At 31.8% G+C, this 72089-nt stretch overlaps 2 protein-coding genes across 2 annotated transcripts; both read left to right on the top strand.

Moving 5' to 3' along the window:
* The first annotated feature begins 27857 nt into the window (after positions 1-27857).
* Positions 27858-37107, top strand: LOC124353927 (zinc finger protein 431-like). The gene is made up of 2 exons (XM_046803989.1): positions 27858-28126; positions 35823-37107. The coding sequence occupies exon 2, from the start codon at positions 36182-36184 to the stop codon at positions 37055-37057; it is 876 nt and encodes a 291-aa protein (XP_046659945.1). The 5' UTR covers positions 27858-28126; positions 35823-36181; the 3' UTR covers positions 37058-37107.
* A 7120-nt stretch (positions 37108-44227) lies between these two features.
* On the top strand, positions 44228-56946 carry LOC124353926 (zinc finger protein 431-like). Its single transcript, XM_046803988.1, has 2 exons — positions 44228-44631; positions 53850-56946. Exon 2 carries the CDS (start codon positions 54176-54178, stop codon positions 55136-55138), a length of 963 nt encoding a protein of 320 aa, XP_046659944.1. The 5' UTR covers positions 44228-44631; positions 53850-54175; the 3' UTR covers positions 55139-56946.
* The last annotated feature ends 15143 nt before the right edge of the window (positions 56947-72089 follow it).

The raw sequence follows: 72089 nt of genomic DNA, 5'->3' as shown, positions 1-72089 counted from the left end.
ACTGCAACAGATTCGGTACGCGGAAGCAGACATGACCATTGTTTTTGACCAAACATCGGCCATCTTCGGAGGTCATATACATATTCATGAGGGATCCGGTGATCAACGTGGGCTAGAAGAATTTATTAACTGTGTCGAGCGATAGTTTTTGAGCAAATTAGAGGCAGTCTAAAGGCGGCAAGATGATTAGCATATGAATGTAGTGGGCTTTTAAACTGATGGTTTGTAACTGAACTGAACTGAAGAGAAACATCTCAATTAATTGTAACAGGCTTTGAATTCCAGTCACAATTTCAATTAATGTAAGTTCCGACTTTAAAATTTAGTTGGGTTACTGGAATTATTAATATGTTAACTTGTGCAATGTACAATGTTCAAAAACACCTCCTGCAGTATGACATAGACTGCCATTTTATCTAAGTTGACGCAGGACCAGAATGACAGTTTCAAATCTGTTATTCTAAGAATAGTAAACAATAAATGACCTTCAACTGTTTCCACTCAAACTCTCCAACGATTTGGATTTCGAGATACTTAGAACTGTAAGTAGGGATAATGATGCACTGGGCAGGTTCAAAATGGTCAAAGATATTTACAAATTGCAGTGTCCCGAGCAAAAAGTTCAGGTTTGAAAAACATTAGAGATATGATAATGATAAACGGACAATCATGAGATAAACGGTAATTTAGATCTGAGGGATTCACAAGACTTGAATACATTGAAAATACATCTAAAGGCTTATCGTTCTTCACCTTTTTCAGTCTCATACGTAAAATTACTCTTAAAACTACGATATCTTACACTCATTGTTATATCACATCTAATGTATTCCTCTTCCAAGAAGCACCCAGGTCGCCTGCGGTAGTTAACAAGACAAACACATCACTTAGACAAGAAATGAATATGTATGCCCATTTCAACCGTTTAAGAAGCGACTTGGTCATCCTCCATTGGCTTCTAACTGGTGTTGCCGCTACCCTCCGCAAACAAATTACCATTACTGTAGGTGTCAAAGTCAATAACAAACATAGAGTAGTCGTCTCCCACCACCTTGTTTGTCCGCGGAGTTTACAAATATTTGGCACTTCCAAGAGTAAACGGCCATTAGGTGCGAAAATGCTAATAGCTTGTGCGTGGATCACTTAAGGAATTTTAAATCAGCTTCAAATAGGCCAAAGTCAGTTTAATAGTTAATTTTCTAAAATAATTCCCTTTCGTATTAATGTAGGAATATGACTATTCAAGAATAACCATATAATGAGTTTAAGTAAATTACCTTTAATTTCAAGATTCCAAAAGTAGGTCTATCGTATTCGTAGGAAGCAGAATAAAATTAAATATTATGGGGAATAAAGCATTCCAAAGTAAAATAAGCAAATATTTTCCTAAGACCATATGTAACTGATGAATTATACTTCAACGTCTGCTGGCCTTGCGCTTTCAAATACTTCGTAAATTATGATTTATAATTTTTCTTCCTATTTGTGTCCCCAGCCTATTTATGTTTTAGAGAACTGTTTTATTATTACACGGTTTTAATTAGCAGGCTGATGACTAAATGTACACAATAGGTGCTACTACATCTCTATAAAGTACTACTAATCCTCAGTCATTAATTAATGTTTTACATGACCTCTAGGGTTTTATTGGAACTTTAGAGGATATTTTCTATAATTGATCGTAGATTTATTTCAAGAGTTTGATTAAATATTATCAAACTATTTTCGGATAAATATGATATGGGTGTAATTGGTGGTATTGGAGTAATCTTCTTCAATCTTCAACACCTAGTCTCTCACCTTTTTTATTTCTTACATGTTTGTAACATTTGATTGACATTTTTGGACATTTTTTGGAACTTCGTTCATTATTTATTACACTTTTGCTTAGCTATACTGTTGTCAAATTTTAGACAGTACATTTTCTTCTACATTTTCTACTTAAATGATAGTTTCAATAATTTAGAACTTTTTGTTTGTAGATTTTTAGAAACTTAAAAATAAGCAAAAACACTTTTGGATACTTAATACGCCGTTTTCACGAAAACACTAAACATTTAGAATTGAAATAATGAAACGAAACATTTTGATTACAACACTTCATAAGCATTTCACGTAATATATTATCAAAACTGTAGTATAATATTTTTTAGGATGTGTTGTATTGCATATTTAAACCTTTTAACTAATTTATATTTTTGTGTAAAATAGAATATTCGACCTAGCAAAGTACAGAGTAAAAAAGTTTGCACGTAATTTCCAAGTATCGTATTTATCAGCTCCCAAGAAATTGAAATTTTAAAAAGTACTATCAAATAACTTCACATGAAAATCGGCTAGCCAAAAGTACTTTACAGTACGGTAGTAGGGTAAGCCTAAATTAGAAATTTGAGAGTGTGAAATTTTTAATAATTTTCAAAGTTTACCTAAGCAGTAGGGTATAAATAAAAGTATCAGGATATCACACAAGAAACGCTACAATAGTTGATCATTCATTCATATTTAAACAGGGGTGATTTGAATACAATACAGGCTTAACACACCAGATAAATTCGAAGAGAATGTAACATAATATACAGTATAAGTCAAAATAATAGGTCAAAAGACAGTATGTTTTACTTATAATCTGAATTCCTACCCACTATTTTATCTTGGATTAATAGTTACAATATTTCAATGCAGCGTCAATTGAAAATTTGAAACTTTAGAAGCGTATGCATACATAGAAAATTTCAGTTTACCATTTATTCAACAAGATCTGAAACTCTAAGTAAAACTAACTATCTAACTTCATCTTATATTGCAGATGATTAAGATTTATTTTATAGAAATCCATTCGATGGAATAATTCAAATATTAAATATTCTTACCGGCTTCAATTTTTTTACAATTCTTTTATCTCACGCAAAGACGTCCTACAATGTTTTATAAATAAAAATAAACTATTAAAATATAATATTCATATGGTGTAACTTTAAATAGTGTAAAATTGCTTAGTGTCGGAAAAGGTTTACTAGAAGCATAAGAGCTTCATCAAACGTAAGTAAGTAGGCTACTACTTTTTATTAAGTAAAAAGCAGTTGTCATTGGTAAAACGTTTCCATCGTAAGACAAATAATTATTGCTTTTATAGGGTTAAATTAATTCTAGAATAGTGTGCACTCACGTCTTCTGTAAGTATAACGGTTAGTTTATATCCTTCCAATCGCACCAGTTGCGTGTCTACGGTAAACAATAGCGACCACTCCTTGCCGTCAGTCACATGTTAGCCACACCCAAGTCGCGGTCAAATCTCAATGTCAGGAGTATTGTGCAGGATGTTGTATTCTATGCTAATATCACTGGTGCAGGCCTAGGCGTCAATGAGTTTATTATGGTTATCACTATGGTTAATACATGGACTACCACAAGGATTGACTCTAGAACCACTGTTGTTTACATTTGCTATTTAATAACTACTAAACCGATGGCTGCTATCTGTACGACTATACTGATGATTCAGCTGAAGAGTATTGGATAGCAAGACATCATAAAACCAAACAAAGGTATCTTGATCCTTAGTGATTAATTCTAGAACTACACTAATCTTCCCAAAGAAATCTCAGTTCTCTCTATTTATTGAATACATATAAGGAATGCAGCACTCACTCAGGATAGCACTCACAGTATAAATGGACTAATTTAAAATTTATATGTAACCTTTTTTATTTTATTATGACTGTTGTATCTGCTTCCTGAAAAATCATTTGATTAAGCTACACACAACTCGATTTTAATTCCAATTTTGTATTGAACAATAACATTGATTTCTTGAAAGATAACGTGGGCTATACATTTTACTTCACTGGCTATATTAATAAGGTAACGTAGTAGTAACCATAAGAGATTGAGGTTAAATATGAAAGACGTTTTTACTCCTATCTATCATAAGGTCAGTATCTTGTAATAAATAAAATGTATGGTATTTTTTAAGTCACATTAACATTCTTCCATTTCTTAAACTGTGCCGTTCCAGCCCGGTTTCGAATTTTATGTCATTAAGAATGCATTGCTACGACTATCATTGCTCATCTCAGCTTTTAGAAACGTAGTAACCTACTATCTTTATACTTCAAAAGATTTGTGTACATAAGCAAGTTATTTTCGATTTCGATACAAAAATGTATACTTTTGTGCAATTTATAAAAGTTACATAAAGTTAAAGGAGGCTGTCTTGAAGTTGTTGCATTAGTTTGTCACAAGGAAATGTGTTATACAATATCAACGAGTTCGTTAAATAACTTGTCCAAGAGGTACTTAGGATTATTTCTACATGAAGATTTGTCTGAACCAATTAGAATATTTGCGTCACTTGGACACCAAATCCGACTCGATCGATTTGGGGCACTTTTATTGTATATACAGAGAGTTTCGCGAGAGCATAACTTCAGAATATTGTAATAGAAAATAAATAAAGACAACGTTAGTTTAAAATTAATGTCGTATCTCACTTCGTTCAGTGTGTGTCTTTCCATATGTGTTTTTAATTTATTAAACTATATGATAAAGAGGCAATGCGAGAAGTTTAAAACTTAGTATTTATGTTAAGCCAATTACATACATTAAATAAATAATATCACTTTCCTTTTCAAAAAAGTGGCAATTTATACTTTTTCCAATTTCAAAAGTTGGAAATTTAATGACAAAGTCAAAAATTGTTCTCTTGTGTGAATTAGCTGAGAAATAATAAGATTAGGGCAATTTTAGTGGTGTGCTGTTTAATCTTCTTACGCGACAAAAGAGCCCTCTTAGATCCAAGTTCTTAATTTTTAACTACTGGTTTTTACACCATTAAAACGGGTTTTATTAAAAGTAACTATGTCTACCCACAATATAATTTATTTTTACATTCACCTAACAACTTCTCCGTATCAATATAAAAATAATAATAGACTCAAATTAATGAAACAGACCTCATGCGACAATCTATTTTCTAAAACAACCAAATTAACCAACTTTGGAGTCAACTTTACTTGAAGAGACTCAGAGCGATATTAGAAATACACTTAGTTGGCGGCTACTTTATATTAGCAGCCTCATAGAAATGGAACTTTTCCAACAACTCCATTCTACCGACTGTACCAGGTCCAGGTTTTGTATCAAATTTCTTTATGCGAAATATAAACAAATAATCCCTAGTTACTATGTCATTATAATATCACATAGAAACCACATGTAATATTAAGTTCTTTTAGATGCTGATTAACCATAACAGCTTCAAAGTTCTTGACTTTAACAAAACCGTATATTTGCATGATGATAAAATAAGATGTTACACTTGTGGCTACACTAATTTTGTTTCGACATTTTCCTAACAAATGTGTGTATAGGAAAAATGCAAATGGAAAACCATAATATAAACCAATTATTACAAACCTTCTTCCTGATATATAAGTTTTTATATAATTCCTGGGTATGATTATTCAGAGCATAGTCACTGTGTTAGGTCAGCCGCATCCCGGAAGTTCTTGGTCTTCTACAGGGGATTACTGAAAGACTCAAAATTTCAGCCTGAACCAAAGCCAACAAATTAAGGATTTTTGGGGGTTGCGTGGATCATTAATAACCCCTTCAGTGAGTTCGGGTGGACAGTCTGTTTTTTGAATAACATTTGATGCTATTGTCTTAGATTAGTGAAAAACTATAAAAATATATTTCGTGTGCTTTTGTGACTGACCAAAAATAGCATCGCTTTATGTTTTTCTACAAAATTATAATTTTTTACAAAACAATTGTTTCTTTTGAAAATATTCCTTTATATAGTACGAGACAAATCATTGCAAGCATGGCCGAAAGGGCAGTTACCGCACCCCACGTCCCCCCTTACCTTGCGGTGTTGCCACATTCTCATATCAACTGATTCACAGTATGAGGCGAGTCGGTGACAACGTCTTGTTCTTCGGCGTTCTAGTATTTTGCATGTTTTTATTTATTATTATTTTTGCTCACTTTCCGACGTAATTATTTAAAACATAAAAGTAAAGGATTCAGGAAAATATATAAGAAGTAAAGATGAGCAATAATGATCGATCACTCGATTGTTCCGTTACAGCAGCGCCACAACCCAGGCTTGCATTGATATGTCTCGTACTAGAATTGTTAGGTAACGGGCTCATACAACTTATATTATAAACATATGCAATTTACTTTTAAATCAAAACACAGTATTTAAACCACGATAAAACTTTTCTAATGGTCTGATTTAGATCAAATTTGGCATCTAGAATGAATTTGTAAATATCTTTAAAGGACATTTCCATTGTTGACATTTATATTTTTTATTCAACCATTTTTGTTCATTCAAATAAAAATAATTTGGACCTACAAAAATAGTTTAAACACCGATTTTTATTAATTTTATAGTCCATTACTTGATTAAGGAAATGGCATCAACCAAATCTGAGTACCGATTCTTGTATGAAATATATTTAATTTAATTTTCTATTAAAGTATGAAAATGTTTTGTCGAATAACAATTTATGCATCAATTTAGCGACTTTTTCAATAGGTTTATTATAAAACTATTTATTTATACTAGTGTTTCATAAATTTATTTTTCAATAAATACATCTTTAATTCATAAATCAGGAGTGATGTCAAAATAACGCTGCTGTCTGCAGGATATCTCGAGAATGAATTAAGGTCCTGATTTAAATTCTGTTTGCTTTGCTATCACTTGTTCTCTTCTGTCTGCCTGTCTAAAGAATAATCCGAGAGCTAATTGAACTATGGTTTCTTGCATGTAACTTCATTGCTACATAAACAATGTCGGATTTATGTTAGGGCATGTCCCTCAACAGGATTTGGCTTAACGTTCACGATTACTAAATATCCACTGGATAACTCAAGAATGATTTAATCAATGAACTTTCAATTTTGCATGAAACTTCCACATTGACTAGAATAAGTTCGATAATGATGTATATGCCCCTCCATGGGATTTGGCTGAGCGCCATTGAAACCTACCATAACCTTGAAATTTTGAAAGCAACTTCAGCGAAGCCTGCTACGCGACATGTAATCAACCGTACTCCCACTTTATATTACGGTATGACAAACGTACTGAATAAGGTTATATTATTGTATCGCGTGTACCAAATATCCATTACAGAATGTGGTAATTGTTACGAGCAATTTAATGCATACACATTAAATAGTAATTGTAGATTAAGTTAACACTAAGCTGGTATCCCAAACTGGGAATTAGTTCTTAAAAAGTTTCCGGGTCACTTATACCAAATCAGAGATGAGATAATCCATTCATCCGAAAGAATTAATTTTGAAATCAAAGAAGTGAATGAAAGTAGGACAATTCATGTAGCCTAATTCGAAAGTTCACTGACTCCCAGGGTTTGTTTGAAATGTCGCACCAAACAACGTAGAGTCGACTTACCGTCTCTAAATGGCATCTCCAGTATTTAAACATTACCCAACCCTAGGTTCTCACGGTCGCGACCGTGCTGTCAGTCTAGAAGGTATTGTCTTCGTTATTGTCTTCATCGTCCGCTCTTGGCAATCGCGCACGTGTAATCGCAGGACGTGGCATCGCGCACATACCTCTCAACGTGACGATCGTTCACATGCGTCTGTCTTCTAGAGCAGTGAAATATCCCAATCACCTTTTTGGGTTTGATTCGCTCTGGTATAGATAATAATTATAATAATGTATTCAATGAATTTTCTCACATTTTTTGCATTACATTGCAATAATAATATCAAACTATTAATATAAATTAAAAAGAACTAAAATCTGCACACTCAAAAATACTTACAGTAAAACCTGCATTGCTTACACTACCATCATATAACGTCTCACACACATTGACCGAATAACACGTTTATACGCCAAAAGACATTTACTACATTATATTGTTGGAATTTGTTTACACTCGGGGGGGGGGGGGGGGGGGTAGTTAGAGTCTGATACCGTTGCGTCAAGTATTGTGATAGTGACAGTCTATGATGATGAGATTGAAATTTGCCTTCCCCTGGTTTCATAATGGTAAACACCCCTGCCGTGGATCAATTTACATCTTGATCTGAAGTAGAGGGGAAAAAGCATAGAAACGTGTCAGATTTAGACACGTTTCCCCATCCCTCTGAAGAATTTCCGCTTCAAAAATCTCAATAATTAGACTTGCCAATGATTCTCACAGCCTGATCGAAAATACACTCCATTTTACTTTTGGCGCAATTTTTCCATTTTAAGTATTCTAGGCGACGCAGGACAAATATAACACAGGTACATCTATCACAGGCATTATCAATATGATATAAATCGAAGTAATTCTCTATTAATGAACAACCCAAGAATCTAAGTGGCTCTTTACTTACAAAAGCTCTTATATCCACAACGACAGGAAGCTGCAGTCAGTATGATGTCCATCATACGGTCGAAGGCAAACTTGATAGCATTAGATTTTTAGATTCACTTCAGTAAAATAATGAATGCATGAATTCAATTCCATAAATAATGAGATATCAAGATCTTGTGTTGACTTTATGCAAAGAGTCGTGTCATCCGCATATTGAATTAGTTCTACTTGGTAGATAGCTGAATTTAATCAGCAAACATCAATAAGAAAAAGAAGAGGTCCGAAGATAGAATCCTGACAGACACAACGGACCAATTTCATTTGAATGTAAACAACGTTTAAAATCTCTTTTCAGAGAAGACGTGATCCGTAAATCTGAGAGACGTTAGGGGCCACATTTCTATAACTGATCTAACAGTGTCTCTCACAGTGAAACGCTTTAGACACATCTAGAAATATACCAAGTACGTGTTCTCGCCCTTTCAATCCGTCCAATCAAATCATTTTCAAATTTAATTATAAAGTTGTTATTTATAAATCAAAATTGCAATTTATTTAGAATTTATTTATTTTCCAAAACGTTAACAAGAATACCATAAAACATTTTTACTAAATACTGGACGATACTTGCTTTCCGCGTCATCCTTCTTTAGAATTGGAGTGACTTTCGCTGTCTTAAACAGGAGTGTGAAGGTTGCCCTTCCTAATAACAAATTTATCAATTTGTGAAATTTATCGGCCTGTGCCTGAAGCAACGTTAGACTAGTTACACTGATATTCCTATAGTATCTCAATTTTACGAGTTTATTTTATTCTCTGTGCGATATGTATGACATCCTCCTCCTCACCCGTACGGACCAATGGCAAGTGTGAGATCCGATTTCGAGTCCCGGCGGAGCATGTTCTTTTTGTGATTCAATGTTTATTGAAATTAAATTCGGCTATTACCATTCATACAAAATTGAATTAATGTAAACAAAAGTCGTATGACAGGTATTTGGTCTTCCGATCATATGTTAGTTTGGTTATTTCAACACATATATGACAGATACGGCCAAATACAAAATAATTGAATTGTAAAAAGTAAGGGCTCTGTGGAGTAATGTAGCACATTCACCCGGCAAGTGAAGAGATCCGGGTTCGATTCCCGGCGGAACATGTACTTTTTTGTAATTGAATGTTTATTAAAATTAAATTCGGCTATTACCATTTATACAAAACTTAATTAGTGTGTGTTTATATGGACTAGTCGTGGACTAGGACTAGTCCACAGAAAAAAAACGATTTTGACTATTTGTTTGGTTTATTTATTTGTTTGGTTTCAACATGCGGAGATTTACATCTAAATATATAGAAGTGTATTTAAATTATATAAATCCCTTTCTGTATTTAATTATGTACAGTTTGAAAAGCCGTTTTTATTCAGAAATGTACAATAAATATATCTCCAAACAGGCAATGCCTTGGAGGTTTTCTTTGTTTCTCCTAAATGTGTTATAACTTTTAATCTATCAGGAAATATGTGTGTGAGTGTTTACGGTCTGGATAGGTTAAAAACTGTAGCAGAGAATGACATTAGTGAAAATAGTGTGTAGCAAGTATCAGGTCAAGCCCGTGCATCCGAGACTCTCAATAGTGTTTTCTTATGTTTAATATTATGTAGTAATATATTGTTAACATTATTGTTGATAATGCTGGTGTAAATTTAGTAACTTATTTTGGAGAAATAAAGTTTCTTTCTTTCTTTTCTTTTTTTTTTATTTCTCAAGTAAAATTACTAACAAATTTCTATGTAGTTTTTAAAAATAATTACATAAACAAAAAGCTTCAATGACGTTACAGGCTTTAGCAGCTCTAATGATTTTCCTATATGGCGATCGTATGTAACGTAGTAAGTTCTGAGGAAGGTTTTGAAGTTATGGTTTAGAACTTAAATTAATATGTTGTGAGCAAATGTAAACCTTCCTCGAGAAATAAACATTTCTTTAGTTACCATGAACTTTTTCGTGGTCCTTTTTTATCGTATTTTTGTGGTCTAGATTGAATTTTTGAACATGCAAGAAATTAATGATTTAAACCTTAAATGATCAATACAAATCATTGACATCTTAAAAGTGACTTAAAAACTTTCAAGGCTTGTTTTCGAAACATGGACCAATTTAAATCGAGGACATCAAGAATCCGCTGGTTAGAGGTTTCCAATAATTAAAGATTGTAGAATTCAGGAAAATAAAATTAAGGAGTTTTTATAGATGTTTAAAAAGGAATTTCTGCAGCGTTAGGGAATCTGTACAATTCAGAATAATTCAATTACAGATACCTTTGATCTCAAAAGCGTTGCGAAGCCTTTCTGTTAAGATGCTGGAAACATTTCATTTCAATCTGATTTTTTTTGTTAACTGTCCACAAAATATATCGAGAACGAACTGACTTAACTGTAAATGTATCATGTGAAAAATGTCTCAAGAAATATTTCATCCGTAGACTAAATTTTACATGCTACATGGGATAGAAATAATGCTATAATGATGCACTATAGCATCGTATTTCGCCGACTGTCATTTTAGCATCACTAAGTAGGTTGGTAGAATTTAATTTGTCTGCTGCAGAAATTTTTCTTTTTTGGAAATGGAAATGTAAAAATGTTTCTGTATGATTGCCTGCTTGTCTATTCGTATGCAGTACGTCTCAAGAATTAAACGAGCTATTATAGATCTGGACCTTTGCACGCAACTTCACGAAGCCAGTTAAGACATATGTAGTGTGGTGTACCCTTACCTTTTAAATCTTATATAAACAACAACAAAAATACTATACTACTCTGTCTCTCTCCCTCGAGATTTCCTAGACAAAAATTATTAACCATATCATAATTTTGAATTTTTTATCCATACTATGAGACAGTAAACTAATCATCTGCACAACATGATCAGTTCATCAATTTTATTTTTGTTGAAATTTGTGCTTTTAGTGAGTAAATTACATTTCTTCTGTGAAACATTTGGAATTTTATGATTTTTCGGACTCCCAATTTTTGCCTCGGCCGATTCCGAATACAGGAGATCGTCTTTTAGTATTGCTATTTTAAAAATACTGTTTGTTAAGATGACTCGGCAATGTTGAGATGCAACAATTGGATCTCCATGGGTAAAATTAGGGCAACAACTTTGAATGGACGGACGGGTACTGACTCATAGAGGAGGTCACAGGGACGTCGGCTTTTCCACAGTCATCCCAGCCAACTGCCATGTACAATGCATATAGATGTGTTGACCGTTATTCGTGTAGAATCTTTGCCGAGGTTCAGCATCCTGGTGTTGTGGCGAATGTAGGCATTCACGAGCAGGTCTCAACGTAAATGGACATATCATCGCAGTGATAAGTTTTTGTGAGATGATCGCACTTCAGCAAACGAATTTTATGATAAAAATAATATTTCTTTATTGCATTGAACAGCAAGTGTTCAATATAATGTGTCATAAGGCATATTTCAAGGTACCGTTGAAATACACCCCCGAGGCCCAGTCCAAGTCAGTTCGCTCTCCTAGTTGTGACATGAAACTCACCAAGCAAAAGACCACTGAAGCTATCAAAGTTTAATCGAACTTTTAACGCCTGAGGATTAGCTTTTTTCATATCATCGGGAAAGCTGTTGATAAATACAACACCTGCTTTTGAGAGTAGACGTTTGTATATTGTTGTCTGGTGTTGTCCCGCTCGATAGTTGTCTCTACGCCTCGCATTGTACGTCTCTACTTCAAACAGTATTATCATCGAACATATATAAGTATGGACCCAAGTATGTAGAGGCAAGGAAGTGTTTAATTTCGGTGAGAATTATCCAGCTTCCGGTTAGGGTACGATAAGCGGACCCGGTTTTTTATATCGAAGAATGTAATCATCGATACCTAATATTCGCATCTCAAAACCTAGACTATCAATTGGTATAAAGTATCTATAGTTCTCAATAAAAATCATATTTTTTAAATTAAAATATGAATCTAATATTCACAGTTGATCAAACAAATTATTATAACCAAAATTAGGAAAACTGAAGACGACCATATTTGCTCCTCTCACAGTTACAGTTGTTTCTTTGCCACAAACTTCACATAATGGGTTTTTTCGCGGGAGTCCAACATGTTGAAGTCATGAAAAACATGTCTTATCATCTTTCAAAGCAATGTCGTGTAGTTTTCTAAAATTGACTGTCATTTTTAATAATCAAATGTTACTTATATAACATTGAAATATTACATTAACAGTATTATTTTAGAGTGTGTACAGCTATTGATATAGATGATTTAATTAATCGTTAAAATAATTAACCAGTATCGATTGATTATATCGATGGTTATGATTAAGTAATATCCTTTGCCAATTTCGATATAAAAAAACCGGGTCCGCTTATCTTACCCTACCCCAGCTTCCTGGCTATCTTTCATAATTCCGTGAGGGATTCAACAATGAACTGTGAAATAGCAAACAACCGTATCGCAAATAACATTTTTAAGTATGTTCTCATTAAACGGGGAAGATTAATCCATGCATTACAATGAAATTATCTGATAATGTAGTCCGGGGACACACTACAGGTGAGAGGTTATGAGATCTTGACACTTGTCAGGTCAGAATACTTAATACCACACGCCGCGCCGTGCCGTGCCTTACAACTCAGTACAATGGGCACTACGTCGGTTGCATAACCTAACCTCAACAACGGGACCATCGAGCACAGAGGTCATAGAGAGGCCATGCTCGGAACCTTTAGAGGAAAGCGGCACGACTGATAGATATACTCTACTTTCATCCGCACAATGTCGCGTCACCGTGGTTACGTCATCGACGCGACGGCCGGTAACGTCGGGCAACCATGTAGCCGTTCTGTGGTCAGTGCCTGGACGGTTCTGAGAATAATTTTGGTTTCGATTGAGTGAGGACCGAATACCTGTAAGTGAGGGTCAGTAAACTAAATGTAAGTCAATGACATTTGGTTTGTAGTAGTGTGGTTGTGTGTAGATTCACTATTGCCTTGAATATTAGTGTAAACTACATATTGTTGTACCTCGAATTCTGTCCGACTTAATAACAGTCTGATCGGTGTACTAAATGTGTCAATGACATTTGGCTTGTAGTAGTGTGGTTGTGTGTAGATTCACTATTACCTTGAATATTAGTGTAAACTACATATTGTTGTACCTCGAATTCTGTCCGACTTAATAACAGTCTGATCGGTGTACTAAATGTAAGTCAATGACATTTGGCTTGTAGTAGTGTGGTTGTGTGTAGATTCACTATTGTCTTGAATATTAGTGTAAACTACATATTGTTGTACCTCGAATTCTGTCCGACTTAATAACAGTCTGATCGGTGTACTAAATGTAAGTCAATGACATTTGGTTTGTAGTAGTGTGGTTGTGTGTAGATTCACTATTGTCTTGAATATTAGTGTAAACTACATATTGTTGTACCTCGAATTCTTTCCGACTTAATAACAGTCTGATCGGTGTACTAAATGTAAGTCAATGACATTTGGCTTGTAGTAGTGTGGTTGTGTGTAGATTCACTATTGCCTTGAATATTAGTGTAAACTACATATTGTTGTACCTCGAATTCTTTCCGACTTAATAACAGTCTGATCGGTGTACTAAATGTAAGTCAATGACATTTGGCTTGTAGTAGTGTGGTTGTGTGTAGACTCACTATTGCCTTGAATATTAGTGTAAACTACATATTGTTGTACCTCGAATTCTTTCCGACTTAATAACAGTCTGATCGGTGTACTAAATGCTTCTCCCTACCCTGATGATGATATTACCGCAGAAGAAATGGAAGCAAACATACATGTAGGGTACATTTACTCCTTTCCCCGCATATTATGGAGAAATGATGATACGTCGGTAAAATGCTCAAGAAAATCTAACAAGTTTGGTATTTTATCAAACGTATGTGAAACTTTAAAATAATCACTTACAATATTTACAACTTTATTTAAAAAGAGGAATGGAACTTGCCCTCCCAGTAACACAGAATACAGAAAATGTGCAATTTTTACCAGTTTTGAATATGTTTGAAGTTGCGTTATAGGTGTGTGTGTGTGTGTAAGGGCATGTGTGCGAACACGATTGCTCGTAAATTTATCCCTTGGGGTATTTACTGAATTTACGTAGAGGGGTTTGACAATAGGAACCGAGAGTTTTAAGCTAATTTATTTTAACTTTGAACTTTGAAAATATTTTAGGAGCCTTTTTGTATTTTCTTAAAAGAGGAAAACAGCTTAGAATTCCTAAAAACCTTAATCATAATTCACTCGATTTTTAATAAATTAAAATATACGATGGATAATTTTAGGGATTCTAGAATAAACAGTTCACTAGAGTTGTAGTACGTGGAATCAAATTAACTTCCAATCTATTAGTTTCTTAATAGCCAGTATTTTTGTAGTCCCACGATTTAAAGACGATCATCACGGATTTTAAATTAACGGCGTGAATTGTAAAATACCTGGCCTCATGGCGCGGCGCGTCCTAATGTGTGCCCATATATTATGTACCTCTTTGACAATAAGACCAAAACCAAATGTATTCACAAAGGCACCACAAGACTATGACACTTTGGATTGACGTTCAGCATCAACCAAGAGTTAAGGCCATATAATATCTATATCAAGCTTGTTCAAAATTCATCTAATAACGAAAGGGTCAGAGCAGAAGCTTGATTCATTATTTATATTCTAGAGCTTTGTGCTCGTGTGGTAAAATGTATAAATATTCCCTTACCTTTAAACGAACTCATAAAATCACCATGTCAAGTTTTTTTGAACAATCTTCACTAATATAGCTCTCAGTACAGTGTCGTCAACATTTTTCATTCCGGAGCTCTACCCCATTGGCTGCAAACTTCAAGTTTTGTACAAACGGAGTTCAGCTAAAACTAGAAATCGATACTTCATCAACCAATATGTTCACATTCGATTAGGCTTTATGTAAATGGCTGGAGTGAGCAAAAAAAAGATCGAGAGAAGTTAATTGCTAATAAGTACAATATACTTCTTGGTCATTCAGCAATGACAGTGGATGTATACATCGATGTTGAATAACGTCAACTTCTAAATGTCGATATAAAATAATAGACATTTTGTGTAACTGTGGTCTGTAACCATTGTAACCACAATGGAGACACGGTTCGAACCATCAAAATATAGTAACTGGTAGTTTATGTAATTCGATGGCTCCACCGTGTCGTCCGGTGAACTAACCTTGCCACGCCACTTTACCGTTGGATAACAGAGTGTGTTTCATAATCCACTTCTCTGGAACAAACAGCTCAGAAGTGCTGCCTGCTTGAGCCGATAAATGGACAATAGGCTGGATATTCTATTCAAAGTATTCCACATGGAACTCTCTAACAGTTCTTCAGAATGGTGTTGGTCACTACGTTGTTTAATTGACGAATCAATAAAACACTATATTTCATTTCAATATTCGTGATAGCAAATACAAGAAACCATTGTTTCAAACGTAAGGAAAATGTTAAATAAAATCTGCGATTTCTGGTTTAAAAATAAGTATAGTTTCCTAACCAGGGCCGTCCCCCAGTATTTAATGCGCCCGGGACAAATCATGCCTTGGGGGCCCCCACATAAAAATTACATTTCGTCAGTACAGCCATACCAAGTGATAAAGGAATTTTTGGAAATTGTTATATGTAAATAAACTACTCCAGTTTTCTGTGTGTAACAAAATACCAAATATATTATATATGTACATTTAAACATGTTTTAAGAATAGATAATAGAATATTGAATAGACCTATATACATAGATATAAAGAAATTATTACTTTGGCTCTTTGGCATACAATACTTTTGTGGAACTTTAGGGCTATTAATAGTAGTAACAGATATAAACGCAATGCATAACTATTTCAAATCTTAATGTCATAACTATTATTTACCTTTTGACAGAGATAGTTTTATTTTTTTAAAGAAATCTTCCTGGCCTTTGCACTAGCAAACTTCTTGATAACGTCTTCTAACTTCAGCCTTTTACATTCTTCATTTTCAATAGACAGCATGGCAAGGGATGACAGTCTCTCCTGAGACATTGAAGAAACGCAAGTAGGTTTTTATTAATTTAAGTTTACTAAAGCTTCTTTCACAACTGGCAAACAGATATGGGAATAGTTAGAAGGATTCGAAGTGCAATCCATAAGTTTGTGTATAGGTCCTTTCTGTCTGTCTTCTTAAACACTTTTTTAAAACTTGTAATGGGGTTGCCTTAGCTAGGCTTACTTCATTCAAAATAGTTTGGACATGAAGGAGTTCCTGATAAAGTTCTTTTCCGCTTATGTCAGAGGTTTGCCCAAACGATAGGTGTTTCTGTAAATTTTTCACAACATTCCTTCAAATCTTCTGCGTGAGGGAGTTGTTTAAGGTCGTATAAGAACCCCCATTTCAAGTTGTGGTTTGAAAAACTGAATCAACCTTTCTTTTAGGAAAGCCTGCATAATGTCCAATAGTGGGTAGAAAACGTTTCTTTTAAATTCTTCTTCTGGGAATGCTTTGTAGTCACTTTTACTTTCATAATCAAAAAGCTTATTTTTTGTTCTTTGGCGTTTTTCTTTAAACAATGGTTCCACGTCAATTTCACTACAAATCTCTTTGGCTTTTGAAACTGAGTCATTTAAACCGTCTTTACAAAAATCATCTATGAAACTGTAAAGTTTTTTGCAGCAGATTTGATGTTAAAGCAATATCAGTGCTTTTACCTTGTAAGGTTTTACTTATCAAGTTTACCTCAAACAAAACATCGTGCCAAACAATAAGGCAAACCAGAAATGAAAAGTCTTCCATGTGAATTTGGAGGGACTTTAGCTTCAGATGAGATTGTAGGGTTATTGACAGTTTCACTCAATTCTACAAGAGCGTCAAGGACGTCTTTGTACTGGTATCGAACGGCAGATACAGAACTTATTCGAGCCTCCCATCTTGTTTCACAAACCTTTTTCAAAGTTTAAACCTTTTAAACATGGTCACTGACAACGCACCAACGTTTTGGAGATGATGCGAAAATAGTGTAAATCCTTTGAAGGATTCCAAAAAGTAGAGTAGACTTGACGGATGATCTGGCTCCATCTGCAACAACCAAGTTGAGGCTGTGGCATCCGCAGGGTGTAAATACAGCTAAAGGATATTCTGAGGATATTCGTAATTGGACCCCCTTTTTTAGCTCCTGCCATGTTTGCGCCATTGTCGTACCCTTGCCTGCGGCAGTTTACTCATGTCCAAACCACATAACTCTACCCTCTTGTGTTAACAATTGAGTTCAATGCTTCCCCTGTTGACTCCTCAGTAATCGTGTAGCCTATAAAACAAACTTTCTTCAATAACAATTTCACCATCGATCTCCCTCTTCTTCGTGAACATAGCGAATGGTGAGAGATGTTTGTTCCTTATGACTTACGTCTGGTGTACAATCCAACATAACTGAGAAGTACCGTGACAGCTTTATTTTTCTCGATTATATTGTTTTTCACCTCCTTTGCCAGACAGTTTATCAACTCATTTTGAATTTTGAATATCACTTAACATTTGAACTCGATATTCACTCTCTTCAATGCATCTTAAATGTTCCATCATAACCGGATCAAACTCTCCTAGTAACTGGATAAGGGATAAGTTTCCGCTATTTTTTGTAAAAAGTTTTGTTGAGTTTCCACGAAAAGCCAAGTTGTGTTCTGCTAAGTAAATAATAATAGCAATAATTCTTCTTAGTATGTTTTGCCATCTCTCGGCTTCTTTTTGTATTTGGCCCATGAGCTCATATCAATTGCTGCATTTTGGTTGATTCTACGTTCAGCTTCAATCCATTGCTGGGTAAACTTAAAATGCTCAGATGACGTTGCGTGAGATGAAGCTCGCTCATGAAATTTTTTCCAATTATTGAATCCTTGCCTTTTGCCAAAACTTGAGTGTGGATTATTGTCAAATAAACGACATAGAAAGCAGAACACTGCATCAGAAGAGCAAGAATGAACTAACCACCACCGCCTTTTCACTTTCTCCCCATTTTCTGCGTAGCGATATTGAAAATCATTTGAAAAATGACGCTTTTCACGGATAGCCATCATTACTTTTTTTAAATGACGGAGCACCCCTTGTTATGATTTCATCTCTCTCTCTGACAGTTAAATTTTCAGGCCAAGTTGACGGGTCATTTGAAAAATTGTTATTTTTGGCTGTTTAACATTTCAACAGTTCCCTTCTTAAGCTTGTCACTGGTTTCCTCCTTCAGTATTTCAGCAGTCTCCTCTACCTCAGTTACAATTAGGTCTTGTTCACATTCATGGTCGAAGTCCTGGGTATTTGAAGTAGCGAGTAAAGATGATGAAGTAGGTTGTTGGGTAGTGCCCTCAGCTATGTGAAGAATTTTGTCAACTTGGGGTACTTTACTTAAAAGAGCACTGTGAGCTAATTCACTGTCTTTTGTTAATTTTCGTCTCTGAGCACCTCATAGTTGTTTAGACATTTTAATAAAATAATCTGAAATAAAATGAAACTTCTTCAAAAAATATTATGCTTGTTTACTTTAAATGAAAATTTAAAAATAATGTTTAAATCTGTTGGTCTACATGTTGCGTAGTTTTTATGCCTACGCTACGACATGCAACCTAGAGTGCACATAGTACCTTGGTCGAAACAACATTTACATAATTAATACCAATACATATGACAACCAACACATATTTAACTACCACATGTCTGTAGCTTTTGTATTTGTAGGTACTAATAAAATACGAAGCTCACCTCTCACGTACACATTCGCTTAATTTCACAGCTCTAAGTCTCTACAAACACTAAACACACGAGAGTAGTTAGCAACCTAACCTATACGGTGTAGACGCAATGACAGTGACAGTTGGAGTTGCGAGTGCGGGGTGTTGCCAAATGGTCTAAGTTGTTTTTGCCAAGCGGTGTTTGCCAAACTTAACGTACTAAAAATAAAAACAGTAATTTTTAAGTTTATGGTTCAAACCAAGTTCTTTTTAACAAATATTAAGGCACCGGATTGGGGGTTTGTATGTATATAGTAGAATATCGTTGAAATTTTGTTTTTACAAATTTAATATTGACTATGAGCAAGGCACCTCCTAGCCGCGGCGCGGCGCCCCCTTGGCCGCAGCGCCCCGTTCGCCCCCCCTTCGGACGGCCCTGTTCCTAACACCTGAGAGCTGAGGAAATGTAAATGTTCACGTTCACCAAAAATATAAATAATTTTACTCTAAACTTGTTATCTATTCTCATTTCAGAACCAGTTTTCACTAAGATTCTGTACACATTTATCTTACTTTACATATTTACATGCTTTAGAGGAAAGGATTGCAATGGTGTAGAAAATGGTGTAAATAATGATTAATGGAATTGCATAAGGGACAGGTGAAAGTTTACATAAATTAAGCAGTGCCATTTCACTTATTTGTAGCTTATCTTCCATCGCTTGGATCAGAACAGGCCACGACTAGGTTAGAATCTTACCAGAATCATTCCCTACTATGTATTAGGGATTTAAAGAAATAGCGAATAACTTGTAATTTTATAATCCACATTTTCAGATATGAGATAATAAAACCGACTATTTGTATGTTTTTAACCTACACTTACGATACATCTTTAATTATAAAGTAATGTTTGTTATTAGACAATTTTAATAACGGCCAATACAAACATTACCTAAAGTGCAGAAAATAGAAAAACATTCCATTTTCGCACACGTATGTTAAGCAGTTTGTACGAGTGAGTATATGTATACCTATGTCGCATCACCTACTCATTACTGCCAAAACAAAATTGCCTGATCCAGAAAATTAAGCATTAGTAGGATGAGTTTTAAAGTCCCCACTGCTAGTTTTCTTCTGTCTTATTTCTTTATATGTAAATCCACATAGAGAAGGTCATGTAATTGTGACTTTTTTATATATATTCATTTCGTCCAAGGTTTCGATCTTCGTGGCACATAGCGCTGAGCTAAAAAAGTGAAGGTGCTGTAAAATTGTACGTTTAAAAGTAATATATTCGTTTTAGAGAAGTAGGTGTACTATACTTTCTTAAAAACGAACATAAAACGTCAATAAGGTCCTATAGTTTAGAATATATAATATTTCTAAAAAAAATATATTTCAAAACATACAATGAATCTTATTGCATTATAAAAGTTATACCTATCTCCAAAACTGTGCCTTTAAAAAAATGTTTAAGCCTTCAGGTAACCAACTAAACACGTTATTCAATTTACATCAATAAAGTAGACATTAGAAAAACCTACTATAGAGTTTTCATTTATTAATTTGTTCTAAAATTAAATCCAAAACAGTCAGATTAGGCAACAAATATATTTGTATATAAACTTATAAAAATTATAAATTTTAATCAGAAAACATATTACTTAACATATTTCCTTATGAAAACATATCTCCTTAACAACAGATGTTATGGAGAACTATATATAAAGGAAATAAATATAGGATACATAGCTTATCTTACATCAAGGATCGCGCATAAAATGGCATGTGTATAATGAGTTTGTTATTCAAACATTATATGCTTAATTGTTTTTCTTATTCGACGTGCAGACAATTCCAATGATTAAATAAGCCATGTTAACAAATGTCCGTTACTAATTATAGGTCATAAGTGTAGGTTTCAAATAAATTGCTACAAATACTCATTTTAATAATTTGTAATGTTTATCTAGCATTTAGAGTTTAGAATGCTGATTGTAAAAACGCCATTTTTATTGAAACTCTTTTGGTAGATTATTTTACACTTTCTTCATATTAAATTAAATTAAGGTCTGTTATTGAAAATCACCGTGTAAAAAGTAATATGACCTGTATGGTATCCAATATTAAAAAAACCTGAAAAGGCCGCCACTTTGTTCAGATTCATCGACTTTCATTTTTTCACATAATTGTTTTTCTCACCATGATTTTGAAAACTAAATGCACCTATGCTTGCTTACATTTAAGCTTTTTCGCTGACGCACTGTCGAAGAACGCGGTCCTATTTTTTGCGGTCCTACATTAATATAGACAATTTTATTTAATAATTTAAACAAAAAATACATTTTTGAAAATATTCATAAAAAATTATGTGGTGTAAATAAGGTAGGAATGGTTCTAAGAACATAGCTTGCGGTAAGAAAAGGTAATCCTGCTCAAGAGAAACTTGAGGGACGTGACGTCACAGCGGATGGTCACCTCTAATCGCTCGACCTTTGTTACTTCCTACCTACCTTTGACGAAACGACGGCGATTTGTAATGCGTCGGTGTCAGTGTTGTTTTTAGCTTTGATACAATGTCTCACAATAGATTCTTGCTCACGATCAAGAGGAAAACGCTTCAAACGGCCGATTTCCATTGCATTGATGGATATTGCACTAAAATATATGTTTGAAACAATGTTAACAAAAGAATAGTAAAAGGTCAGAAGTAACAGACTCAATATTATATTTTAGAAAATAGTTCAACCTTTGATTTTATTTTTGAGTCTAAGGAGCTTTAAAATCTCCAAAAATAAGTATTGTCAAAGTAGGTTAATTTCTGTAATGTAATATTAATTATATTATTTTAATTGATAAAATCAATTATAAAGTATTTACAATTTAAGGTTTGGTTACTGTATACTTTATATTGTGTACAATTGTGCCTAATAAGTTTTCCTTTAGAGGAATAATTTTTAAAATTTTATTTCATCTTGTATGGCAAAAACAAAATACATATTTTGTAGACGAAGATGTTTTTCTTTTGTATTATAGAAACTGTAGTGTATGTGGTATCGTAATTTGCCTAGTACGAGGTTGAATTTTCAGGATTGTGTAATTGATATCTTTACTTAATTTCAGTAAAGAATGTAATATATAAAAATCTAACTTCTCGATAAAGTAAGTTGTGGCAAATGAAGTGGCACGTGAAGTAAATACAGTATGTTTTATAACGATGTGGGTGGTGTGGGAGGCAAAGTGGGAAAGAAGGGTCCAAAGATCTCGTCCCGCATATTCGGGCTATTAGGTCTTGACTAACTCAATTTTAATTTGTAAAAGCAAACTTCTAATTGTGCTTGAATATAGAAAGGGTCCCTATCCATTTCATACATATATCCGTTTATACTAGATTATAATAAGGTATGTACTTATCATACATAAAATTATGATATTCTGGTTTGTTAGTAAAACAATGTTCTCGATAATCTTCCTATAAAAAATATGTGGGTAGAAATTTTGCCCCAGAAATAATCGTTATCATTATTTCCTGATTGCTTAATTTTTATTCACCTATATCCGTTATTAAATCTCATCGGGAAATGCTTCGTATTTCGAAAAAGAGGATGTGTCAGTTAATATATGGAGATCCCATCACAAGTGTCAACATATTAATAATTTCGGAATTATTTGAAGGCCATGTTCACATACAAACATGTCTTACTTAGATTAGCTGGGCATTCCCCCTATCGTTTTACATTAAATTAAACATCCGTTTTTCTGTTGTTCATAAGGAGTTAATTTAACATTCGTATTTTAGAATCGTAAACTATTTAGAGCTCTAGACCAGTGAGGAAGTAATTAAATAAGACTGTACCTAGGGCAAGGCCTTGGGGAAATCCTCGGCAGTTGTCGCCATGCCCTTGACTATGTGGACGTAATGAGCTGTGACTGTCATTGAAGTCAATAATAACAATGGTTAATGCATCTCATGGACAATTGTAAAACTCTGCATGATGTTTAACTATGCGAAGGAGCTTTGTTCTGAAACATGAAATTTTTTGTTAGGTGTGTTTGGAGGGAGAATCCAATATCTAAACCATCCAGTCGCATTCCCTTTAACACGGTCAGTCCCATCTGAAGTCCTCCAGGGCTTATCTTGTTCAAGTAGTTTCCCTAATAGAAAAATACTACAGTAATAGGAGATTGTGGATCTCCGTAGGCCATTGTAGCTGAAAAACACATTATGACACTACTCATAGTCACCATCAGTTTCGGAATTTCCAAAAATGTTCATAAATATAAAAGCATAAAATATAACCTTAGAATTTCCACTTGTTTATTAATTTATTGAAGGGCACACTCATATTAGTAAAACCTCTACTGACACACAGTGTCTGTGAGAACAGAGACAATAAGAATAAATACACCATCATCGAATTCAGTGTTACCAATGTAGAAATGAAGCATCATGCAAAATGTCTATACGTTAATTAATTTTCGAGAAATCGTGCGGTTAAGCAGCAGACAACAGAAATTAAATGTTTCCAGCCTATCGAGTGATACGCTTATTGCCTTTCAGCTAATAAATTAAAATCTCTCGTCAAAAACTGCCTACAATATTTGGCCGCTACTAACACTATCAGTAAGTGTATACAAAGTTTCCAAATTATTGAAGGCGTCAAAAAATTTCAGTTTTACTTCTGGTAGTTAACTGAACACGTTATCGTGTAGCATGTTTTAGCACCATTTTAAACGGTTGCAGTGGTGATATTTTGTAAGAGCTACGAAATATAGTCACCTGCTTTCTTATATGATTGGCTAGTGATTGTTATTTTTTTCATTCTTAGTTTTTGTCTTAACGTGTCAAATGAGTTCGGTTTCGATTGTTCCTTGTGTTTTACTGTTCTTAAGCACGAATTGCATGTAGCCACTTTCTTCTATTCATGGGCAATAGCATTTAAAGTATGGTAAAAAATATGTTTTCTGAATAAACATTGTCTTGTTCCTTGTTTGTCACGTAACTACTACTAATTTTTCATGTAAGTGTAGCTTGTGCATGCGAATTGGGTTTTCCGCTTAGAGTAATTCTCATGTATGATTTGGTGTTGTGCTTACTCACAATTATGTCGCTTTCATTCATACCTGACATTCTTTCCTGGGTATTCTTCTGTCTCGCACATTCAGGACATGATATATCATCATAGTTGTGTTTTAAATTACAATATAAAATATTTGGACCTTCTTTACAATGAATGTTTGTTATACATGTTTTGCTAATTCCGGATTTTGAGCACCTTACTTCTATGTGGTCATCTATTTAAGCGACGAAAACAGATGAAAACTGGAGATATATACTATTTACTGGTAATTTCACATAGTTTAATTTAATTTCTGTATGAAATTAATTGCCTAGATATTTAGTGATATACCAATTATGTATTTTTATGACATTAGATTTATTCTTTGTAGGTCTATAACATCACTGATTGGCATAGAACTTTTGCATTATGTATAATTTCGTCAATGGCAACATTGGTTTCAATATTACTACCACTCTTACCTCTAATTGGGTTACGGGAATGAATAAAGACTCTGTCTTTAGTTACATACGGCGAGTCGATAAGTCAATTTTCTGTCGTGCTCGTTTTGCATTTAACTATCACCTTTTTCTGTTTAGTAATAAAATTAATTACATCATAATAAATACCTATAATTTTATCAACCTTACCTACTTTGTTCCTTACTAGCTTGGTACGGCCCACGATTGTCCACATTACAAAATCGATTTTTATAAATCCTTCATTTTTTGCCTTCTATATTTATTAAAACAAAGTTAACGCTGTCTGGGTGGTTTTGCTTACCTAAACAGCTAACTTTACTACTTGCTGTCTCAGTCTGTGATCAAACGTTTACAAATGGAACAGACGTCTGGGGTAAAACAGGAAAGTTGGTGTCATATTTAGTTTGATCATTTGCTGCCTTAAACATCCTATCACGTCTATTTAGCCTTCTTATGTCAAAGATGTTATGTCTATTAAGAAAGAAATTCTCATCCATCTACTCACAATTCATTTAGGTCTTAAGGCCCCATTAAGTTGAACATTGTTAGAAGTTACGATTGATATATAGAAATTTGATTTTAAAACAAAACATTAAAAAGTAAATAATACACGCAGGTTTAGAGAACACGCAAAATAAACACTTCCTTTCACTTAGAAATTACAGGTGTAAATGCATAAAAATACTCACTATAGAATATAACAGGAGAACCATAGATATTCAATATATTTACTAATAGATCAAAGACCAATGAAGGGTAGGAGCTGTTTTATACTCACGGTATCTAATTTCAACATTTGTCCTAATTATTATAAGTGGAATAAGTATGCGAGTACATTTTACTATACCATTAAATTAATTGAAATTATATTATGTAAATTTTCACATATATATATATATATATATATATACACACACACACACACACACACACACACACACACACACACACACACACACACACACACACACACACACACACACACACACACACACACACACACACACACACACACATAAATATTCATAAATTAATTTAAATTATATTATGTACATTTTCATATATCTATATATATATATTATATATATAAAACACCACATTTAACAATTTATCATTTCGGTCAATATAAAAATATATTCAAAGGTTTTCAGAATACAGATAACTTAGCCCTTACCGTGTTTTACACGATATACTAGATAAGCTCAAACTTTGTGTAACACATTTTTGGGATCCAGCCAGGAAACAGTGGTATTTTGCAAAATTAACATGTTGACAAATTAACTGAGGAGACAATATTAAATAATCTATCATTAAATATTATTTCTATATTATTGGCAGGTAGTAAGAACTTGATTAATAATGCAGCCTTAGACCAATTCAAAGAAATGTTAAATACTATTGCAATATTGCATATTGTATAAGAAAATAGAATTCACACCACCTACACCTGGTTTAAAAGTGATAAACTTAAGAGAGATGACTTAATAAAATTAGGTACACTAAGATTTGGTCGTGCTAGAAATAATGGTCGATTATACTGGATGAAATGATGTATGCTCTAGTATGTTTTATTGTAACTTTGGTGTAGAAGGGATATTAGATAATCTAATTTTATAATGCCCAACTTATGAATATTACAGAAAAAATTATGGTTGCCTGTAAAGTCGGTTTCACGGGCGAAGATTTTACGTGACAACGTCTTTTTTTTCTCGGTAGAATATTTATTGATATGAATATTATTAAATTGCACAATAGGAACAAGGAATTGAATGAAAATAAGAATTGCACAAATTTTAACTATATAGAAATATATTTTGTTTACTAAAACATTGTACATAATTTGAAATTAATTAAAATTTGTTATTGTAAATGGTAAAGTTGAGTAAAACATTTACTAAAATTGGAATTTGAAATTCTTGCTAAACACAGTTAAATTCTAACTCCGCGCGTGGTGATTGGTCGGTTTAGTTCGTTTGTTTGGTCGCACTGTTATGACAGGTTAGAGGTTATAATTTGTTATTTTAAATGTTTGACTAGCAATACGCGCTGTTTCTTCTCAATCGACTGAATTACGATTGATTGCAGAGTGATTTAAACTAATAATTTACTTAACACTATCAAAATTTGTCAATAGTATGACATAACCTATAAACTCAGTTTCTCAACTTTTGTGTCAATCTAACAATTAATCAATCAATCATAGTTTACGATAATGAAATATCAGTGTACAATTATTTACCTTTATTGTTGTAGTTGTTGTAAATGACGAATCTAAGCACTCCACATTTTCACGAATAAACATAGTTATCTGCTTTATCCCGTGCGGCGGACCCACAGTTATCTGCTTTATCCCGTGCGGATCCCGTGCGGCGGACCCACTGGACGGGCATCGTAACGTTATCGGGCGTTACACTTTTTCATGAGTGACTCCGAGCCGCAACCTAATTTAAGACGTTGTCACGTCAAAAATTATTAATATTTGATAAATTTACATATAGTTTTGTTGGCATATTATGAACAAACAGTTAAGAAATTTACAATGGAATTACAAAATATATAAACACGCTAAAATTAACAACCTGATTCATTAAAAAACATACAAGCTTCAAAGACAACATATGTTTCATCCTCCAGGATATTCGTGGCCTACATTGTTGGTTTAGGAATTCATGAACAATTTCAAGTACGAATACATAAAAACACACATTCCCAATATCCTATAGATAAATCCATCTCTAATTTATCCTGAATCTTTATTTTAAATTAACTAGAACACTATGCCAAGAAAAATGTATGTATTTGTTAACCGATAACCCGCTTTTAAAAAAAGTAATCCAATTTTGACCAATTAAAAAAATTTGTGTTTCAATGTATATTTTCTAGAAACCCAACAGAAACATTTTAACCTTAACTTACTTTGGGGGACTAAAAACCCCATGAAAAACACATAACAAGGAGTGTGGGGTGCAGGTACTTGTACCAGTTCCACAAAAACTAAATATAAATCATCCTTTTGACCATAAACAATTTTATACAAGATTATTAACCATATACATATGCAACCACATTATAAATGAATTTTCCTTTTATTAATATAGGGTAGAGTGTATATCGAGGCTTCATGATCAATCCAAAACCAAATAGATAAGAAAAATACTTTAGTGTACTTTGGTTTACGGTGAACTCACTCACTGACGTTTTCTAAATTCTCTGTTGTCTTGTTGTCTGTCACTTCAACGAACCGGTATCCCAGTAGAATGTAATATTGTGAAGATTGTAATTAATTCAGGTCCAATTATATTAAATTAAATGGTTACCTACATCAACATATAAAACCTCATGTTATATACCGTAATTCAAAGTTATTGTATTATATTATGTTCAACCTAATTACGTAGTGAGCCTGAGAAGTCAATGTTTATGTTTATTTGGGTTGACAAGTTTAGGTTTAGGTAAGTTATCCCTGTTGGAATTACAATGAGACTTCAAAATCCTACTGTAAAGTTTAATTAACCTTTAACGATGTAGATTACAAACAGTAGCCTGATTTGGTGCCATATTCAAAATGGTTATGCTGGATTTAGCACTTTGCAGACTAAAAATCGCCAAAAATAGAACTTAACATAAATATTAGTTATTGCTGCTGTTAACAGTTTTTCTTTTTGGATAGTCACGTAACCTAAAATAATTTAAACCCAGTTTAACCCTTGGGATAAAAGACAATAACTTTTCTTTGTACCTGAGAATATGGTTACTTTTACCTAATGGTTACCAAAGAATCCCAAGACAATGTGAAATTAACAGCTGAAGTGGCAAAATATGAGTTTTGCTTAATTAACCTATCTATGGGTTGGCTTTAATAAGAATTTCATGAAAGCGGTTACTTATTGATATCAAGCTGGGCTAGTTATTTATATGGTTTAGGATATTGTGAGGTTTCTTTTATAACTAAGTCTAGGCAATAGTTTGGTTGGTCGTAATGTTATTATAAAATTTATGTTTTCAAAACTAATGTACAAGATTCTTCTTAACTTAATCACTAGGCTACATTTAGAAAACATCAACCAATACTATAAATTTTTTATTTTTGCGTTGTGGATCTTGTTATTGAGATTCTTGTTAAGGTAATTTATTATAACTTTTATTGTTTACGATTTTTACATATCGAAATTGGATAATATATCGAATTGTTCGATAATAGCAATCAAATAATGAGTGAAAGCCTTTTATTAAAGTCTCCCCTAACCTATTGATATTGTCTTCTGAAACAAAACAATATGATGTTTCAAGAAGTGGAAGTGACAACTAATGTAGTTATATACCATGAAAATTGTAACTACTTTTCTCATGCAGAGTAATATTTTCTTGGGGTACTGTACGATAAGCGGACCCGGATTTTTGTATCAAAATAATCAAACAATTAATACTTAATAATTAAACACATTGATATAACTGTTACACTGTTTCATATTCTAAACACAATTTGTTCATAAGTAACTTCTTTTAAATAAATAAAGAAATTTTTAGAAGAAATCATTTAGTTTACTTTAGAAAAGTAAACAAAATGATACTTAAAAATGATTTACTGTATCTTTCTCAGTTTCAAGATGTTTGTTGTGTTGTTACATTTTCTTTATTATTTAAAGGATATTTTCCTGTCACCTGTCTTAATTTTATCGTTTCATTAATGGTTCCTTTATTCTTTATGACATTACGTAATTGTTTTAACTATTTCTATTAATTTGAAACACATGACTTTCATTTAGTGTTTTAGATATATTTATATTGATTGATAGTTCTGTTATTCAATATATAAAGTATCGTTGATAATAATCGTATAAAAAGTATCGCTTATCGTACTCGGCTACGCTGAGTGTCATAGTCTTGTGACTGAATCAACCATATATTGGTTGGTGCTGATATCAGCTGTTGCGCTATCTTTGGATACGTAAAATAACAATAATATTGAAATCAGTGAATTTGAACCAAATACTTTTTTTTATTTCTAAAAATAATAGTCCAGATTGGACTGACACATGTCCATCTGCCATCAACGCTGATGGCGACAAATGAAAATCATTCCTAGAGGTAATACAGTCATTACCTAAAGGAGCAAATTTTATAAGGTCATAAAGAATGCCTCCAACATTACTGCGAGCTGAGAAACCAGCGTGATAAAGAAAACAAATATATATTATTGTAAATTCACCTAACCACGATTTCCTACTATCTTGCAAGAAAAGTAGTTTCACTTTCTTCTAGTCATTTTCTTCATTATTACCTCAAACCTTGTATTGTTTTGTTCAGTAGGACGATTGCAATGTGTTAATAAGGCAAGTCTCGTTCTTAGTGTGGATAAAAAGAAATTTGAAAATAATGCAAACAAATTTAACCAAACATTCTACAAATGGATAACTAATGGAAAAAGCAAACATTAGTTTAATAAATATGGAAAAACTTATGTAATCCTAACTTTTTTATATTTGTACCATCTACTTACAAACTACCTAATAACTTCCGATCACATAATATTTTCCTGATTTAAAGGCAACACAAGATTGCACACCAAACTCATACTCTCACTCTGAAAAAACACGACATATTAAAACAAATCTCCAAATATTTTAATTGCTCATGTAATCATCATTGTGAAACTGCCAAAGGATTCCACCAAGGAGTTCTGTACCATTTCCCATTAATACCACTAGCATACCTCATAGCCAATTCCACTACTCACCGAAGCGAGAGAAGAGTAGAAATGGCGGAAGACAGACATTGAAACCTAAGCTATAAACTTATAGGCATATTCACCCCAATCATGTAATCATACTGTTAACATGTAAATAATTTTCAAAATTAATTGATGGTATTAGAGTTAATATGCTGCGGTAGTTGAGTAACAGACGCTATGGTTATATAAAACCACAAAGCTATTGCACAGGACGTTTGTAGGTGCTGTACTTAGCTGTTCTTACCACAGAATACTCAGATAAGCTATTGAAAGTTGAAAATCATTGGTAACAAAAAGAACAGCACACAAATATGACCACAATAATTACATTTCATTTTAATTATTATAAAAGTTATGATATAATTTTGTGGTTTTATATGATACTTAAAAATGCCAAATGATGATAAGAAACGTGTTAATAGTTTCCTGTAAACACTGAAAATAATTACTAAATGTTCATTAATTTATCACCTCAGAACACTCTAGGAGCTAATAAAAAACACATAAGGACTAAATCACTTCATGAAAACAACATTTAGGAACCACACAATAAGAACAAGACACACTATGTAGAAAAGCTTAATGAGACAAGATTGTTAGAACACAGAATGAATTTCAACAATCCCTTTGGTTTGGATGATATTAGATGGTCCAACCTGTAAACCAAAACAAATTTGCTTTACTAAATCTTGTTTTTTTATCTAACCGCTTTTTCTTCTTCTACGATTCACTTAAATCTTTATATATATTTCTTGTGTTCGTGTGTATGTGACTGAACTCCTCCTAAACGACTGGCCAATTTTGATGAAATTTTGTGTGTGTTTTCAATGGAATTCGAGAATGGTTTAGATTCAGAATTTAGTCCACTGGAAAATGTTTTTTTAATTAATTTTTCATTTGTAAGTAGTTGTTGATTTTGGAGTGTTTTACATTGGATCCGGCAGACTGCACTACAACACGTAATACAAAGTGAACTGATGTTTAACAGCTGTTAACACTTTCAGCTGAAGTTCATCAAAGAGGCAGAAACATTTGTTTAAATCTAAATTTAGAAAATATTAAATTATTGTGCTTGATCAGTAGTGTAATGAAGATTGCAAAGAGAAGTTATTACCTAATTTTAAATTTAGATTGCACCAATGATCAATAAACTATCTAATGCAATGCAAATAATATTAAACGCTGTTATAAAAACCACGTCATTGTACAAAGCCGTGAATGTTTGCACATTAGGTAATCGAATTTGGTTAGATCGATGGTAAATGAAAAGAGCCGAAAGAATACGCTTTATGATTGAAATTGGTTTTCTTTGATACATTTTCTTGATTGGAGCACAAGGCAAACGTAATACTGGAAATATCTCAGACAGAAAATTAATTTTAACAGATCGAAGTTGATTCTTTGTAACCAAATTAGTTTATCGAGATTCGTCTATATAAATTAATTGTACTGTATAACTTATTAACACCTAGCAAAATCCACGAAAGATAGAGGCAGGAAATATGGTTCATACCTTCATAATGCGTAAGAGGCTCACCAAGGAACGACTATTAATTATCTTAGGAGTGTTTATAATGTGATGGAAAAAGAATACGTGAACATAGTGTACTGTTTTTCAACATTAAATTGCGAGCAAAGCCGCGGGTAACTGCTAGTAATAATATATATTTAATATTGTAGTATCTTAAAATGCAAAAATAACATTTTTGAATTAAATATTTCTGTTTACAAGAATATTGATTTAAATTAATAGATTGTGAAATCTGCATTTATGTCTGCAGCAATATAAATAAGAAAACTATTTGTTTCCAGTTGTAATAATTGCTTTTCATTAGTAGCAGTACGTAACTATAATGCTGTACACTGAAGAAAACAACTAGATACAATGCATTGAATTGAATACCTACAAACTGTGTTGAGTTTTAAATTATTATTTATGTATAAAATCAAAGATATTGAAAATTTTATTTTTTAGAATAATCATTGATTAAATGCTTATGAATTTTTCCTATGATATTTATGCTCCCGTTATGTGAGGGCAATTTTTTTGTTTTTCCCTTACACGTCTGCAGCGCTCTTTTCCCTCTGAGCATTCCTTTAGATATATGTATATATATTATATTATAATATAATATATATATATATATTATAAATTATATTGTTGTTTTATAATATATTATATATTATAAAACAACTGTTGAAAGGGAAGTGATTTTGGTTGGCTTCCGGGTGGGTCTTGTTCAGTGAAGTTATGTAAAAATCTTTTTCATTGCTACTCTGAGAACAAATGGAATACACTGATTTTGTATACAAAATTACCTAAAATGAACAATTGTGTTAGAAACTTTTAAAAATTTACTTGGGTTTTTTTCTATCTAATTTAATTAGTACTGTATTGAAAATAAATAATGCTACACATACAATCAACTCAAATTATTTTGTGAAATACTAGAAATTAATTTTTGTTGTCGAATTAATAACAAAAAATTCTAAATTGTGTGTGAAATATATTTAATAGTTTCAATTTTATGTTCCTCAGATGTCTGCCTACTCATCATCTTTTAAATTTGATAAAAAACTCAATTCACAATGAGTTCTTCAACATTGTTTGCTGCCACTAATGTTAGAAAATTGTGTTCTTTCATAATTTAATTGGTACATGCGACACTTAAAAACATAAGTGCATTAATAATTTCTTTTCTGGGAAAACATTTGAAAAATGTATATGTAGTTTATATTGAGACAGAATTTATGTTTTTGGGAACAAGACAAGTGCGGTTTACGTCATTATAAGCTGTTTAATATAAAAGTATAAAGCATTTCTAAGTTTTTATTAGGCTAAAACTGTTTTTCTATAACCATACCTAATGATATAACTATATATATATACTGAATGTTAAACACAAAATGTTATAACTAAAGTGTATTATTAACCAAAACACATAGTTTTTGTTTCTTTCATGGGAATATTTACTTTAACCTTATTTCCTAAAATAATCTAAAATCACTTTTAACAATTTCTTAAAATAGTATAATTTTATTTAAAAAAATGTTTAGGTGGTCACAAACTATGTATTGCAAAATAAGGAATAAAATATTTGATTTATTATATTCCAAATAGTCTCCCTGTATTGGGGATGAGGGGGAATCAGAGAACAATCAAGGAGGGGTAGGCATAGGTGAAGAAGATAATGGAGTTGTCAATATTTACATGCGAAAAGGAAAAAGGGCTACCAACTGTCCTTAGGGTAATTTTAGAGTTTCTTTGCCTGTACTCTTATGTTTTTTGTCAATTTTGCAATAGTTTCTTCTTTAGTAGTAAAGTATGACTTGTATTTCCTCTGTTCTCTTGGTCTTATTTGACTGCGCATTTCATTATTAAAATATTTTTCCCATTTCCTGATTAGTCACATTTTGCTATGGAATTAATTTAAAAGGAACAATTTCTCTGTCATTTTATTTGTGCGTTGTGCCTGTTGTTTCATAGTTTTGTAACAATAGATTTGCAATAGAGTAGTAAAAACTGCTATTTTCCTATGCAATATTTCTTTAGTAGGTGTTCAATATAATTTTTTACTGTATCAGGACAGAGTTTTTCTCATATTTTTTTAACAGAATTTTACATTCTTATTCACTGTGCAACAAATGTGGTGACTATTGTAACACAACTATTGTTCTATTGCTGATGATGCACTGTTTAGATGTTTTAGACTGGTTGCTAAATCAAAGAAGCATCAGAGTACCTTTAATCTATCTACATGGGTGGGGGTTTTTTAGTTGAAAGTAGCCACCTGAGTGTTCAGGGCATTTTTACAGGTATATTGTTCTGTGTACTCCTTTATCTGGATACTCCATCTCTCCCCATGCAAATATTTTATACAAATGTTTAACACCGCTATTAATGTTACAATATCATTGTATGGCGTGTGTACCAACATTAGACTGCACCCCTCATGAATCGAGGTGTTAACATTGTATACTATATCTGTAGTAAAAGTAATGTAAAGGATTTCTTATTTTACCAATCATCTTTAGGAATAAGAAACCCTCTCTTCTGAAAAAGCTTGCGTTTCCTCCTCCCTCATATATATATATATATATATATATATATATATATATATATATATATATATATATATATATATATATATATATATATTACTGCTCTCCTATACCTCCTAGTGACAAACAACTTGCCTACTGTTTCTGTGTTTAGAGAAGTTATCTTAAATGGATATGAATTTAAAGTAACAAATTTCTCAACAAAAAATCGATTGGACAACCTTAAGAGGCAGTGTTCTCTTTCGAATTTCACAGAATAATGTGTTAGCTTCATATTTTCAACTTGCATAAGCATATTAGGTTTATGTAAAATAAAATCTGGTTCTTAATTATTTATTACACCAGCTTGGTGTTTCATTATTTGCTGTATCTAAAATGTTCTTGTAGTTAAATTTAACTATTTACATCTGTATCTTCTTTTATCATGAAAAGCATAGCTTACTGTTAGAATATGGAACTAGATGTTCAGGGTGTCCGTTGGATATGGGTTGGGAAATTTCATTTCTCACTGTCTGATTAAAAAAAATATAACTGCTGGCTGAACTAAAGAAAATAATTGCTGGCTGAAATAAAGAAGTAAATGGTAGTATACATTATTTGACTGCTTCAGACTGTAACATTATAACAAGTCAACATCAATAGCATAGTGAACTGTTGAAGGAAAATAAAAAAATGCTTAAGTCTGTGCATCCGTAAAAATCAAACTCTCATTTCTTATGGGATTAAAGTAATCTAAATGTCATACTCAAGATAGAATTGATTATAAAATATATTAAACTAGCTTTCAGTAGAAATAGAATTCTCTGACGGAGAAATAACAAGGTAAGGTTCAACATTTAATCTAAATTGGCATCAAGTATAGTTATTAATAGTTCAGTATGAATCTGTAATTAAACTAAATAAGTAAATTCCCTTAGTGGTTTACACAAACTCTACAGAGGAATGTGAGAGAAATAAGTACATCAGTCAAAGCAGTTTTATTAGCTTAAGTCGACTATGTATTAGCAAATTTTATTAATTAATAGTACTGTAATCATGAGATGTTTGCTATATTAATTGATTGTTATATTCAGTTTTCATTCTCAGTCAACCCACTGAACCCCACTTAAGGGTGATTGTATTCTGCTACAAGGGTCCTTATTATTCGCTATGTCTTACATAGGCATTAGACAGGCACAAACGGATTTGAATTATACTAGCTTCAAACTCCCTTCAAAATCTGGCCTTTACATTCTTCACAGTCTCTAGCAATCCTAGTAAAAAACTAATTAGTATAAACCTAACTTTAAAATACTGTTTTTTTTTATTTATTTAAATCAAAATAATTTGAATTTTACCAGTGCATTCTTTTTCAGGTGGCAACAAAATATCTGCAATATGAAGATTGTCTTTAAAAACAAGGTTTAAATACTGTATAAGAGTGATATTAAAGCATCTATTTATATAGTGTTCTTGCAACTTTGCTATTGTTCAACTTAAAACACTACATTGAACTGGAGTTTATTAATACAAATCAAATTAAGTTGTGATATATTTTTGACTGTGAAAGTTTAAAAGCAGTGCATTTTAAAGATTTGGGTAGACAATGTATACTTGCGTGTAATTGTTTTCTTTATATCTAATGTAAATAGACAACAAATAGAAAACATAAAAATAACTATTCATAAAATTAAGATTCAAGGAATTTATGTTATCATAGATTAATTTTAAAGAAATGGAAGACATACGTTTAGAGCCGTATGAATGTTCAAGTTGCAGTTACGTAACCAACAATAGTGAGTCTTTGAATAAACACTTATTAACTCACAGAGATGACGACAAGATTTATCAGTGTACTGACTGCAACTACACAAGCTCAATCATTAGAGATTTTAAGAGGCACGTATTTACACATACAGGGGAGAAACCTTTTAAGTGTTCTTTTTGTGATTTTGCCTGCAAAAGAAGTTGTTATTTAAAAGTTCACTTACGAATTCACACTAATGAAAAACCATTCAAATGTCCGGAATGTAATTACTCATGCAAAACCAAATATGTATTGAAGAAACATTCAGTCACTCATACAGGGGAAAGGCCATACCAGTGTTCTATGTGTGATTATGCTTCTGGATCCACCAATGGGTTAAAGAGACATTTTCTCATTCACACCGGTGAGAAGCCATATAAGTGTACAATATGTGACTATGCTTGTACAACAAATACTCAACTGAAAAATCATATATTAACTCACTCAGATGAGAAACAATTTAAGTGTTCTGAATGTAATTATGCATGTAAAGTGAAAGCAGAATTGAAGAGACATTTATTAAATCATCAAGGAAAGCCGTACAAATGTTCTTGGTGTGACTTCTCTAGTATAACCAGTAATGGTTTGAAGAGACATTTACTAATTCACACAGAAGAGAAGCCATACAGATGTCCTAGATGTGATTATGCTTCTGCTTACAAAGAGCAATTAAAGATTCATATCTTAAAACATACTGGAGAAAAACCTTATAATTGTTCTCTTTGCAACTACGCCTGCTCTCATATTAGATATTTAAAGAATCATTTATTGTTAAACCATTCAGATGATAGGGTGTTGGTATGATATTTATGTAAGTAAACAGTTACTGAATTAAAGACATTTAGCAGTACAAAGATGTGTAAATCATTTGTAAAGGTTCTTTATTCCCCAATCCAAATAATGGAGGCATAAATATCTTGTTGAAAGACATACATGATATTAATATTACGTTTACAGCATAATGAAAGTAACATTTATTTTAGCCACAATAGTTGATAAGAGGCAGGCTACAATGGAGCTCTCTTAAACACATTTCTTTGAAGTTCACATTAAGCTCTTGAATATAATGGTATCAAAGACAATTTTATTACTGTATGTTACCATGTGGTTAAAATTCCAGTTAAGACCATAATAGAGATTCATTTTACGAAATTGGGCTCCTATGTGTTGTTCCTTATACAATTTTCACTTTTATTCAGGGCTCTGGTCCTTTGCATCTTGTGGTGCCCATATGAGGCTTCTTTGATAGGTGTAATAAAAGTTTTCAATGAGATGTAGAAGATTAACTGAAGGAGCAATATCTATACAGACTAAACCTCATATTTATTATATAAGAATACTGTATATATTCATTTACATAAAATATACCTATATATTTAAGAGAATTTAACACATTTATTGCTCGGTAGGTTCACGTGGCCATTTAGCCAATGTAGAAATCATTTTGAAGAATAGAAAAGTTAGTCGCTACTTGCATGTACAACTGTGAAGCTTGGAAGTTATTTGTTAATGTTAAGTGCTAATTATATACGTTAAGTATGACTATTTTTAAAAGGACAAGCATGAAATTCAAGTAGAATGCCAGAAAGGATCGCAGAAATTAGGTGATATCAAACAAGTACCAAAGTGTAAATCCTGCCGAAAAGAAATAAGCATTTGTAAGAAACTAAATGTATTAAGAAAAATTAAAAGTAAGAAATGAGTATAATTTATGCATTATCAGAAACATGGATGTCAGCCATTGCTTTTCTAAAAATAATAAAAAATTGATAGACATTGCGCATAATCATGACGTTTAAATTGGCAACGTTTTCTGAGGATCCCTGGCGGAGCCGGGTACAGGTGACCTCTCTCACATGCTAAAAATCTTACTTAAAACATCTTCCATATTAAAATATACACCTATATTTAAACAAACAATCTTTTACTACTTGTGTAGTATAGACCCATGTATACTTGAAAAATATTTTTTGTGTTTATGTGAATAATTGTTATAACCAAAAACATGCAGAAAAACAGTTTTCTGTTTCAAATTTAAGCTTTCTCCAATTTAACTTTCATTAAGTTTTCTTTCGTTAAGTACTTTCTTTAATTCATAAAGTAATTACAATTTAAAAAAGTCTTATACAGCATATCTTGTATGTCTCTTGAATACTTACAAATTAAATTTATGAGTTCTAAGTCAATAATTATTAAAGGCGTACCTAATTATTTTTTTGTTAATCCTCACAACATCGGTTACTAGCTATCATTTTGAAATGTTGAAAATACTGCATGATACTGTACGTTCTCCATGTGAATTCTGAATTGGATTTATACATATTAGAATTGTATTTATTTTTAAACCAGGCAATATTCATTTCTAACTGCCCTTACTTATTGTGAAGGATGCAGATTAATCGAGGTACAGTCACGAGACTGAAATTATAGATCTGCATATAACTTTGTGTGAGTTTGTTTAGTTATGTTTTTTAGTTTTTAAATAATTTTTATTTATTTTGTGATCTTTTGTGTTAAGGTCAAATTCTTCAAAAAATTACTGTATTTGTGATTTTTCTTGTATACATTTATTAAGTTGCTGTTCTTTGCCTTTAATTTTGTCTCTGTAAGCTGTGCAACCTTAACCTCCATGCTAATCAATTAGGTTTCAAGAACAGATATCTGATTAATTAGATTTTGATTTTTAATTTTAATCTCATTATTTCCTTGCAGTAAAATTTTTCTGGCTTCTGCTACTAGTGTAAAGGATGTTTGTAAGTTTTGGTTTTCTAGCTTCTGAAGGTCAAACGGTTTTGTTTTTCTTTTTACAAGCTTTAAATCCGTAAGAGAGTTTTGGATTTTCACGAAAATTTAGTTCATAAACACTACTTTCAGAACCTTGAACATTACTGTGAAAGATGTTGAACTACCTATTATAATGGTTTTACTTTCTTCTTGGTCTGACACACATTGTTATTTGTTCACACTGCTGTAATACATCGCCATTTCTTAAGTTTTCTGGGCTGCCGATCAAAATCCTTTTTCTAGAATATTTTGGCATCCTGCATAGTACCATTGCTTAAAAGGTCCTGTACATTTTGTACTAGAATACTTAACTCCTATAGTACATGAGCCACATGGATATTTTGTGGACATTGAATGTTATTTGTATTATTATTATTTTTGTAATAAATTGTATTAATGTAAGTATTATGGAATGTACTGGAGATAATAAGAAATACTACACTGGATTGGTGGTTCCAGTTATCACTTTTTAATTATTAGGATAAATGAAGATTGTATAGCTCGATTAAAAGGAAATCAATTGCCATGTCAGAACATCAGCAGTTTAGATAATTGTTTGTATTGCAGCTAAAATCTGAGTCTGTTAATGTAAATGTATAAATATTGTCAGCTATGGAATGTGCTGTTTTTACTGTCATGTGAAATAGTTGTCAACAATTGTAACTTGTTTATGTTCTCCCTAATGCCATGTTTTTAGTTTCAGTAATAAAAAGTTAAATTTAGAAATTAATTCTTTTCTTATATTGCAATAGTTGCAGTTGTATTGGTCATATGATGAGTAATTTGGAGGTATATGTTGGTTTAACCCAGTAAAAACTTCACAAATAGGGGGAGATCTTTTCTAGTTACTCTTCATTGTCTGTGTCCGTCGTCTTGGATATAATCACATATAATCCATTCAGTATCATAGTGAAAATTATAAATATATTATATATATATATAATATATTTATAATTTTATATATATTATATATATATATATTATATATATATATATATATATATATATATATATATATATATATATATATATATATATATATATATATTATATATATATATATATTATTTTTAGAGGACGAATAATAAAAGAAAACAATAAATACCAAAATTATGTTACTATGCATATGTAAGTAAAATACATGTGATTATTATGTACTGACGTACAATGCCCTACATCTTCAACGCCTTATTTTAATTGTGTTTAGCTATTCCACGACTGTTAACAAGACCTCTATATCTCTAAATGGTTTCCTTTTAAAATGTCTTTAACACGAGGGGTTGCGATTGCAGACCTAACTTTTGAATATTTTTTATCCCTGAATTTCTCATTTATTGGACATTCAAAGATGAAATACTTTTGTCTTGTATTCATAAAACATTTTAAACTTTTTGTGTGTAAAATAACGTTTTATTATATACAATGTTTCGTTGGTTGAAATACTTATTTAATTCCGCCATTCTTCCGCAGCCTAGATCGGTTCTAAATAGACCGTCACTGGATTGAAACCAAAGAATCCTTAGAAAGTCTTTCCGTATTTCCAGATATCTACATTTACCAATTTGTAAATACTTCTTCCTAAAGAGTGGAATATAATTGGGTTTTGGAGGTTTTATGTAATTGTCATATCTTTGGTGAGGTAAATTAGCAGTTGTCTCGGCTTTTTGTAACGGCCTAATTACCAACCATTGACAATTTGTCCATCGCTTCATTGTGCTGATTTGATACAATTGTACAGTTGATTTTTGGTAATCCGTAAGGGATTAGTGGCAACTAATAATAATAATAAGGCAGCAAATAATAAGGTTAGTGATTGTAAATTATTGAACGATATATCGAATACACTATCAATCGTGTCAATGAAATCCATTGTATAAAAACGTCGACTTCAATCTGGTTAACTCTCACTTTATCGCTTAAGAAAATACATCTCATTTCTCAATTTTTAGAGTATTGGATTACTGGTGTTTTCAGATGCAGAAAAAAACACTCATCTTCTTGTCACACCTTATAAGTAGCAAAAGTCGGTAAGCGATTATATGAAACCTCTGAAATCGACTACTCAACATGATACAGTTGCTTTTTGGTGATACCTCTTTTACACACACACACACACACACACATATATATATATATTTATTATATGTATACACACTATATATATAAATTGCCTACTGAACGACTAACTACAGAATGTGATTCCGTTCTGCTGTGTTTAATACATGGTCCGTCATTATATTTGTTTAAAGATACGCAAGTCATAAACAATAATTAATCGGTTTTCTGTTTCGTAGGTGCTATTATAAAATTAAATAATATGTAATTTCGTGCTAGTTTTAATATTTGGTCAATCTAGGCTTACTGCCTAGGTAATATAAAACTGGTTTACCGCAAAATGTGAAATTTATTCCCGCTCTTTCCTGATATACGGGATATCACTAGAGTGTTTAAGATTATTTAATTTATCTGGCCAAAGAGAACTACCCAGACGCATCAGTAAAATTCATCAGTGATAGTTCTAGGCATAGACATTCACGTGATAATCCAGAGAGTTTATCTGCAATGTTCGATGATGAAGAAGTGAATTTGGATGTTAAAGGGTCTGCGTTTAATATTTTTAATGAAATTTTGACCAACGCTTTTAATGAAAACATTAGTTTAGGCACAATCTCAGTGACAAATAATTATGATTATTGTAGTCCTACAACTCACCCAATTTACTTGTAGTTTTTGCAATAACCAATGAGTCTTATCAACCGCCAGTAATGTTGTGTTCGACCGATTGCAATAAGGCGATTTCTCGTAAATATGAGTGAGTGGTCAGACCTCCTATGTAATGTTTCCCAACAATTTGTTCTTAAATTTGCATTATTACTATAAAAACATATTCAATGACAAAAAGCCCAAAGTAGGGTAATTTATTATAGTATAGAATTTTAGGCATATTTTTTTCTCCTAAAAATAAGATTTTTGACACACAATGTATCACTTTTTAAGCGAAGATTTGGTTACTGGGATCACAATTCACACCATACCTGGTTAACTTAGGCTACATACCAACGATGACTGTGCTAAAGGGTGTCTCTTCTTTTTAGGCCTTGGTCGCTAGTTAGGTACTAAAACGCAAGGAGCGCTAGTTGAGGTGCCCCGTTTGACTGAGGGATATTGCAGTTTTAATATCAAAATATTAGCTGTCAAAATAAATGTTGGTAAATATTAAGATCAGCGACTACCGCTCCGATCGCCGTAAGGTTTTTCGTACTAACACAGGTTAACGTAATTTCACCGAAAAAAATAGTCCCGATTATCGCTAACATATAAAAACCAGTTTTACGGCAGTACAATGTTGGCAATACAAAACGCATAAATAACAAGATTTTCGACTATCAAACTAAAAACAATGGCCGACCATGGACGTTTTGATGAATTGACAGTAGCCACGTGACAAACAGGAAGGTTTCCGATTGGCCGGACGGGTCACGTGACCTATAGGACGGCTTCGATTGACCGCCAGACGTACACAAACAAACCCACATGGACAAGGAATAATTAGTGAAGTTATTGACATGGCTTGCGATGGTTCTTGTACACGCTAAAAAGACCCTAGCTTGCCTATTCAAAATTCAGATCACGCGATGCTTGCCCGCTGCGCAGCGCTTCGCGCTGCTTGCTCTTTTAGAAAAAAAAATTAACTCGAGCTTGCAAAGTCCAAGCCCAGATCACGCATGACTGCTTACACACACAACACTCAGACAGAACTAACGCAGATTTCATTACAGGCAAAAGATAAGCGGCGCGCGTTTATTACTGATAAGATAAGACGAGTTTATACTAGAATAGTAGCCTACATGGACTACTACCCTACGAACTAATAACACCAAAAAAACGAATAAATGCATTGTCAGTCAGGTTTTTTAAATTTTTTTTTCCAAGTTTTTTTTTGGGGGGTGAGTAAACGGCTACGGCGATAATCGGGACTACTTTTTTCGGTGAAATTACGTGCCCTACGAACTAATAACACAAAAAAAAAACGAATAAATGCACTGTCAGTCAGGTTTTTTTAATTTTATTTTTTCCAAAATTTTTTTTTTTGGGGGGGGGGGAGTAAACGGCTACGGCGATAATCGGGACTATTTTTTTCGGTGAAATTACGTTAACCTGTGTTAGAATGCAAAAAATTACGGCGATCGGAGCGGTAGTCGCTGAGCTTAAGATTTACCTAAATGTTGAATTGTTATTTATTTATTTGCGTTTTTACAGATCTTGATGTTTAGTTATTGATAGCTTGATATATTCACATTACCATATTTATTCATGTTTAATTTAATTAACTGTCTTTATAATATAGATACTTAGTTTTTCTAGTTCTCTTTAACTTGTATATTTTATGACAACTAATGTTATACGTTTATGATTTACTGCAATATATAATTCAATTGAAAATGTTGAGCGAAGTGTTTACAAACCAATCATCAGATTTACTACTAGAGCAGCCCATACGAAAATAGGCAATGGTGACTGGTGCATCTGAATCCCTCCTCTACACTCTGTGTCCATCAATGTTGCCAGTTTGACGCAGTTTTGTGTACGGAAAATTACGGACCCGTCTGAAAATCTAATGCAATAAACAAACATCAACTGTTACTGCAATAAAACAGACTTACATTACTTTCTTTCATCTGGTTTGCAGACAAGTATAAAAGTAATAAATCCATACGATGAATAAGACGATATAAAAACGATCAACAAGAAGGACGCAAGAAAATGACGTTAGAAAACATGAATGTTGTCATTGATAGGTTTCATCAGTGCCTCCTACATTATTTCGAGTTGTTAGGAGCGTTTGACGGACCCCAGATAAAAAGAAATATTTGATCATGACACTTTTTTCATGGAATCCACCCTTAGAGTCTTTCACTAACATTAGTCAAAGATTTGATATATTTTCGTATTAACAATAATAATTATTGTTAAATAAATATATTATTGATATATGGTTTGTATATATAATAAATTATTTATACGTGCAAACCATAAATCATACTTTTTAGAATTTGGTTGTATTGAATAAAACATAACTCCTTTACATTTCAGCAATAAATGTAAATGCAGACAGTGCACCTCGGGGCTTCATGAAGTTATCAATGCTTTCTTCTCTTAAGTAAACCGTAAAAAAGTAGTATTGATCCAAAGAATTATTCTTTTCTCCCTCTACAGACAGCCCCAGAACAGCCAGAATAATGTTATTGTTAACCTATATGTTTTTCCTGATTGATACTGTTGATAGTGTAAAGAGAAGAGAAATACTTGAAATGGCGAACATGAGGGATCTACTATCAATATTACATTGAATGGAATCAAGTGATAAAAACACTTATCTAGCCTAGCAAAAGTTTCCATGTTAAATGATTCTTCGTGCAAAATGTATTTGTAAATTTTATATTCTTTTTAGCCTGGAGGCAAATGACCTGATATAAAGAGTACAATGTTCATTCATATTTAACTGGTGTATTGAATGTGAGTGAAACAGTAGTAAAACATACAAGTGGTGTAACTATTACTTATTTAAATTATCTTAAAAACCCAGGCCAAAGGTAAGGACTTGTTGAAATTACCATGTATACAAGCAAACTTAGCAAATTTATTTCCTTCACTACTCTAGTAAATATGATAAGCTTGGCCATAGTGGTTAAATATGAGTTTCACTTATTAAACTGTTGGTAGGCTACAAACTGTCCTACTGTCTTTCTGAACCAAACAATATAGGCCTAACATTCTCAGGATTATAATGACATAACGAAATCGTAGAAAAATAAAATTGAAACTACTTTTCTCATGCGGAGTAATATTTTATTGTTCTAAATGTCTGAGGGTACACATGTGATCATAACAACCTCGTATTGGTTCCCGGGAAGACTTTAATAAGCGGCCTACACTCGTTATTCGATTGCTGTTATCGAACAATTCGATATATTCAACTTCGATGTTTGTTAAAATCGTACACAATAAGAGGTAATAAATTACCGTAACAAGAAGAATCTTGTACATTACAATTTTAAATAGGCTACACAAATTTTACAATAACATTACAAAGCCAACTATGGCCTAGACTTAGATATCAAAGAAACCTTACAATATATTTTATAACTTGCCCAGCTTGACATCAATAAGTAACAGCTTTTGTGAAATGGAGGAAAAAATTCTCCCCATGTGTTACCAGGAGCTAAACCCACATGTTGAAGCTACTTAAACAAATCTCGTCACTTGTGAGAAATATCTTTCATATTTTTCTCATATTCATCGCCATTTTCATAGTCTCAAAATATTAGTTACTTCTTGATGTTTATTGTTCCCAAATTATTGTAACTAATAAGTTGAAATCATATGATATATTTAATTTAATTAATTGTCTTTATAAAGATAACATACTCAGTTTGTTAACTCAGTTGTTATAAATTGCAATATAAAAATATAATTCGGATAAAAACAATATTGAACCATTAGATAATAGCAATCGAATAACGACTTTAGGCTGCTTATTAAAGTCTACCCTTGGTTCCTGCTGATGTCAACTGTTGCACCATCTTCGGATATGTAAAATAGTAATACTGAAGACTGGGATTTGAACAAAAACAAACAAATATGTTGTTCTTTTAGATCTGAGTTAACCAAGTTCATACTGAGCTGAAGCTGTAATATAATAAGTTGCCAAGAACACAATCGCATTATGATTATTGAATCATCAATGTCATTGATATTTTTGACCATCTAAAAATACTAAAACCAAAATGTTGGACCAAATTACATAGGTATTTTAAATAACAATGTAGTTCTACTGGTTTAAAATCTTAAAAAATAAATATATTACAGTAACTATAAATAAAACTATATATTACAAAGAAAATAATAAAATTTACCTACCTTTACTTACCTTTTTTCCATGTTAAGTGTTAGAGAAGGCTTCTTAGCCCTAACTTCGCCTGGTAAAATAAGACATCTTTACTTTACTTTACCTTTCACTATTTTCAAGGATAAACAGGTCTGACTCCTGGTCAAATAAAAACACGTGCAACGTCCTTATTCTTGCCGCTATTAGTCAATAACCAAATACACATGATTTCACTTTGAATTCAAGTAATAATGTCTAACTGAATTACCTTTTAGGACCTAATAATCATTATATAATATTAAAAAATTAAAGTACAATGGGGTAGACCTACATTCCAGAAAAATGTAACGATATTTATGAGTTGCCCAGATAGCAGTGAGCAACTGCTTTTGTGAAATGGATGAAAGGATTCTTCCTATGTTTTACCATGAGCCAAACCCACATTCTGAAGTCACTTATAATAAATATCATATCTTTGAAGAAACACCATTTTCAGATTCTCAAATAATTTATTTACTTCTTGCTGTTTATTTTTTACATTAAGAATTACTGTAACTAATAGTTGAGATCAAATATTAAGTTAAATAAATCGTAATTTCCAATTATTCATTCGTATAAAAACAATCAAACCATTCAATATCAACTGAATAACAAGTGTAAGCTGTTTATTAAAAGTCTTATCACCAATTATAGTTATTTACAATTTATTAATTAATTAACTTATTGTTAGGTCTTTTTAATGTGTTAAATAAAAATATTGTTCCAAACTTGTGTGACTAATGGCCACAAGTACTTGCTGTGTGGATGTACATGTGTTTTTTGTTTCATAACCTGTCAGAAATGTTTATCATTCAAAATAGTAACAAGTAACTAAATTTTAAACTGTTGTTTGTTACATTTTATAAATACACTAAGCCAAGATTTTTCTATTTATCATAAACTATTACTTGTATATATATATATATTAGATATAACAGTAGAACTATACTGCAATTTGAAATACCTACAAAGTAGTTACATGTTAAAACTTTAGTTTTTTTAGTTGATTCAGTCATGGAGGTAATTTGGTAGCCTACTCTTTGGATGCAACTGTTTTGAAGAGTTTTTATTACCAATTACCTAAAAAAACTATATTAAATTATTAGAAAACACATACTTTATTTGAATTATTGTAAAATTACATGTTATAATGATGATCGGTTTTTGTTTTCTGCCTCCAAAAGGAAGCAACGTTAGTAGAAAGGAGGCTATTCTGTCCCTATGTACTACTTGTTATGATGCGATACAAATAGGTTTAGATTATGTTATCATTAATAGTACCAAAGTTAAAGATAACTTTTATTTGTACTTAAAGCAAAACCTTTAAGAGTGCTCACTTGATCTATGTTTGAATGTGGATACTATTTGAAGGAATGTTTTTCTGTCTGTCAGAAGTGCGGAGTGGTGCCATCGAAGCCTGCATGATTGGCGACTTCGGTCATTAATTTCATTTATACCATTTGTTTAAAGTTGATGTACTTCTCATTAGCGTATTCCAACTACAACAGCTTTTTTGTAATTATAAAGGAAATGGGCATCTGTATATCTTTTTTACTTGAAAGGATAATAGCATTTTAGTCATTTACCATCATTAAATATGTTAAAAAATTTTCGAGAATTGAAATATTCCCTTTTCTTCAGGCAAAAAAACTTAATAGCTAAACAAGCACTTAAAATCTAAAGTGTGGCAATAAACTGCCACAAAAAAAGTGTGTATAATACATGACTAGTGCATCGACAGCTTGAAGTATAGACTGGAAAGAATTAACCCAAGTGATGTTACTGCACTGAAGTCAAGAGCACAAACAATACATTTTTTACGCACTAGCTAAATTAGAACACTGACATTAAAATCAATACCATTCCTCATATCGCAGTGCCTTGTCTGAAACAATGAAAACAGGAAGGTAATATAATTCAGTACGCGAGGGATAAAAGCAGCCACCTCCTACCTTATGTTATGGTCATAGTCCTGAATGTCATGGCGTTTGTATGAATTTTATGAGTAAGGGTTTGTCTTTAAAATCTTTTAGGGCCATTCCACGCCAAATCATCCAGCCAAAAGTAGAATTGACACCCAAGGTTCTCTGATTTCAATAAAAGTTTACATAATAATATATACATATAAATAAGAAGAAATCCAAAATTGTAGCTTATTCTAACAAAGGGTTTCAGAGATACGGCCATTTGAAGTTTTATGCTAATTCAGTTTCCAAGGCCCATTTTGCCGCCAAGTGAGCGTACACGTATTCTCGTCTTTCCATGTAGAATGGACAATTATGAAGCTAGAGGCTTCAAATTTTACTCATATGTTCAAAACTTAATGCAGAATCATATAATACTATTAAAATGGGATTTATTATCTTCTATCACCATAAAAATAATTCATAGGTTTCCTAGTTAATTATTTTTTCATTATTGTTAGCTAAAGTGACCCAAGCTCAACCAAAGATTGATATGTGGTTAGTCTGCTAATTTTATGTATGAAGCTTCAATAAATTCGTGTTTGAAAAAATTCTTCTTGCAGTGACAGTATGTAGCCTTCGTCCCATTTCATGTAATGATTTTCAGACGAGCAATGCCGAGCAACTTTTAAACTTTTCCACTAAACCTTTTTTGTATTTTGTTTTGTTATTTAACTGTAACATCTATTCATTTTTGCATGGCCTATGTATATAAAAGAACAAAGCAACAAACCCTGTTTAGGCAGGGTATGATATGCAGATCTGGTTTCACTTAGCCTATTATATAACATATAGAATTATTTACAGTATTTTATTCACTTAAAATTATTTGTTGTTTTTTTTATCAAAAGGAAAATGCTTATCAATTAATTAGAAAAAATAGAAAAAAGTGTGGATAAAGAAACCAGTAGTTGAACAGGCTGGGAGGAATACTTCCAGCCATAAGTGCAGGCTGTGGCAGCAACAAACAAAAAAACATCCTTTGAGTTTGTACCCATCAGTTCCTATCAATAAAATATCAACATTAAATGGGTCTGAATGTAAATGTTTGAATTCTCTAGACTGATGAATTATTTCTGATACAACTTAAATTTTAAATAATTTGTTATGTGCAATATAAAGTTGTAAGCACCTAAAATTTTGTTGTGGAGATGAAAATATGCTAGTCTACTCTAAGAAATAGTTTTAATAAGTTGTTTTAAATTGTTTATTTCAAATATCGTATAACAGACTCAATTGATATTTTTCAATCCATAACAATCTAATTATTATAGTATTCAATAATGTATACGTATGAGGTTAAAGTAATAGTTACTTTACTTATGTTACATAAAATGACTCATAACCATTTTTTATTATTTCTTATAATAGTATACTCTTATTTCCTTTATGCTTTTAAAATTAAACTCAAAAACTACATATTGCACAACTGTTAATAGGGTAAGGTCACCAGTATTAGGCACACCACCAATAATTAGCACTATATACTTTATTTCCACATTATAAGCCTTTCACTTATTTGAGATACATTTTGTTGCTATTAGCCCTAACATTGAGGAAGCTCTCTCAATTTATTCATGATTTGTTGTTACCTCTAGAGTTTTGATCTGTTACTCTGATAGGTACTATCTCGAGGGACGTTTTATATCTCTTGTGCGTACTTAATCCAAGTTAAAGGTCGAAGGAATTATTATCGAACCTTTTGAACTACTAATTCTTTTTTTCTGCTTTACTGCTGTACCAAATTTATGTTACGCTTTATATGTAATAATATTGCACAACATTTTTATGTAACAATTTCGTTTTAATTTAAAATAAAAATCAAAGGAATAGATTAAAATAATTTGTATTGAAATGTTATTAATGTTAGTAATGCTTTGTATATAATTAGGAATGATTCAGTAGCTTTATAACAAGGAATTGGATAGGATGATATAACCTTCTTTCTCTTGCTACCCAGAAAGATAGATGTTGCCTTCATTGTATGGTGGGAAGGCGACTAAAGATGACCACTAGGGATGTATAGGAATGACCATTATGCAATGATGTCCAAGGAGCCAGGAAAGAAAATTCGACATAGCTGTGATTGCCTTTTAGGAGAAAAATTTAAAATCTTTAGGAGTTATGATAGGTAATTAATTTAGTTTCAATGGGCTATTGTAAAGTTTAGGATGGGTATTCCTCTAAAAATATGTGTTTTAGTAATAATTTTTAATTTAGGGTGTTACATCTTGTCATTGAGATACCTGGTTATTGTTGTTTAATTACTAATTAATTATTATATTCTATTCATAATATAACAAATTTCTGCGACTTTCTTGTACTCTAAATTATTCATAATTGTTCACAGAGTTCAAACACATGAATTTTAGTTACTTGTTATTATTACTTATCCAACATTGGTTGATAATATTGATAGTTTTGCCTAAAACGTATTGATTATTAATATTGAAGTAAAGACTGGATCTGCCAATCCTAGATTACATGGCCGTTATTGGCAGAAAAGCTTCAAAATTCATTACCTCTAGAATGGCAGTAGAGTAGCAAACTTTAGCCTGATCAACCAGCTGTACAACAGCTTTAGTTCAGAATCATCTGTCAGAAAGATGGCATTGAGTAGTACAAACCTCATGTTTCTTGTCCTTTAAATTATAAAGAGTATTAGGAAAAAAGTGAGAAGTTTTCGTAAACACTCTATGTTAGTACGTAAGCTTAACACAGAGCATATTACACAATGTTTGATGACCTTTGTGCTGATACAAGTAAATTTTTTACTACTTCTGGAAAACCTTCATTTGATGACTTTCTTTCCTACATAAAAGATTATAATTATATTTGCAGGATGTCCATTTTAACTATGCCACCATTAGGTTTTCAAAAACGCGTAAATGTACATTTCTGTATATACAATATGGCAGTAGTTTAAATGTACAAATTTGAGCTTGTTAAAAATAGTTTTGTTGTCACTCTCTTTATAGTAGAGTGACTAATGATAAGAAACAATATAAGCCTGCATTTTCAATAGATTGAACCATTTGAGATTTGAGTAGATTGTGTTCTCGTAATATAGATGTTTAATTGGATGTTATTACTCAACCTGTACCCTCATTTCAGATTTTTTTCTGACTTCTTGTAGCTCACCCCCTGATATAATGAAAAATAAAATATTTTCATGAAAAAGTAGATATTTTGTATAGTATTGATGTCTATAGTTTTAATAATTTATCTGCAATGGTTGAAAAATGGAAAGTGTCCCCATACAAAGTGATTTGTTTTTCTGCTTTGTTGTGGTCGTTATTCTTGGAGCAGTATTCAATTTTATACTCATGTTGTTAATTTACCAGTAAGGTTGTATTAATGAACCTGAACCTAATACTAATAAATAGTCCACTTAACAACAAGATAGGAGTACGCCACACCATGTGTCACGTAACAAGTTGCTTACAAGGTTTCAAATCTATAGTCCTGTGTGTAATATAGTCGTGCACAATGATATATACACAGACAGTTATACAGAAAAGAAATTTTTACATCCTCCTGGCATTCAAAAGAGAAATCGTGCCAACTTACTCAGTGATAGTCTTCAATGATGCTGAGCCAAATTCCATGGTTGGAGATGGAAAACTTTAAATCTACATATGAAATCTTTCTTAAAAAACCCTCGTACTTAGTTCACTACATTCATATTAATTATTAAACGTAGCAGTTATTAATATTGCAGTTTTTTACACAACATTATATATAATAATGAACTATATTACTGATTATATAAATGATTTCAATTCATTTCTTTGTCAGACTAAGAACATTGACGATGATTAAGAAGGAGTCATAGTAAAATTAATTTCTGAATTCAAAGGAGTTTTTGCTAACGAAAGTACACTTGATCTTAGATATGTTTTTTTAAAGATTGCTCTTGTTATTCAAAGCTTAGACAAACAATTCATTAAGAATTCTATTTTCTGGAAACGAACTAACTAGAACTTAAACTTCTTAAAACTAGATAGAAACTCATAAAACTATGAACATGGAGTTACGATTGTGCATACATAATCTAGTAAAGCAAGTTGAATCTTTGAATTCAGTCTCTGCAGGCTGAACATTAAAACATTTCATCATCTTTCGTGAAGAATACGTCAGAAATGAATGTGATTTGTTGCTGCTGGGTCCCTCAGTGACGCAAACTATCAAACTGTCCCTCATTGATGAACTATTAAAATCCTTGGTGACCTTCCTGTAACGAACAGACTTTTTATATTTGTATGTGTAAATAATATTGACAAAAGGCTTAAAGATGATAGCGGTAGCCATTGGCGTCTTTTGTTCATTGACTCTAAAGTCAATCGGCCTACCATTTTTACTCACTTAAGGGAACCAAAAAGAGACATGCTCATTTGATCTGTTACAATCAGAGCCTTGGAGATTGTAAATAGAATGTATAGTGCATACCTGTATCTCAGTTGTGAGTTGCGCTCTGTGGTCTCCTGGGATATTTTTGTTCCTGGCACTGGTGCAGCAACATGTTGGGGACTTTAATGTCAACAAATGTTCTCAGGAAATGTAGGATAAATTTATACTATTAGAAACAGGACTAGACTCAAAACTGTTGACATGATTTAGGCTGTTTATTCTACTATTATGTAGGGAAAGAACAGTTTTTCACTGTCACGAGTAAAACCTTGGTTTCTTTATATAGCAGTTTTATTCTTGACAAGATTAGAAAGCACATTGTTTTAACAACTTGAAACTATAATATACATTGAAGGAGGAGGAGCTCTTCTTATTGGAAATGTATTTTCTATTATTTTATAAAAGAAAATTCACAATTCTCCAATAATTTTTATATTTTAACACATAAAATATACATGTTTTACAACCTTCCAGTCACACACAAAAATTACATGGTAAAAGGCAGAGAGGACATTCAATCCACAGTCTGTCACAGAAGCAAAAGAATTTGTATGCAGTTGTCACCAAACCAAAAATCAACAAACAAACCATAGTGAAATATAGGTGTCTCAGTTTTTCTAATGTTACTTCAAGCATAAAGCAGTGTTAAATATAGGTTAGGAGTGAAACATTTTCAAATACTTCTGGAATTTCGTATAAATTTTATACGTATGAATGTCATATGTTCATGATACAAATGATTTCGTTATCCACTTACTTCCTTTCTACATCTTATTAAGTTGTGGGAATAAACCCTACTTCATAATTGGTCACACGTGAATGTGAAATCTTCTAACTTGTTTTTCCTAGCTTTACCAAGTAGGACAAGAGACAAATTGCATGTGAAGTAAAAACATGCCCATGTGCTGATTGTTCCTGCTCAATTTCATTCCCCATCAAGTTCTCTGAAGATCCACTTTGTTCTGTATAAAAGAGATTAAAATTACATAACAATTTTTTATCTGTAATCTCAAAGTGCATACATAGTGTTTGTATATTAATGTCTAAAAAAAACGTTACCAGCAAGAAATAGAAATTTGACAATACGTCACCCTGTTTAGTTGGGTGATTAACAAATGCATGTCATTCGTATGTAAGTTAGTTTTAAATGAGAATTCTTGTGGAATGTTTTAACATTAACATTTTGGCTCCCAAGCGGCACAGTGTTGAAATGTGGTTACACTGAAATGTCTGAATGTGAAAGCTCTGGGAGTGAACGTGTTAATATAGGTGTAATCATTATTACGATTAACATATTTGATTATGTTACAACCGGTTACAATGACATTCAATCTAGTTGAAAAAGAAAACCACACATATGTATACTCAGTATATATTGAACTTTATTATGAGATAAGTTAAGTTAAGTAACTGATGACCGTTTTGATTTTTGATTGACCGAACTTAATTTTACTATTTATGTATTATAACTTACTATACTTAGTACTTTTATAATGTGTTTTGATTTCAGATTGAGCTACATTCTGTAATCACAACTCAATGGTAGAAGATATATCACGCTTTCTATATTATAATACTGCAAGGATGAAGATACTAGAAATAAAGGCATCAAAAGAGGTGTATATATCTAATTTCAATAAAATAAAAATGTGCGGTCATTGTCAAAAACTTTAACGAAATTATAAGAATATTGAACATTATGTACTTGGAAATGTTCACACAGAACAAATTAAGTTTTTAATCTTCAGTATAAGAAAGAAAACACATTTTATCAAATAATTACCTTGTTATATTTATAGCAAAAAATACAGATATTTGATTAAACCTATTTTTAGAATGGAGGATGTTGAGAAACAGTGTACTTCGTCGTCCTCATCTAGTGGCAAAACTAAATCCAACAAAAATTCAGCAACCAATCTCATTAAAAAACCTTTTAAATGCACTCTTTGTACTTATACCTGCAAATTTAATAAAAATTTAAAGAAACATTTAAAAACTCATACAGTTGAAAAAGTGTTCAAGTGTAGCATGTGTGCATATACATGCAAAGATAAGAATACACTAAAGGAACATTTATTGACTCATAAAGGTATGAAACGGTTCCAATGTTCCCAATGTACTTATACTTGTGCGTTAAGTGGCAGTTTAAAGAGACATATGTTTACACACACTGGTGAGAAACCTCTAAAGTGTAATTTATGCACTTATGCTTGCATACAACGTGGTACTTTAAAGAAACATTTATTGACTCACACAGGTGAGAAACCCTTTAAATGCTCATTATGCACATATGCTTGTACATTAAAGGGAAGTTTAAAGAGACATCTTTCAATCCATGCGGGTGAAAAGCGGTTCAAGTGCTCAGTATGTGATTATGCTTGCACACAAAGTGGGAGTTTAAAGAAACATTTATTGACACACACAGGTGAAAAGCCATTCAAGTGTTCCCTATGTGCTTATGCTTGTACAGGAAGTTCAGATTTAAAGAGACATGAATTAACGCATTCAGATGAAAAACCATACAAATGTTCGGTATGTTCTTATGCTTGCAGACAACACAATCATTTGAAGACTCATTTATTAACGCACACTGGTGAGAAGCCATTTAAATGTTCCCTTTGTGGATATGCTTGCACGGCAAGTTCTGATTTTAAGAGACATTTATTAATTCATACAGATGAAAAACCATACAAATGTTCCCTCTGTCCTTACGCCTTTAAACGAAGTGACCATTTGAAAACACATCTTTTAATTCACACAAATGAAATACTTGTTCTAGGACATGAAGAGCAGAGTTAAGAACAAAACAATGATGAAGTACTCTACGTGATGTTAATGTGCAATGCATACATGATTGCAAGGCCAACATATAACTTGGTTATTTTTGTTCGAACTATAAATGGTAGCTTAAAAAAGCTAATTTAAATTAGTTGTACATAAAAATGTAAATAAGTATATTTTGTACATATACAATATCCAAACAATGTCTATGGGTGTAACTATATTTGTTTGAATGTAAAGAGTATAACCATCAGATATGATAGTTAGAGTTCTTATGAATCAATTTCTGAATTGCTCAAGCAAACCAGGAATTCAACACATATATTTTAAATGAATTTACAAGTTGAAACTATATGGATACAGGTATGTGAAGCAATTACTTTTTTGTGGCAATGAATATTTTACTTTCATACGATAAAAATTATTGTATAATTATTTATAGGATTTTCAATTCATGTTATTAATTAAAATATTATTACACATGTATATATAATTATGCATATTATGTATGTATCTTTATATACACTGTATTTTTCTGTTTTAAACAATTCCATCAGTATTAATAATAACAAGAACATTATTTTGTAACCTTAATGTGGTACAATAAAATTTAAACATTTTCAGACTGGTTTCTATTCTCTTTTTAGATGTGTTATTCTTAATACAAGTTAAGCATACATAAAAATTAACAATAAAAAAAATGGTTAACAATCAAGCCAAGAAATCATGTCACAGTAGGTGATTTGTGTTTCAACCTTCAACCTTAAGGAAATATAAAAAAACAACAATTGTACAACAGAGAAAACAGTTTGGCAATATAATTATATAAACTATTCATGGTTGTCTTATATTTTCATTTAATTCATCAATAATCAACTTTGATTCTCTGATTACTCTACAGCTCCTGGGTTGATACTTCAGAATAAAAGATTTTGTCTTTCCTGCGTTACAGTGTTTAAAAGAAGTTACTAAAGTTTTATTGCTGGGGATAAAATAAATAACTGGTTTATTAATAGTCTATAATTAAACCATGTAGATAACAAATATTTGACAAGTACTGGATCCATTTTTGTAATTAGCAAATTATATAAAAAGAAAATGAATATGAATAAATAAAAAACTAGACTAGCATAATTGTAATTCTGAATGAATGAACTAACCATTATGCTGACCATTTAGGTGTTGTTCAACATAGAAAGATAAATGTTGCGAAGTAGCCTATAATGTTTAATATTTATTCTGCATGTAATTTAATGTGATTTACATTATGTCATGTTACATAAGTATGCAATTTTTAAGTAAAACAATATTTAAAAATGTTATTAGCAACCATTTTAGTTTATACTTTTGCATAGTAAGCACTTAATATTTTATTATTTGAAAAACCTTCAAAAAATGACAACAAAAAGTGAAAATTATGTAATACATTTTGTAAATGGCTTAAACTCAGGTAAAAGTAGTCAAAAGTATTTATTTTCAAAAACTAACCTAGATGTAATATCTAGTTATACAATATGGACCCATGAGCCCTAAAAGGTACTCTTTAGAATATATACCCTTACTTTACAAACAACCTGAATTACTTTTATTATTATTCATAGCATAAGTTAAAATAAGTTATTATTTTAAAGTTTTTATATTATTGTCTCATATATTAAGGAATTTCCAGAACATTATATGGCATTGCTACTTCACTACCACTAGCTGAAGAATATTGTTCCTTTAGATTTTTCCGTTATAGGCCTATCTTCACTTTTATTTGATACTATTGCTATACTAGTCAGTTAATAACCTATAGCAGCTCAGATAATAAAGTGAGAAATGAACACTGTGTGAGCACTCAATGTATCCCTGTGTCCATACGGTCCTGGCTAGTTGATTGTAGGTCCACGCCTAGTTTTGACGAGGGTAACTGACGGCACTTTTCTGCAGGGTAGGACAGTTAGTCCACACGTGGACTAACTGTCCTACTTTTCAAAACTTACCTGGCCGTGCATTTGGTTTTCTACCTGCACTCATTCTTTATTCTGATCAGTGATGTTTCCTACATTTGCACAGTGTACTGCTATGGCAGTAAATATTAAAAACAGTTCACTCAAACCAAAACTCAAGATATCACTTATGAAGTGGATTACTAATTTGGATTATATATTTTTTAGTTTAACACAACACTATTAGTATCTGAATAATTGGGTATTTCATAAACATCCACAGTGTTTGTATTCATTATTCCTTCTCTTGGTCCATCGTTAGTATAATACTATAAATGCGAGTAGACACATTACACGTAGTACACGTTAATTGAAATTGATTATTTATTGTTTTGTAACACTTTTAATAATTAAAACAACCATTTAGTTACTATGCAATATATAAAGTTGTATCAAATTATGTTAAATAGATAACTATACAAAGACAATTTTTTGATTACCATAAATATTTGTTCTTAGTCTATTAACCAAAAATTAAAATGAACTAATCTGCCTACATAGACATACTAGCTTATGTAATATCAACCGTATGCTGCAGACAATAAGTTGTAAATATCACTCGAACTTCAATTCGATGAAGTTAGGATTCAAGAGATTTTCTAGTTTAATTCAAACGTTCACCGTTATCCTGCTGCCACAAAGTGTAAAGTTATTTCAAATAGTGATCCAGGAGCGACAAGAGATAATATGTTAAGTTACTAGTAGTTACCAGCGACCGAACGCAATAAATTTTTAAATATATTATTAAATCCAGTTAGTTTTATCCCCTACTTTAAAATAAACCCTTAACCGTCATACGTTTTAAAATTTGGAGTTTAGTTAATAAAAAAAACAAAAACAAAAAACAAATGCTGTTAGGTTTTTGAAAAGTACACGATTACAATTCAGGTTAAAACTAGTAGTTCCCTGCGGTTTCACACACAGTTTCGTTGGCTTTCGTATGAGCATTTCTGGTTCGAGTGAATTATATATTCCAAGCCAGTGTTGAGATTTCCTTCTCCCTACGATTAAGGAAATATGCCTTAGAGTGTATACTTTTGGCTATTGTAATTTATTCCAGGCTTAATATATTTTTTATCTTTGTTGGTGTTACCTTGTTTTCTCAGGGAAATACATATACATCTAAAAAACTGAGAAGCCTACTTCTGTCAAAAGTCAACTAAGAAGTGTCTTATAACAGTCTTTAAATTTCTAGTAAAAGTTATATACTAGTAAATTTTTTATTTGATGTCTGCATTACAGTACTCACCAATCACTGCATACTCAATATTTGCTATAGTGTACAGTTAAAAGTAGATTTTTACTAAAACTTTTTAATTTTATTATCTGAAATTTTTCTTACTCTATGCTCAACAGTGGTTGTGGAAAAGGTTGAAATAAGAAGTGTTGTTACTTACACTTTTACTAGTTCTTCTGCTAGTCGGGGCGAAAACGTATCCAATAAAGCAAAGAACATTACAATCGTTACAGACATTCTTAAGTTATGAATGGTGTAACTAACCTGACTTTGTTTTGTATGTAGATTGTTTAATTCTTTCTGTAGTTGTCTTTTTCTGTTGTCTAGTGAACAATATTTAGCAGATATAGAGTATAGATCTCGAAACATCTGTTCAAGTGCTGTAGAGTGAGTACGATGATCCCTTGTCAACAGCTTGTCTAAAGAAACCCGTGAGTTGGACAGTGGGTCTCAGGCCGGAACCGTGGACCCACTGTCCACTCCTTAAGAAGTAGGTAAGAAATGGTCCCGACAGTTTTATGATGTGGACCTACTAGTTTACCTAGCTAGTTTAACCCACATTATCCCAGATAATAAAGTGGAAACACTAAAAATATCTCTGTATCTATAATAGATATCTTTAACAGAATATACAAAATAAGCCCAAATATTCATTATTAAATTAGTAACAACTCCATAAGATTAAAATGTTCTAACTAAAACTCTAGCTTATATGTTAAATTTGTAATTAGTTAAAAAATATTATCTATAATCCAAGTATTCATAACAAATGATATTGTTTGGTGAGCTTGTGAGAAATCAGACAAATGTATGTTTAAACTATTTATAAAGGTTTTAAAACGTTGGATCTATTATGTTAAGGTTACATGAAAACACAAACAGCAAAAAATCACTTGTATAGGTAATATTAGATGGAGAGCCAAAAATATGTATTTTTTCAAGAGGGTTCTAGTTGTAAAATTGCCGCCCTTTCCCACTAATCAACTCCGTCAATTTAAAAATGAACTACTTTTATTCTGCTTATAAATAATCCAGAAGTAATTAATAATAATTTTTATAGTCACAGTATTTTTTACCAATGATAGAACTGAAGTTTGTAACTTGTTCATAAGAAAGATGAGGAAAACCCAAAATAATTCTATATAATGTAATTTTTTAGATCCGCAGTAAGTTATATACAGTTTTAAAATGTCAAAATGTCAATGTCGCATTGATTATATATTAGGACATTAATATTACTTACTATTTTCTAATATTTCACAATGGTACAACCAACATAACTAATATTTTACATTCGTTTAAGTTAAGACAATTCATAAGCTGTTTTTATAAAGAAATCTGACAACTTTTTTTTATAATGCACACTAAACTCTGCATGGAAATTTTATAATAAAGTGCCACATAATAAAAAAAAGAACAAATACCATTTTTGAACATATCCAATTTAACTTTTTAAGATTTGTAGCTAAAATTATATATTGATTATGTAAAATAAAATTGTTATGCTCTTTTATGTTCAATTCATAAGATACTTAAATTTGTTAATCTGTTTCATAGTGTTTCTTAAATAATTTTAGCTTGCTCTCCACCAAAGTGACAGAGACTGGAAGAGTGAGGAATATTTGGTGTTATGTTTTGATGTTTGAGTAACCTTCATCTAAGTGTTGCTCATAAATAACAATTTAAAAAGTCAGTTAGGGTTTAACATTTCTTAAATTGTCAGCCATTTCAAGGCCATGCCATTTAAAACCTTTTTATTTGACCAGTTCCTCTTAAATCTCCTAGATAACTGTCAGCCAATGCCTTTGCTCTGATTTTAACTCCCTTAAATCAAATTCCTTTAGAATAAAATATATCAGTGGTGCAGCCAAACAAAACACAGAGCAGGGCAAAAGGAAGTTGGATCTCTCTTAGACTGGACACACACTAAAGAAGCAAACCGTCAGAAGTAAGTAATATAGCTTGCTCCTCCAGTTCGTGATAGCTTACAACAAAGACACATTTTAAATTGAGTGGTCAAAAAATAACTAGTCGCCTATTAAACTTTCAGAGTAAATAAACAAGAAGAATTTAGTATTGCAGAGTGCTTACCACAGTTTGTCCAAATGTTGGGCATGTTTCATCCTCGTTGTGATGATCTTTTGTAGTGATGTTGTATAGTACTAGCTTTGCCTCTACCATTACCAAAAGTTTGTTCCCATATATAATTCATCAATAACTTCTTCTGACATTTTGAAAGGATTGAATGACATAAAAACACAAACAAGCATGCAATACACTTGACTAAAGTAAGGTTAGGTTAATTTGCCATTGTATGCACATGGGCAGACCTTTTGCTTCCTACGGTTGTCATGAGACATTATATTTAAGTTAGTTGTCCTACATTGTTTTTAGTGGCTCATGGTATCTGAGACATGCGCTCACGTGGTCTTGATACAAACCCTCTGTGAGTGGCAGCCCACTCGAATGCAAGGAGAAGTAAGTGTCTGAGAAAATTGACTCCCAATACTTAATGCTGACAGTATACTCCTCTAATGTGCAACCAGCCGTAGAGTTAAAGGCAGCCCAGCTTAAACGTAAGGACGTGCTACCTCTGCCCGTTTTGACGTGAGGCTGGTGAAAAACTGGTCTCCCCTCATTTCCAGGTGACATGACTGATATATCAAGGTGATGGATCATGATATAGTGCTCGCATTCATTCTTCATGGTTCTCGACAAGAGGCGACTCCTATTTACAACCATACTCATCATGAATAACTTGTCACTTCGGAAGCAAATGCGAAGGCCCTTATAGAACACTAGTGCAATGAGAGGTTTCTCAACTTCTTGTAAGAAAACAAAAACCAAACAAAAACATTTTGATGTTTTGTCAAATTTAAAATATTTGAGATATATTTATAGTTATGGTTAAATATTTCAAGAAACATAAATAATTAAATCAAAACTATTTTCAATACTTAACTCTTTTACTATAAATATTTACAAAATATTTTTAAATTGTTGAAACATCAACTTGTTGATATTTTGCAATTCAAATTACTGATGATAACTTGTCACAATGGATTTTGAGATGAAAGTACAATATTTGATACTCTATAACATATAACACTTGTACATATACATCTTGTATAAAAGATAATTTTATAATTTGCTTTATTTTTTAAATGTACAAATAAACAAGCTAACTTTAAATATAACGCCCATTATACTATTTAGTCTTTGGTTAACATTCAAACTCATGTATTTATACTTTTCGATTCTCGAGTAAAGCGATTAATGCGGAGACTGAGAAAACTACGTGTAAACAGTTGTGACACAACGACTCAAATGTTCTCTATTCATGCCACCCCTAAAATTTTGCCGCCCAGGGTAAACAACCCTCTCTAGATCTTGTTTTGATTAGATAATAATTAAGGTTACGATAGGCATATAAGCTATGTTTTTAAAGGGAACAGTTGAATTTCCATTATTATGTTTTGAATGATATAGATTTAATGTGGAGTAAATACACCATTTCATTTAAAATTGAAGTAAACTATATAATTTGGTCTTTGAAACAATTATTAGTAACAAAAAAACGAGTAAGTGCGAGTTTTTAAAGTGTGTTTTTATCAAACAATCTGGTGTGAGGTGCTATGGTATACCAATGAAATAGGACAAATTGAATCAAATCATACCTTGTAATAAATAAACCGGTTTTCAACAGAAATGATCAAGTTATTTATTAAGTGTTTATTAAGTTATTTAGTAAGTTATTTCACCTCAATACACAATTTTTATTTAATTACAGCCTATATGATTTAAATTCAATTTATGATAAACTTCTCTTATTAATTTAAATAGTAACAGTTATTTACTTCCAGTAATATTTGTGTAAAATGTGTCACAAAGTATATTAATTAATGAATTATTACTAATAGATAAAAATCTGGTGGTATTAACAACTTTATAAACTATTTTTTGTTTTAACCTAAGTTTTGCTCAATTAGGGCTGTGTATAAAATTACGATAAAATATTTTAAATTGGCATTTGAAACAGTCATGAGTGTCATAAAAAGCAATTGAATTTTCTTCAGATAGCTTCACTTGTCCTTAGATTATACCTTCCAGTTGAACTTGTAAAGATATAGCAGAAACTGATGTGTTATATCTGGGTATTCCCAAGGTGTTCAAGAGCAGCACATCACTAACTGTAAATATCGAGGTATAGGAATTTGTTTTGTTTGTACATTGGTGGGCATTTGTTATGAGTCAATAAATGTTCCTTTAGGTTTGATAAGAATAGTTCTAGTCTGCTATGAAAGAGATTGCTGGAGTAGGTGGAACTCCCTTAGTATTAAATATTTTGCAAGCCAAAACAAGAGAGTACAGTCCCTTACCTGCTTTGATTGGAAGAAGCTGGAAAAGAGCTCTTTATCTTCCAAGATGACATGACAAGTGTATTACCCCTATCCCTTCTAGTGGTGGTCTCTCGGATTTTGACAGAAAATGGCCACTATCTCAACCTAACCCATCATGCAGTGAATATCCTGTCACTCTGGAAGCAGAGAATAGTTCTTTTTAGGGCTTAGTTTTTTAACTTTTGAATTTCTGAAGTGTTTTAAATTTGGAAAAAACAAAGTATGGATCATGGTAGTCTGTACATAAATTTGGATTAATACTCAAAGTATGCATTGCCTTTAAAAAAACTAAGTTCTTTACAAGGCAAATTCACTGTAATTAAGTTACTATAAAAATATAACCTATCTTTGAATGAAAATGTATTACTGTACAATTTATGTAAAACTTGTATCAAGGCTGTGTTTCATATCACTGTTGCACTATGCACTAAGTCGCCATAAAATGATGTATGAATTTGGGTAGCTATGTTACATGTGTTGGTGTATCATATGTATCTGTTAGGAGTGTGTTAAATTTGTTTCAACATTTATATATTCTGCTACTTTCTCACTGCCATTATGGTTACCCGTAAGACCAATGTAAAAATATTCACTAATGCTCAGTCAAATCCCATGAAGTGACATGCACCATCATCAAACTCAGTGTTGGTCATTTAGAAATGATGCTTCATGCACAATTAATTCAAGTCTATAGGTCAGTTCATTTTCGAGATATCATATGGACAGACAGACAGAAATGAATTTCCCAGCCTCATGAGTGATAGGTTTCGCTAAAACTCAGCCAAAAATAGCAAACTATTTGGTTTTCGAAACAGTTATGTATAACTTAACAGGTAATTTAAATTTTGTGAAATTGTTCAAAGGGGGGTAGAAGGGGTAATTTAAAAATTGCAACACCTATCTTGTGACATATCATATTAAAGTTCTATTCAATATAAATACAATTACATTAAGAAAACACTTTCAAAAGGGGTTTAAAATTGTTTTACCCTGAAAGAATTCAAAAAAGTAATTTAATAAGTATAGTTAAGATTGTACATCAATATATCAATCCGTTTGGGGTATATCTAGGCGTATCAGGACTTAATTTACACCCTGTATAGTAAAATACAAGATACATGCTATGTCATTTTTCGGAATGACTTGAATCCATGTGCAACCCGAACTCCTAAGGGATTGACTAATATACTCGTAATTCAGTCACTGTCGCTTCCACATTTTCCGCGCATCGGGGGAGGGTGACAGAGTAATCGCCATGAACGCTTACCAGTCATCTCTTTTGAACGGCTAATTTGTAATAGTCTTAACCTAGTTCTCATCGCTTTTGTTGTTGATGCAAGTCATTTATTAGTGACGTGTGTTGTTAATGAATACCGATAGTGATAATAGTACCAAAAACATTCTGACTGGCAGAAATTACTACTTTTTATAGCAGCCTGTGAATATATATTTATAGGCCTACATATATTGAAAAAGTACTTTTGCTAATAATTATTAAATGGTTATTTTAAAGTAATATGAGACATTCAATTATTTAACATTAAAACTTTTGTATTTTATATTAATTTCATACATACATAATTCTATTTTAAATATATTTTTTATTTTTCATTTCATATTTTACAATAATCACTGAATTCTAAATGTTACAGTAATAAATATTAATGGCTCATTATTATGGCTTGTATTAGTTTCTATAATTTTGTTTGTCTCATTTTTACTACAATCTTTTTATTTCCGAAATAATTATTTCATTTATGTTCTTCAGCAAAATTTGTATAACAATCAGTTTTTAAGTTATTTATTTTTAAGTGAATTTAAGGCAAGGCCCAGTTTAATTGAGAGAAGGTTATAAAATCAACAGAAAGACTAATTTTCTGCAAGGATGAAATAACACTACAGTTTTGTTAGCTAGAAAAGATCTTTCAATATGTTTTTAATCCTTTTTTAAAATCTTGTCAGGACGAAACTAGTAGTGAACTGGAGTAGGAATTAAAATAGCCGCCTTTAAATTCAGTTTAGAATCCGATGAGAACGCTAGATCGCAGACCACAACTAAGTGTATAAGAACTTAATTGTTGAGATTTTTAAAATTTAAGATTGGTTGGCCCAAAATGTCCACTTTTCATAACGGTAATTCAATGTACGTCGTCCAACTTTCCACTAAACCACACGCATTGAAGGATCAGTGCTAAACTAAATGTGCTATATAGATCTTCGTTAGTTCTCAATATTTAATCCATTAATATTTTTCATCATATACATATTTTTATCGATATATCAAATTTTACGGGCCAAATTTTCTAGTCCATATATTGAAAATTACTAAAACGTGCACAATGTTTAAATTGTTCCTATACAATAGTAAACGGAGGTTTTCAGTATTACAAAACATATTTCCTAGTTTTGTTTGTTTTTTGGGCGTATTATCTCATTCAGGCCTTTATCACATAAAGCTTAACCTATGCAATCAAATAAGCTTTTGATCGAACTTTTCGTTTGATTAACTTCTATTGCTGTTATGAATTAACTAAGGGTACAGAAAAGCAGTTTAATGTGCTATGTTGGGACCAAAAAGTTCATTTTTGTATGTGATCTATTTATTAAAAACATATGTAGGTTTTAACTATGTGTTAATGATTATAACTACGTATCTACTTTAAATGATATGCCAACAATTTTGTCACCTTTTATCTTTTTGTGTTTTATTACAGAAAACAGAAGAAACATAACTACCGGTAACTTATCGAAGTTAGTTAATGTTTCTTCTTTGGTAAAGTTGAAAAGGGAGTAATGTGGCATAAACTAGAGGTTGATTAAAAAGGACGATTTCCAGATGGAAGCCAGACATATTTTAGATACCTCGACTATAACAAACGCGAACTTTGATGTTGATGCAGGGCTGAACCTGAATTGAATATCAAACGATCAAAGACCGCCAAATGAGAGCTGGGAGATAAAGGGAGGATGTTCGTTAGACACGGCATTAGTACATAATTTAGTTGCTCAACTAAAACTGTGAGTTAGTTCTCGGCTACATTTGAATCGATTTGAATTTTTAGCTTCGTTACTCAAGTCTTTTGTGTCTATTTAACTGAACTACTGTACGAGTGAATGTTTTATTAATTGATCTAACTATATACATGTGGAACATTGACATATAAGTTACATATTTGTATGGAGAGGTAGATTCTTAGATTTATACTTTCTTTTTGAATATACACATTCAAAAGTAAAAATACAGCCCTCTTCGCTGCCATGTGACCACTGTACGAATGGTGATTTTAATTTCAAGAGCCTAGGTAGTGTAAATACATTTTATATTCTTTTGTAAAAAGGTGAACGAAACTCTTATGTGCTGTTTGGCAGATGAAGAGATGAAGACAGGAGAACTTCAAATTTTAACTTTGTGTAGGCAGAAATCGTATCATTGGTTTCTGGTTTAATTTAATCATACACATGGTATAGCACATTTACCGTTCACAAAAATTTACTTCACCTCTGGTTCATTTCAACCAAACCAGTCACTAATTAACTCTCACGCAATTAACTAATTAAATGACAGTTAGCTTTTAACGCGGCCTGCGTTGTGGCTGTTGGTGTGTGAAACATAATGTGAAAGTGCTTTATAGATAAGCCTACTTATCATTTAAGCGTTAATTTAGTGACAAATACAGAATAAAAAGTGTACAAAATAGAGGGTTATAAATATTATTTATAAGTATCGTAATTATTTAAAACCTGTCAAAGCTGAAGGCAACATGCACGATACGAGAAGCTTAAGTCCTAACAACCATTCAGCGGAAACGCATGTCTTGCTATAATTTCCCCGGAGAGAATGAAAGATGGGGCCGAAACAAACAAGATTGCGCTCAACTTCACGATAATTGTGATTCCTTCATAGTAAGTTGTGTGAGTTTTCGTACATAAATCAAGAGTTTACATACACTGTCTGTGTTTACGAGAATATGTAATAATGTTCATGATGTAGTTTAGTTGTGATTGTGCGATTAACCTGTACGTATCATTAAATTAATGATGTCTCCAAGCAATAAAATTGCGTGTAAGTATTTCTTTCAATCAGAACTTTAAAGAAACTTTAAATAAGAAAAATATTTTCATTAATAACTAATTCTTAACTCTGGCTCTTCAAAGCATAGTGGTGTTTTAGGAAGGTGTAACTTACATCTAGTACGATATATACACAAATGACCATGACAATGAGTTTGATAAACATTTAATATATTTCAAGATTTTTGTACAGTTATATTGAACATTTCAATTATATTCACTGAGCGGTATGTAAGAAATCCATGCGAGTATTTAACACATCCCTTATCATTAGTAAAAAATTACATTTGAGATAAAATTATTTTTACCATTTAAAACATATTAATTTATGAATAGGAAGCATTTGAAATATGTGGCTTATATATTTAAAGAAATCTGTGAAAATAAAATATATGATATAATATACAAGCCTTATATGCCTAATAATGAATTTCTCATGTTAATTGACATATGGAATAAATAATAAAAAAGATACCTGTTGTGTTAATTAATTGGATAACATTTTTAAGTAAATGAAGTGTCTTTAGATAAATTGCTAGTAAATGTAGATTACCCCACTAAAACTAGATTAAATTATTCGTAACATATACATTTAATTGCTTCCTCTCATTAACTGGAATGTATATATAAATTTAAAATAGTAACTATTAGAAGGTTACTTACATAATAGTGCATAAAATATACAATTATTGTTTTTTTTCGGTTCTAGTTAATTCTATACGACGTACTGTTTTTGCTGGGCTAGTATATACTGTTTCGAGGAATTAGCGAAATAGTTCAGTGCGCTCGCTGGTCAGTGACTCGGTGTAATTTGTGTGCTACGGTTAATTTCTGGTATTGTATATTGCTAAAATACTGCTAGAATGATTTAGAGCAGTTTTTTGGAGGAAATATCGTGCAAATTGCTGTTGCATATAACATCCGAAGAAATAAATTTAGATGTAAGTTATACAGCCTATTCTTATGCAGAATATCTTTGTTACACATTAGTGTTTTATCAGGTCATAAGTGTATTACTTAGATTGCAATTTTAAAACCAGTTTGTTTTCTTCACTTTGAAATAGAGCATAAAAGTTAGTAACGTAACTAAACTTAGTTCATTGGGTAATATTTTATTACTTCAACCACATTAATCCCTTACAAAATTTAAAATTTGTATAAATTTAATTACAAAATCATCCGTACCATTATGATTGCTGTTAGTATAATACTTACCCATCATCGAGCAGCAAAAAAGGAACCAAACGGGTTTTATTTACAAACCGAAAACTACCAACCGTGAAGGAGGTGAAGGGAAAAGTACTAATATGATGGGAGGAGTGATACGAAGGCTGTGAAACTTACAATAATGATCCCATTTTAACTCATCCAACAGAAAAGATAAAACACAGAAAGAAGTCTGACTGAAACACCGTTCACAGTGCTACCTAGCGGCCAGACCTTGGACATACAAACAGGCCAAAGCGCATAACTGGCGAATTGTAATGAGGTCCTGAGTAATTAACATTTTAGAGATTTCTAGGATTGAATTGATTTAATCTCGCAGTTTTACTTATAATTTTATTTCACTTAGAAAAGAGCATTTCTTTTCCATCTTATTTTGTGTAGGTGACTTGGAGATCTCTAATGGTAATCCCCCAAGAGTCAAAAAATGATACTTGAAGTACATGAGAATTTAGCAGTCTGAGATAAAAAAACTCAACGATATTAACATCAATACTGCTATTACGAGACGAAGCCAGCATCAACCACAGGTTATTTTGATGCCACCTTCTTGGTGTACAAGCAAGAACACCATTAGGTTACGCAATTATCTCGCAATTTTAGCGATCATTGTTTAATAATATGCGTACAGTGGTACAAAGTATATCCATTGTTAGCATCGCAGTTGCTAAATTTTGTATATGAGGTTTTATGGACTAAATAAATATAATAATATCTGAAGCATTTTGGTCACTACAGTTAAGTGCCAGTGATAAGTGTTACAACTTGTATTGGATCTTAATGAAAATCTATATTAGACGTAAACATTATGTTTGTAAATTTCAAATAAACTTTGTTAACAATAATCCAAGGATATGGATGAAATATTTTTGTTAGAGAGTTATACGATCTCATGTGTATAGAGCTGCTGAAAATGATTTGGCTCGTGTGCCCTATGAATCGTTTGCATCCCCCCCAATTACATTGAAATTTTAGAATGTTAACCAATATTCTTATTTATATAACACTTTTATTATAAAATACCCTTTAAGTCAAAGGAAAACTTCCAGCAACTCTTAAAATGAGTTTAATATTTATCTTAATTATGTTATTACTAATCCCGTTACTGATTTCTTTTCATCCTCCATTATAGCAATTTATCGAATGATTGTATTTAGTGTACTATAATTTTTAAAACTATTATTCATTGATTCAAATTCATAATTGTTATTATACATTGACACATCATTTACAAATTTTGTTATTATGAAAAGTCCTAACCTCACATGTACCTACATTAAAATAACATCAGTTTTCCACATGCAATATGATCTACATGGTAAAAGTAACTAATGCAGTTAGGATAATTGTTGAAATGTACGAGATAAATAGGCTATGAAAAACTATATAGTTAAAAAATATAGGAGTTCCTTCAAACATCGTTTCAACAAATTTGCGAAAGATAACGATACAAAATTACTCCTTCACAATAAAATTATTACTGTCAAAATAAATGTTCTATAGATACTGTACTTTGGCGTTAATGTCATTTTTTACTATGTATAGTTAATTATTTTAAAAACAAACTATATTATACTTGTTTAAATATATTTCCAGTAAATATGCTTAAATTACCTGCTGAGTACATATTACAGCATCATCCAGATACGTTTCTCGACTTTGTATTTGTATTTGTTGGTTCAATTAACCGAAGAAAGTGTATGGTCTTTTATCGTGCGTACAAAAAGTTGCCATTAAGTGTTACCCAGAAATTACAGCTTCGAATGTCGTTTCCGTTTCCTTTCGGAAGACAACTCTCTACAGGAAACAGCTGACATCAGCAACTACCCCGTATTGTCTGCAGCACAACCACCCACTACTCAGGGTGGATTTTCACTGACATTAATTATTGGTTAAGCAATAATTTATTGATATCTAATCTTAACTATTCCATGTAAATGTGAACCATTCTCTATCTACGTATTGTATATATGTGTATCATTACGATTACGGCTGCAATTCTTAACGCATTTTTACTAAACTTGGTATGAACGTTATACATATAAATAGCATTTTTGATTTCGTTCTTAACGCCTATCGGACAAAATGGTACGGAGCCCTAGTGTGAAAATATTTTTGAAGTGAAAACTTCTTTAGGCGCGTTGAGCGTTTTGGTAGAGGGTAAAATCCTCGTTTCGCGTCACCGACATGCTAATGATACTAACCTGCATGAAAAAGTCAGTCTCGCTGTGTTTTTTAACCGTAGACTTGGCCGCGGACTACTAACCTGAATGAAAAAGTCAGTCTTGCTGTGTTAAAACTGTCCCGGCGGAGTATGAAAACAGACTGCGAAAATCAGTGACCTTTACGGCTTCCTCTCGCGATTTAAAAGTGAAGCCAATGTCGTACAATTCTGTAAGATGCGTCAAATTAAAGCTCTTAATATTGGCAATCTATTGGTTACATTTTTAAATATTAAAAAAAATTCGAAATAATTTTGATTATTGTTTACATTTTACATAGCGTTTACAATGACAAGAAAAAAGTAGTAAGCGAGAATTTTTTTTATTTTTTGGTCAGACAAAATTTGTCAGCGAGAAAGTTGTGTGAAAATAGATGAATATTGTTTTTGTAATTAATCATTTTTTTATTGGAAGTTTAGTTTAGCCTGTAGTAGCGTATGAAGTGATGAGTGAACGTTTCTGCCGGAACTGTAGTTGGCGCATTGGCTCACTGATACCGTATTAACTCAATAAATTAGTTTATTGTGCAATAAAAATACCTTTACGAAAGAACCAAGTTAATTTAACTAATTTATTAGTTTTAAAAATATTGTGGGTTTAATTGTTATTGCAATTATATACTTTATCCGTAGCAATAACTGTATTATTTACAACGGTGTTCAACTCACTGTTGTTCACTCGGTGTTTACTCACTTGTATTCTATGTTTAACTAACTATTAATATTGAGCAATTACAACATATTTTTATACAGATAAATGAATAATGAAAACAACGAATATATTCATAAACATTTTTAATATTTGTACGAATATTTGTATTTAAAATTTAGCATTATTCATTTTAATTATGTTTTTAATATTTAACCTCTTCATCATGAAATGAGTATTATTACGGTATAAGATTTATCTTACTAGCGTGGTAAAATAGATTTCTAGTTATTTGATAATATTTTTTCGTGGATTTTAAAATTGGAAAATTAAAACCGCGTCACATTCACAATTACAGATGTACTGCTACTATAACGTATTGTTAATTACTCTCAACTTAATAGTTCCGTTTTCACTTCTATCGGCAGTCCCACGACTGCTACTGTTTTTTTTAACAATTGCTATGCAAATCTAAGTGTTTGATTTGTCTGAACTAAAATTGGCATGAACGTTCTTTTTGATAAATGTTAACCGAGGGTGGGTTTTGGGCGTCCATTGAGAGAGGAGGCGGTGCAATCAAAATCAGTATACAATTACTCTCAACCGTTGGAGAGATTTTAACCAAAACTGGCATTATCGTTTTATGGAACAAATTATAGCTAAGAATAGCTCGTAGGCCTCTTTTGAGCCAAGGTTGCGGAGCTCCAGAGCACGAACCGTCTTTCACACAACCACTGAAAATGCCTTGAGGTTGAATAGATTTTAAGAATTGGAAGGACATTTCAATGTGATCAATATTAACCAAGGATGTTTTCAGCAGTTTTTGAAGGGATGGAACTCTAGGAACAAAGCCAGTTTAAAATCAGTTTTTCTATACACCTTGTGATTAGATGCGGTTTGGCCAAAATTGTTATAAACAGCAAAAGGAATGTAATGAACTGGCAAAAGCAATCTAAACATACTGTAACAATAGTTGAAATTAAATAGGCATAAAAACTGCAATTTTGAAGACATGGTTATTCAAAGTAACAACGTCTTGTCATGCGTTGTATATACGGTGGAGGTCGTAGTCACTACGATTACTAAACTACTAAACTAGATTATAACAAATAAATGTCTTAATGTTTGGGTTTATTTAATTGCATATCATGTAAGTTGAAATACAGAGAAACATTC

Source organism: Homalodisca vitripennis, chromosome 2 (genome assembly GCF_021130785.1).
Source record: "Homalodisca vitripennis isolate AUS2020 chromosome 2, UT_GWSS_2.1, whole genome shotgun sequence".
NCBI classification, from domain to species: domain Eukaryota; kingdom Metazoa; phylum Arthropoda; class Insecta; order Hemiptera; family Cicadellidae; genus Homalodisca; species Homalodisca vitripennis.
Note: the sequence above shows the minus strand (reverse complement) of the source record. Positions and strands in the feature narration are given on the sequence as shown.

Excerpts from the sequence above, each read along its gene's own strand:
- LOC124353926 (XM_046803988.1), top strand. The coding sequence starts at position 54,176 with ATGGAGGATGTTGAGAAACAGTGTACTTCGTCGTCCTCATCTAGTGGC.
- LOC124353927 (XM_046803989.1), top strand. The coding sequence starts at position 36,182 with ATGGAAGACATACGTTTAGAGCCGTATGAATGTTCAAGTTGCAGTTAC.